A 72,089-nucleotide genomic window follows, 5' to 3' on the forward strand; every position below is an offset into this window, starting at 1 on the left:
CTAAACATTGAACAAAGTTGAGGTGACTCGAGAGGTTTTAAGTATTTATAGACTTTTACACTATAAATAATATTGTATATTCAAAATTTAATTAACACCTTTCTATTCAGTTTTAAAATTCTTATTTTATTTATATTGCGTTAAGTCGGACTCAGTCTACGTTGGATTAATAATTATTTTATTTTTTATGTAATCATTTACACAATAAATCCTTATGCGTTTTAGAAAAAGAGTATAATAAAATAAACATTTAGTGAATATACTATCACAAATTTAATTTTGGTGGAAATAATCTAAGAGGGCGTTAGACACCCCAATTAAAATAATATTAAAAGGACAAATAAAAGTGTGCTAAATTGAAAAGTTTTCCCATTGCCAAGTCGCATTGTCACGTGCTGTCTCTTTCTCTGGCCCCTATACCCATCCTTTTCTCTTTGAGCTATTTTCCCCTCTTACATGTTTGGGGAACTACAGACCTTTGTGGCAGTTCAATCGTAATGAACTATGCACAAAAATGACCTCCAGTAACAGAATGTTGATGGTGGGCGAACAGACCAACAAGTTTTCGCCCTTTGTCGCATTTTCCGTTTCTTTCTGGACAAATTACATTTGGTTAGTGCTGGACAATGTTTTCCAGGGCTGCCACCAGCGGCCAGTGGACTTTCTTCCGCTCTTTTTAGCAGGCGGTGTGGGTTTGCATCCACATCCACACAAGTGCAAAGAGCCCTAAAATTATGTCTAGCCAGGAAGCAAACTTTTTTCCTTTGTCCAACACTTTATTAACGCTACAGCTGCTCCAAAATAAAAATAATGTTTTTCAAAGGACTTTAGAAAAGGGTTCACATTTAGCAGAGATTTTTAAGCGTAGTAATTAGTTTGAGATTTTATGGGGCTGCAGTTTTGGAGAGTTGATAAACAAAATATTATATGGCTGAGCTTACTATATATTTGTGATGCGCTTCTAAAATGTTGTACATTAATAATAATGAGTATCCTCGTTTACTGCGTAGTTTTCCACATACCATTTTTGGGAATATGTACGTTAAATATACGATTGCTTTATTCTGCTAAATTAGGTTTCAGTAAAGTTGTTAATTTACATGCATCGACAATTGTTTCAATACGTTGGACAGCAGTGTCAGTAGTGGCAGATGTTGCTATATGGCTGGGTTTCTGCTTCTGCACTTGCTGCATTTGCAGACTGAATAGATACGGCTCTTTATACACTGAAATAATTATAAAAGAAGTAATCAGGCTTTTGTTTTATAAGGTTATTCCATAAATAAGTAATATTACATAATTAATGCTAAAGAATGCTTTTAATTGGTTAAAAAGGTTTAGGATACAAAGTTAGTTGAATCTTCATTTCTTTGTTACTAAACGTAGTGACAAGACTTGAATATCGTATCTTAAAAATTTTAACATTTAAATTTTTAGTTAAACTGAAGTTTGTTTTTCTGTGTAAAGCTGGAGTTTGTTAGTCCAGTGCTCATAATTATGGCAATTGGCAGACTGAACTGCAATGTGGGCCTAAAATTGTGCAATGGCAACACGGTGACGTTGGTGAGGGCAATGGGGTTTTAATGGGGAACCAGGCGGAGGAAACTCCTGCACCAGCTGCGGCTGTCGTCGTCTTTTTGGAATTTAATTAAAGTTTACACAAGTAAACAAATGACAGTCTGCAGCCGCCAACATTGCAAGATATTTGTCTGCATTTGTGTTGGTTTCTGCTTCAGTTTGTTTGTGTGTGCGTGTCACATGGCCACAAAACGAGTGCAGATCCAAGTAGACTGAATGAAATTTTATTAAAGAAAACTCACACAGAGCCAAGTTGAGGTAAAGTTTTCAGCGACAAAAATGTGTCGCATTCGGTAGGCATTGAAATAAATATAAGTTTTCAAAGGGGGTTGTTCAAAAAGATTGGAAAGAGAATAAATCTATTAAATATTTCAAGTTAGCATTATCCAGATACCGTTAACGAGACTATTACGTTTCTAAGCATGTCCATTCCATGTGAATCTCAGTAACCGCTTATTTAATCTGGTAAATAGAATTTTAGATCTGCTAAAACGAGAACAAAAACATCCTAATGTGACTAATGAAATTTGTTCTCTTACATTACGATACGGTCAATTAAGTTATATGTATAAATTTAAAGTTTCTTTGTTAGATAATTTATTTGGAGATGGCAATAATCTTAAATACTATGTGCAAGTGGGAAATATTCACCCTTGTGGTACTGTCCAGTTTTTCGGCGGTAAAGTGTTTTGCTGAGAAAGTCGATTGCTCAGTTAATGGAACGCAAACGGATTGCCCCACAGCTTGTCCAGAAACGTGCGATTCCAAAGGCAAGCCCAATTGTACTTTGATATGCGGAGGTCCTTGTGTCTGCAAGCCAGGATATGTTGTCAATAGAATGATTCCTTCCTGTGTACTGCGATCTGATTGTCCAAGAAACGTATTACAAAGCGACAGAGCCCGAAGACTGACGAATTTCAATTGCTTTAGTGGGGAAAATACATGCAATCAATTAAAACATAGTAGTCGAAATAGTGTTGATTGAGCAAGATTTTATTATTATTATTTTTTTTTTTTTTTATTAATATTTATTAAGTGAAGAATCCGTACATCATAATATTGTATCTTAACATCACAGTGTGGAGAAGTATTCTTATCAATTACCAAACACTATAAAATAAAATAAGTGGAGTAGGAACATAAATTAAGAGTTTTTACTGCTGCCCAATTGTCTTGGCGAAGCCTTGCCGTTTAAGTCTTCTTAGAGGTATTAAAATTGTATTTTTGTTAAAGCCCTATTTATTCCCAGTACTTTGGTATCTGCCCTCCTTGAAATATTTGAACTGACTGTTGATGGTACACGTGTGCGGTACATTTGTTGCTTTCATTGATGCACCAACAACCGCAAACTGTTTGGTATTTTTGCCATTTCGCAGCGGCGTAAAACTAAAATCCCCGAATTATGCAACAAAAAATTAATTAAACACAATTTAGTTTTGTCCCCAGGAGATGAACGTGATCCGCAAAAAGCCGCGTTGCGCGAAAATCGCTGCGGTTTCTACCCATATATAGTATATATCCCAACAAGTACAGCAGAGCTTGCATAACACAAGCTTGCACTTTAAATTGTAAAAAACCATAAGACAATTATTATTCATAATAGTTGATACGTTTTTACTTTTGGCCATCTCAAAGTCTGTTCATACAACTGATTAGGTAAATTAATAAACGTTTATTTGAAAAATTCTTTTTTAAGTTATGGAAGCTCTACTGTTGCGGAGAGACAGAATTATTGCTATGCAAGGCCCTGAAAAAAGGGCAACGAAAAAGTGACCACGAACAAAAAAAATGTCCCTGGGAATGGGGCCTCGTTTCAAAGGGCTGATTGGATGAGCCCGGGGGCAACGAGGGCTCTTTGCGGCTACTTGACTTAATACCTGCAATAATTATTATAACGATGCAGGATGAGGGACTAGGGGGCATTAGAGGGAAAAGGCGGCAAAGAGAGCAAATCTTTTTGTGCAATAAAAATATATATAGCAGCCGGCAAACAAAGTTGAAGCGGGCCCATAAAAATGGCAAGGATAAGCACTTGGACTTTGCATCGGGCGATTTATTTTTTATTTATTTATATTCATTTACTTTTTTCCGCAGTTCGCTTACACAATAGGATTTATTACGGAATTATTGTGGGGCTGCGGGGCACTTTCTTATATGCGATTTCATAAAAGTATGTCAAATTCTTAGTTAACATGAAACAAGGTAATATATTTTAATAATGTAAATTTTCAAGCTTTAATTTATTTTTACTAGCTATAATCGTAAATCCTGTTCTCATTTCCAGCATATTTTCCTAATCGTTTGTAATGGCTTATATCAATAATTTCATAGCATAAAAATCGTAAAACTAAATTTACTCTCCATATTTATGGGTGATTTTTCATTGAAAACGATTCAGGGAATCCCTTGGCCAGCGCGACCGTATTTATTTGAAAATGCCATTTGAATATGGTGCGCCCGTGGGCCTTTCCGTCCATTTTCCGTTCTCTTTGCTCACGCCTTTCATTAAATTCAATTTAAAAAAGAAAATTTTTAGTGCCCTGCCATAAAAATAACAACCAACAACCGAAAAGAATCCCGGGGCCAGCGCCAAAAAAGGATCTACGGATGACGACAACGTATCGCGAAGGTCATCAATTACAGGAGGTCCGACAATCCCCGCCCCTTAACCCCTGTCCCCGTTAACACCCCACCGCCCTTCGCCAACGAAAGCAACAACAACAAGCAGTTGCAAATAACTTGGCTGAAGCCTCACATTATCCGGCCATAAGCACAAGTAGGAAGCTGGTCCTTCAGACAGGATCCTTTTTATTATTCCCTTATACTCTTCCAAAGAGTATAATAATCTCTGGATTAGATATGAAATAAATGCAGCTTCTTTTTACTCTTATTATACAATATACTTAAAAAGCTTATTAAATATATTAAGAATTGAAAGTTTAGGCAATTTTACTGTTCTTTTTATTACAAGAGTGTACCACGTTCGACTGTCGAAAACCACTTTTTTTCTTCAATTTTATTTTGGCTCATCGTTGGGGCAAAACAAAAATGAAATGGTCTGCAGATATTTCGAAAGCCATTGACACCCTTTCGGCGAGGCGTGGCCACTGAGGGGTTAAAGGCAATGCCTCAGCTTGGAGGCCTGCCTTTGAAAAGCTGAATGACCAAATAAATCATATCAAAGTGTCATATAAAAATCGTAATCAGATTTTGAAGCACACACACACACACACCCAGGGACAGAATGGGAGGAACACAGACAAGAAATATGCTGCCAGGATCCGCATACTCACACTCGTGCGCTTTCCGTAAGCCAACTCCATTAAAAGTGCTTATAAATAAGGTGCTTGAAAGCCAAGTGCGCACACACAAACACACTCCTGCGAGAGGGACACTCACACAGACACGCACACAAAGGATATAGGTCTGGGGACCATAACCAGCAATCGCTGCACCCAATGCTGATATATCCCCAAAAACGGTTACCGAAAAAGAGGAGATGACAGCGTGACTGATTTTCAGGACAATCGGAACACGAAATAATGCTGATATAAAGAGAAATAATAATAATTTATTATCACTTTAATGTAATTTAAAATATGCAAATAAAGTTATATCGAAATATTTTATATTATATTATTTATTGCAATAACTAGAGGGTTCTATTCACCTGTTGTTCTGACTTTAGTTTCCACCGGTAATAGTTTTTTGACCGTGCTGCCTCCAGTCGTAACCCAAAACGGGAATCTTGCAACGTTACATAACCCATTCGCTCGTCGCACAAAAGTTTTTGAGTGTGTAAATTGCAAAGGACTATTTGACAAACGTCGGTCAAAAGCACAGGACATGACAGAGTGCCAGGACACTGGGGGCAGGGGATCAAAGGCGATGACCGTAAGGACAACCTGCTCGGGATTTCGGTTTAGCACTCTGCAGGACCTTCTCCTTCGTTAGAGGGTTACCCTGCAGTTAATAAAAAATAATGTGCTTCAATGCGGTTTATTCAATTTTATGGTTCGGACTTTTCAAAAAGCCAGGCACACACATAAACACTCACTCACCCGAGCACACACGCACTCACACTCTCACATACAATGACTCTCGTCATCTCATGCACGCAAAAAAAAATATGCATATTCTATAAAAAAATCGAAAAGGGGATTTGTCAATATTGTGCTATTGATCAAGATATGTTTCAGTAAAGTAACATTATCACGATTCATGTAAGCATCACATTAAATTCTTGAAACTTGTTCTTTACTTAGTTTAAATGTTTAAATATTAAGTTGTTGTGTCTAGTTTTATATTTTTGGTTTGATTAAAACATTTTAGTTACCATTAGGACCAAGATTAAATGCCTGTGTAAAACTTCGTACATCTATTCTCTCCTTTTCGGCATCTTTGGTTATATTAAAAAGAAAATCGCATTTTTGGCTGGGCGTGGTTGCCCTCCCGCCCCCATGTCCGTGCTTATAGTGGGCGAATCATATAAAACACACATGCATAGATACTCACAGGCACACACACCACACAACAATAATGCGACGATGGACGTTGCCGCCTTTTCTTTTTTGAATATTTATGAGTTTGCTTTTCAAATTATAGATGCAGAGCGGGTGAAATTCGGGAGGTGAGAGGTGGCTTATAGCAAGGGATACGGCCATTTGCCCCGTATAAGGACGAGTGTGTGTGAGAGTGTGTAGGTGAGAGTCTGTATAAGTAGAAATGTGTTCGTGGCTGGAGGGAATATCACTTTTCCAGCAATTTATCAAAATGAGCTCCGCGTCTATTTCATTTCCGGTTTATTGAAATGTAAGCGGGAATCGCCTGTAAAAGAAAGTGTTCATCGATTTTGAAAGCTGTGTTATGTAGATAAAAACTATAATTTTTGCTATACAAATCGACTGACAAATCGTTTTAATAAATTATCTTTTATTTATAAATTGTATAGAGCTTGATTACTTATTTGCTTAAATAAAAAACTCACATGTAGCATAAGAATGCCTACCGTTTAAAAATATGTTTTAATTATATATCAAGTAAGAAATTTGTAATATTCTAATACTGTAATATACTGTATATTTGATATATAGCAAACCCCAATTTAGACACTGATGTTAAACGCTTTAACACTTTGATATTCACCCCCTTACCCGAAAGTCCAACTTTATTTCCAATCGAACATCAATAATTGCCTTCAATTACATTTATTTATTTGCACTGGACACTGCCTTTCAAAAGGACACCCCCCTCCATCCTGATCCTTAATTTTATGAAGCAGACCAATCCAACCTCGCCGCCATCCTAGCCGCCTTTGGTCATTGACCATTTCAATTGGGTATCGCTTTGATTCACATTTCATTTATGCATGACGACTGGTCTCAGTGCCAGACCACTGACCATCGTCTACTATTTTATTTTCCTCGCAATTTATTTATTTTATATGTATATACGCGTGTTTTTTATCCGACCAGGGCCTCCCCATTCCGACCTGGTTTATTATGATTATCATGTTTTATTCAACAATTGATGCGCAAATTGGCAGTTGTCTGGATCATTTACAACTCTACACACACGCAAAAGGACGGGACGAACGGAGCTGTCAGGAGCCCATGTGAAGGGTCAAGTGATATGGAGTGTTCGAAGGGAGTTCCCTGGGAATAGTGTTCCACAAATGCGAACTCTCAGGCGTATTACATTCGATAATTATTCATTAAAATCGTACGGCAATTAATAATAATTATTTACCTTTATATACTCTGAAAGAAATGGTAAATCCTTTATTTGGTAATTCACGAAATAATGCAGCTGTTTAACGCAATTGAAATGATATTCTTCAAAGGCTAAATTGAATTTCTCTGCAAATTCTCAATTTCACTTGGAAAGTCAATCTGGGAACCGATCAGATTTATTTTTGCAGCACTTAACACCCGGTCGGTGTTCGTCAGCTGCGTGGACCAGGGCGTATGATTAATTTGAAATACAAACAAACCGAAATGGCGAGAAAAGAGAATTGTAAACCGCATTCGAGGGTCGGAGGCGGAGGTGGTTGCGCAACCGGTCATGGGCGTGGCAGAGCGTAAATTTGTAGAAAATGCTTGATTTCCGCGCACGTAATTAAGTCCATTTGTTACCACCCCCCATCATCCCAGCCCCATTAAATCTTCCTGCGCTGCCCGCAATTGCATTTGTCGGAGGAGGAAAAGTAAGGGTTCATGGGGGTTTGGGGCTGCAGTCGAGAGGCGACAATAAACTTATATGAAATTAATTGCGCGTGCAGCAGCGACAGTAGGAATCAGCGATGACATAACCTATCGATAATATCGGTGATGGAGAAAGGTAAGCAAAAACAAATATATAATTTTTTATTTTAAATAACTAAGTACTGCTTTCACAGTAGGCAAAACTTGCTTTCTAAGAAATATTCGAGATTTAGGCACAGATAATTATATAGTTATGATTAAGTTAGATTAATAAATATTATATTTATCTTATTGATTATTATTATTGCTACTTTGCAATGAATTCTTGTATAATTATTATTTTTGTGAATATTTTGAAACCTTGGATCATAACTTTCTTTTCGATAATCATCCCTAGCTGAAACTGATGGACAGACAGCTGGACAACTGGGATCGACTACCGTCTGGCATCGTGGAGCGAAGCTCATGCATTAATTAACAGTCAAGTGTCGATGGAGACTGCCACCACCCCGAAATCATGAAATCATGAGAGGTGGAGCTGCGCAGTATCACACTTTCAACTAATTAAATAGCTTTTGATTTTTGCACACCAGATGAAATTTCAATATTAAAGCCGCTGGGCCTGGGCACAGCAGGCAGTCACCGAATCCGGCATATGTTCAATATTTGCATAAATATTTTAATAAAAATTAAAAATGAATGGCCAAGCAGCAGCAAACGACGGCAGTGGCAAACCCTCGATCCCAGACGAAAAGCGACCAAGGGAAATATTTTTTAATAAAAAACAAGAAAAGGAAACAATGTGGAAATGCTTTACAAAACGAAAACTTCAACACCCTGAAAAAGCCAATTCGCAAAAAGCACTATAAAATATGTACAAATACGCATTCTTTTCGTGTTTCCATCGTTTTAAAAATGAAATAATTTTGTATGCAGTTTTTGGGGAAATTTATAATACCTCAAAAGAAATATTTGTGTTCGGATGGAAGGAAAACATGCTGGAATGTGAATATTTGGTGTGCCAATTATACAAAGATAATTTCTCTTTTACAAGGACAATATTAGTTAATTAAAAACTATATAATGTTAAATTGCAATTATAGAGCCTTTAAAGAACTATTGATATAATAGGCTGGGATAAACATTGCTTTATGACAAACTTCTACAGATGTAATTTGTTTATTTGATATTATTAAAGGCAGTATGGATTTTTATAATACTTTTTAAATTAAGGTTTCTAACTTGATACTTTAGCTGAGGTACCTGTTTGCAATAATATATTCCAGTTGACAAACCGAGGCAGCGACTGCTAACCGCAGCGCGTAGTAAAAATTTGCGCATCGATTTGCGGCCAGACGAGGACGAGGCTCCTGAGTCCAGACTGCTGTGCGGAGGAAGGTCCTTGGACCAGGACCAAAACACGACCAGGAGCGGACAATGCAAGCTGGGCTGGGACAATGGCACGGAGCGAAGTGGAATCGTCGGAATCGCCGGGCGCCATTATCATGCTCATCATCGCCATCGCAGTACGGTGGGCCGAAAAATGCAAATGACTTTCCAAGGCTTTGATTAGCGAGCAATTTAAATGCAATTGGGTTTCGCAACAGTGCGACGGGAAAATGCACAAGGTGCCGGGCATTTAAAATTACTTCACGGGCATTCCACTGTATGCAGTGATGGTTTTCCACGGTGCGGATGCGAATGCGGATGTCGATGCGAATTGCACATTGGCCATGTCTGCAGTTTGTCAAGAGGTCTGCAGGAAAAACCCCGAAAAAAAGGGGAAAAACAAAGCCCGAAAGGAGATGAAAATGAAAATGCAAAATAAAAAAGAAAATTCCACAAAATGGAACGGGAGTGCAAAATGGAAATGGTAATGTGCGCCTATACACAAAAGGCCAACGAAGTGTAGAGGTTAGTTTCAAATGTTGTAACAAATAAATAAAAAACACGTTTTAGTAAAAATAAAAAATACAATAAAAATGACTTTTTATTGAATACTGAAAAGACATATTATTATATTCATATTATATTATAATTTACGCTGTAAATACTAAGAATGTATGTGCAGTTTTGCTATTCGATTGTTAGTAAAACTTTACAATTGGCATTATATAATTTGATTCCTTAATAATTGTGCGAGAATATAAAATTCCTATTTTTCTGAAAATAAAAGTACTTAAATAATAACATTCTTTAAAGAAGAAATTTTTCGCTTAAACTGATTATGCAACCTTCGCTCCAGAACAGACTTTTCCATAAGTTGGCATCATATTTTGTGTGTGTTTGCGGCTATTTGTGTGTTTGTGTGTGCGGTCTCGTTGATGCCCGGAAAATCCCGACGCGACGCGCCAGTTATTGTTTTGCCACTTCAGTTTCTATTGTTATTGTCAGTTGGGGGGAAAACGGGTGAAAATTCGGGGGAAACCCCGGTGGGGAAAATATGGGAGCAGCGGTTGCAGCTGCAGCATTTTGATGGCAACGACTTTACATCCGTGCATTTTGTTGCCTTTGTTGCTGCAGTTGCAGCGGTGCTTAAACAATTTAATTTTGATTTAAGTGCGAAATTAAATGTCAGGCTATTCTGACATTTTACCCCCACACTCCTGCTTTGGAATGTGCGAACCTATGTGCGTGCTGCTGCAACAATGGCAACAGAACTAATTCTATTGACTTTGCTAATGACGTAATTAAGCGCATTTGGCAAACGTTGCGTATACGCAACGTGCTCCGCTTGCCAGCTGCATTGTACTTTTAATTAAGTCCATTTTAATGATGGCCATGGCCACAAAAGCTTTTCAAGCGGCGATTAAAAAGGCGGGGCCACAGCCCGAAGAGTCCTAAATTCCGAGATGATTTTCCAAGTGAACAGGGGGAAGGCGTTTGGCCAGTGAAATATTTTGACAGATTGCGAGGCAAGTGTAAATTTATGCAAATTACATCAATAAAAACATTTCGGTTTCTTGCGCCTCTCCATCCGCGCCTTTATTATTTGGCCAAGATGCCGAAGCGAGTGGCTGGCTGAATGTAGCCGCGTGTAGCTCATTTTCTATTAACAACTGCGTCCATAAAAACGACAATGACAGGAACGAAGCCTGTTGGCTGAATTCTGAAGGCCAGGGCATTTTCCGAGCCAAAATGGCTAAGCAGCGAAGCCAGCGAAGCGTCCAGGCGGAAAACCAACTACGGGACAGCCTCATTTGCATGTTGCTCAGTACCAGCACTCCTCCCCCCGCAGTCCAGACCACTTACCCCGCACTTACCCGCCATATATCCTGATGAGACCAGCCGTCAGTGTCCGTGCGTCAGGACGTCACAGTCGTCACCATGTGGTTGCGTCTGTGACAGTGGAAATAATTCTGGCGAACGGCGCAACAGTGGTTGAAAATGGGATAACAAATCCCCAAGGTATGCCCACTTTTCTTGAATATTGCATTGTTAATGTCAAGGAAATTTGATTTGGAAAATGTTGCCGTCTTCTTAAAAATAATTTAGTACAGTTCCTAAAGACTTCCTGAAAAAAATGTATATTTTATTTTACCAAAAAGATGGAATGGTTTTTTTCTTTGGGGCTTTTGATAAAATGTGTAGTACTTAAAATTACTTTAAATTTAAAACACATAATTAAATCAAATGCAATATTAAACAATTATATATTGGCGTTTCTTATGTCCAGAATTTAATTAATCTTTTTTACATTGCTACATCCCTAATATTCCTTTCTTCATCTAAAAATTGATTTTAAGAGTAATTTAATTAAAAGTTCCAGTTTTTAATTGGGAACTCTGTAATATTTGAACAACTCGTTTCTTCGCCTTAAGCTAATTCCCTAAAAAACCTCCATATCCTTAGATTCTACATTTTTAAATCACTCCTTCGCCATTTTATTTAAATTGCATGGCACAAACATGTTATTCCACTGTTCCGGCAGCGCCTTTGGCTTCAAGTTTCGCTTTTGGGGCACGTTTTTGTCTTTGGCCCTAATTCTGGCTTCAGCGCAGAGGCTAATCAACGCCAGCCAAGTTGGACGGGAATCGTTAGACAGACCATAAACAGAGGGCCAGCGATTTTCTGGAGTTTCTGGGTGGCTTGTGAGGGGCTCCGCGGCTGGAAGGGGGTCGAAGGTCCGGAGTCGAGTCGGGGTTTTTCGGATGAGTGCGTGGCTTTTGGGGCGGCCAAAGAAGACCGCTAAATTTTATTTAATTTTTGTTTAGCCGCGAAAAGTGGCGTATAAAATTTACTTTGGCTTCGAGGATGAGCGATAAAGAAAAGGAGATGAGGAGGACATAAAATAATGGAAATTGCCAAATGTGACAGCCACAAAGCTGAGGGGGGCTTGCACACAACGAGTGCAGATCGTATAATGCTCGTATAAATTTACAAAAGCAAAAAAAAAAATAATAAGAGCATTTTCAACGTTAATGCAGCCGCAAAATAGAATTAGCTTTTCTTTTTTGCAATTTTTGCTCCTCTGGCCTCGGCTGCTGGTAATCGCCGCCCCCATTTAAGCGGGCAATTTCAAGAGGGCGCACTAAAACCGAACCGAACTCCCATATATGAAAACGAAACCGCAACAGTTGCGCCCGCCTTTTCGGCCATTTGGGCTCTTTCAAAATTGGCGTTGCGATAGCCAAAATGGCCAACAATAAAAAAGCCGTTTGCTGCATTCTCATGCACGACCAGCCAACCAGCCAAGAAAACCAGCAACAACTTGGCGGATAATGGGTGGGGCTAGCCGGGTGGTGTTCAGTGGGTGGCTGGGTGTCTGGCCACTTACACAAAACTTTGCACCACCGCAAGGAATAAAGCAAAGGAGCAGCATGAGAAGTCCTCGCAGCGAAACGCATGGAAACAAACGAGCATTGAAATTGAATTTAACAGCAAACGGTTTTAAGAAGCGAAGTGGTCGCAACATATGCACCGGAAAAAAAGACAGACACAAGCCTTGGATAATGAAAAATAAGATTTATAAAAAGCGCACGTAACATGACAGCACATAAGCAAAATATTATACATATATCTGAAAACATTCACAACGGCAATAATGGAAAATAATCAATAAATACACGACTTCTTTGTCAGTGATACACGAAAACTAGCAGATGGAGGAGGCCAAGACATCGCCGCTGGTGGCGAACTTTGTATGCGCTAATGGAGATGGATGTGCGAAAGCCACACTGCGTATGCGTAATATATCTGTTTTGTATGTATTTGCAGTTAAAAACGAAACCGAGAAGGCGGCAATGGTAATTTTTCAATATTACAGCAAACGACAATGGCAAATTGAGTTGATCAATTCAAAACCAGAGATATATTACAGTGTTTACAAAGTGCACATAAGGAGAAACTTTAAGGCCAAAGGAAAATTTAAGAAAGTAAGTTAGGTCTTTATATCAAATCGCAGATATGGCAACTGTTAATCAATGCTTAAATTATTTGAATGGTGTGATATCAATCAACTGCTCATACTAAGCTGACAATTCAATGGTGATCAGCTTATCACGCGATACCTAGGGGTCTCTGATGCGATACCATGGTCGATGGCAATGCTTTCTATACCCACAAAACAAGCTAATCCCCATCCCCGGGGCGAAATTCTGTTTGGAACCAATGGACCCCGAATGGAGCATACCAATTTGTACAGTGTGCAATGTTGCCTGGCTTTCTATGGGATATCAGGAGTAGCGTCATTTGCCACGTCTGCGACTTATCGCCCAAAGAAATGTGCAGCGACATAGATTTCTACAGAGGCGAGCACCACGAATAGCAACTTATGTTGCGGATAATACAAAGGATTTCATTATTTCGGCACTTACGAGCGAATAACCACTAAGCGATTGCACCGACCCAAGTCCTTTCGACTGAATGGAAAAACAAACTGAGGACAGTTATAGACTTTAAACCTGAACATAACTGGCAAGAATGGAGGAAAGCAGTTCGATAAAAGGGAAAAACGTGGCAGATTCAAGTTCGAACAACGAGTAAATGAGCTGTCAAAGTTTTTAATGCAGCAGCCGCAGCAGCAGTTGCACCAACTGCAGCGGCAACAACTGCAGCAGCAACATCAGCAGCAGCAACATCAGAAGCAGCAGCAGCCACAAAAGCAGCCAAGAGCACGAGCTAGACAAGTAAATCTTATTGTGCAGAAAATGGCAAATTTCCCCAGACGGCCAAAACCAGCCAGTCAGCGGAGGTTTGAGGGTGGTGTACGATAGCCTTACTGCACTGCAGACAATACACTTAAAAAAATAATAGTTAAAACAACATTTATGCAGAACATAGAAAATTTACATTATATATCTCACTTATGGCCAAATGAACAGATATATAAAATGAAATAGTTTGTTTAATTATTGCTCCAGTTCGAAGTTGCGTGTATACCTATTTAATTATTAATGTTTTTAAAATAAATCAAGCCATCTAAAAAGCTGTTTAAAGTTTCTCTCAGTGCCATAGTTTGTTTTCGATGGGTAGAGGATACTTAGAAGTATTTTCGCAGCATTGAGCGAACGTTTGATTGAGAATGTATTGTATAATTTCCCGAGCGTATTTAGTGCCAAGACGGGAAAAAAGGCAAACGGAAAAATGCGCAATATGAACGGCAATGGCGGCAACAACAACAACTGGGGGTCTCAATAGACTGCCAACAACAAAGGCGGCAAAAAGCAAAAACGCTGCGGGGATGACAGCGGAAGTTGCCATGACAAGTGTCAAATGTTAAATACTTTATTAAGACTTTTTTCTCCACCGCTAAACGGAAACTTTACAGGAAATGTTTCAATACAGTGAACTTGAAGGAGAAGTATAAAATAAAGGGATTAAGACACCGAGAGTGAAATTGTTTGGGAACTCAATATTTACAGCCTCTCTATTGATAACGCACGCACTAATTTATTAAGATTTTAATTAAATTAAATTAACTATTTATATAAAAAACGTATGTAATAGGTATATATAAAATATATGAGTTTTAAGGATGACTTAAAAACTTTGAGTATTAAGTATTAAACTCGCTGTGTGTTCCTTTACCACTTCTTAATATTTTCCTGGAAGCACAAATCTACCCTGCCATCAGCGTAAATTACGTTTTACTTTGCCAGTCAAAAACAGATCCATCATTTGCCCGGGAACTCCGCTGCACTTTTACGACCCAATCCCAGTTCCAATCCCCTTGGTGATGGCATACCTACTCCTCGGGGACAACGTCTTGGCCGTGTCACTTAATCAATTTCGCGTTAATCAGCCGAATGTCGCCAGTGGCATCCTGGAAGGCAAACAAAACGTTCGGCGAACAAACTCGTTTACGGGCGTACAAATTTCTTATCTTTCCAGCTAAAATCTTTTACAGCTCCGAGCTGCGAGCTGCTGCTCAGCTTATTGCTATAATTTTTATGTCAAAATATAAATTAAATTTTTTTGCCTTCACACGCGATTGTCGTTTTGATGTCACACACACACACGTGATGGGGATGGATGGGATGCGAAGGGGGCGTGGCAAGGCAGGGGGTCGTTGGGTCGGAGGAGGTCATATAGTCACGTCTTGTGGATGCCAGTCGAGCTGACACAGTTTGTTACTTTTCAACAGGAGCGTTGCCTCCTTCTGCACTTCCAGACATTACACTGAAAGATAAGTTTTTTTTCTAAATCAAACAAACATATGTAGCATAAAGATAATAGCGTAGGTGCAAAATATTATTATAGTTCGTATATATCGACCTATTTTATAAGAAAAGCTTACATATAATCAAATACTTGTGATGAATGATATGAAGACTGTCCCCTTTCAATTAATGAAATCATGATAGCTTAATGAGAGTGCACTTATTTAATATTGGAATATTAGTTCTACCTCTATATTTTTCTTCAGTGTATGCGGAAGGGCGACGTCGCCTGCAGTCGACACCCAAAAGGTTTCCACGAGGAATTCCGCAATTCACCCCGTCGAAGGGCTTTTCCTCCTTGGGGGCCGGGAACGTAGGAACTAAGGGCTGGCCGCTCACCTTGCGGTGTGGTCTGGCATTTTCCAGCGAGAAGTTCATTACTCATAAATGCTGCACATGGCAAGGACCCCGAGATGGAGATGTCGGGAGCCTGAGAGCCCGTAGCCAAGGGGCTGATCCCCCCGCACAGTTGCCACATTAAAAGAACAACATGGGGACAGCCTGGGGCGAGGGGCATTTCACCTCGTTATAAGTATGGAGAAATCTGCAGTGCGCTTTAAGTGTTATCGGCAACACGCACATATCCAAAAGCCAAACCCACCCGAATCACATCCCCTGTTTGCTCCAGCCCCGTCCCCGAAAAATGTGACGACGTGGAGGACATTTTCATTTTATGACAACGAGAAAGTGGGAAAAAATTGTTGCCGTAACCACCGAATGCTTCTACGTGTTTGCGGCTGAGTTCAAAGATTTATCAGCATCGAGAATTCGACAAGGCGCTGTCGTCGGATTCGGTAGCTATATATATGTATATATATATACCTGTTCCTATCAGCACCCCGGCCCCGAAATGTGTGCGGTTATTTGAACAGATTTCATACCCACACAAACGTGTGGGAACTTTAAGTGCTGCCCCTCGTCACAAGGAGTCATCTAATCCGAAGAGCAGGGCGGCAAAAAAAGGTAAAGCGACAAAAATTTGCCAAGTTCAAAGGAATTCGACTTTCTTTATGCATACGTAGTGGGTTAGGTGCACAGGAGCACACAGAAAGAAATTATTAACAATAAGAATATCAATTATTTCTTGATACTTACCGATTTTAAAAGTTATTTGCACTTAGGATGACAAAAATAACTAATTTATATAAATGCATTAGGGGGCAAGCCTTTGATAACCAAACCATCTATTTTATGATTAATTATCTAGGCAAAATTAACAATCAACTACTTGCAATATAAATAATTAAAAATATGAAATAAATATATTTATATAATAAATATATTTAAATATTAGTAAATTGTAGTTGAAGACTTTGATTTTGGGAATATTAATGCTAAGTTTCGTTAACCATAACACATTTTCCGCAGTGTACTCATCAAAAAAGCATCAAAAGTGGCAGAAACTGGAATTGCCAATTTGCGTTCTTCTTGGTGCAGGAAAATCGGTAGGAGCATGCAACGGATATATGAAGTATGAAGTTGTTAGACCCCAAGCTCAACTTAAAAACTGCTCGCAAACTATTGCAAAAAAATCCGAGTTGAAAGAAAGTTAACTAGGAGGTCCTTAGGACATGCAAACCAGTTACATGTGACTCAATAAGTCAAAGGAAAATTCGCATGAGCCTGGGAAAGTTGGCAGTTTGATTATGGGTTCGTGAAATACGACCATGTCCCCTAAGACTGATAGGCAGGAAAAATAATTGCACTTCGTTGAAATTGTAGGCAAATGTAAATTATGACTTTTTCTCCAAAACACGTCTAAGTCATGAATTTCAAGTTTTTCTTTGGGTTATGGTCACGAAATTGTAAAATTCATACATGTAAGATAGATCTGAATCTAAAAACAATGTCAGTAGGTTATTATAGTCTTTTGTCTGAAATTTAAGCCCAGAAATTGGTATAAGGAGCTTTCGTCTTGAATACCATGAAGTTAAGAAACCAAGATCATTAATTAGAATACTTTTTGAGTATAATAACGTGATTTCGCCTTACACAGCCGGTAATGTTTAAGCATAAATATCAATTTACTGTATACTTTCGCGAATAGAAAATTAAAATCCCTAAATTGGAAATTCATGGCACCGCTTTTCCACCTCATCCAGCCCAGTTTAGAAAGTACTTTCCGCAGACCTCATTTAATCTGTTCTCCTTCCGCCAAACCGAAAACAGTCCAAAACACATTCATATCGCATCTGGGCCGTCCTTCTCCCATTTTTTGCCCATCCATTTGGCGGCTGGCTTGTAGGCTGCAATTACTTTTATATCGGATTCCTGTTTGCTCTAGGTTTTCTCAAATAGCAATAGCATCCATCGATAGCCTCTCAGTGTTTGCCCAACTGGCGCGATTCCATTTGATTCCATTCGATTCGATACGATTCGAGCTGAATGCTCGCTCGATGGCTGCTGATGCTTCTGCGGCCATTGTGCCAATTGCTTTTGGTCGAGTTCTGTTCTGGGATCGCAGTTGAGTTGGAAGTGGAGTTGGAGTGCGGAGTCTGGAGTCATCATCTGGTTCTCCAGCTAAAACGGCACAAGTGCTGCCACTTAAGCCATTTAAAATCTAACAATTCAAGAAAAAACAAACACAAAGAACGCATTTCCGATTTGGAAAATGTTTAATTTAAAACTTAAAGCGTTATATTTATTAAAATAAATGATGTACAATTATCTGTACATTTATATACAAACATAAGCAAATTATAATTACAAATAAATGAGTTGAAAGATATATGTAGCATTTTTTGATAAAGTACTTGGAGTATCATTTTCATTAATAATAAATTTTCCAAGATGTAATTTTTTTAAAATTTTAACCATCATATTTATTGTGTTCTTTGATAAGGACTTCAAATTCGACAGCACTGACCACCGGGAAAATCGGTGCTGTACACTTATATCGATGCTCCGCACACAGCCGCAATGGCAATGGCAATCGCAATCATTTCATTTCCCTTTTTAATATACGCTGCACAAGCACATTAGAAAGGGGCCATTCGGGGACTAAGTCGAAATGCTAACCAAACCACGTGCCAGACCAAGCAGACAGCTTTAACCCCTCTCGCAGGCTCCTCATTTCTGGTCCCCGGTGCAGTTTTCGGTTTGTATAAGTAGTCATCGGAGGCGTTTCGGCCACCTACAATTACCCCCTCTCAATCGACGCCTCTCTCTTTTCAGTCGACATGTATGCGAGTTTTGCTTCCGTTTCCGTTTACAGTGTTTGCAATTTTGCCTTTAGTATTAATGGCCTTAAATTGTATTGACGCCCATTCGAAAGGCCTCTATCAACTAGAGATGGTACGGAGAAAGTCTTAAAATAAAATTAACTGGCTTATATATCATAATTAAGCAATCAAAAAATAACACAAGTCAATTTCAGCTGCAATCAATCAATCATAAGGCTGTGATTTAATTAAAGTTTAAGGAATGACTACAATTTAATAAACAACTGTTTGATATCAAAGTAAGCGCTTACATTGATAAGAAAAATATATTGCAATTATTTAATAAAGCCGAATGCTGCGCGGTATATATAATTGGCATAGAAATATAATCTTAATATTTCTTTGAGAATTAACAATCCAAATAACAAACCAAAACCTTGAAGCTTAACCAACAAACTTCTTGGAAAATCTTGTTCCATCTCTAAGCCGTTTTTCCACGAAAAACCCCCTCTTCGCCACCCCACCTCGTCTTTTATGTTATTCGACTCTGTCCGATGTCGGCCAAAAAATTTTCACGCCGCACACGCGCCGAGGCTAATTTTGCATGCAACTCAGGACAGCTGAACGTCCGTTAGTCCTGCCACCGCCCGTCGGCCTCCTCGTCCTTGCCCCATCTTCTATAGCTTTTTATTGAGCCAGAGTTCGAGTAACAACAACGATATCGGTCGAAAATAAAAGCGGGATGGGGAAAGTGGACACACCCGCGGGTGGTAAACGATTTTGCACTCACATTGATTGCCTCGCGTAGTTTTATTTATGCTTTTTTCAGCTATGTATGGGATATGCCGATATTTATATTTATTTGTAGGCCACAAAGTGCATATTAAAAGCAGGCACAAAATCTGTTAAGGGTCAGCAATGGGTTAATTATTGGCTGGGGTCGGGTGGTTACAGTAAATTATTAAAATGGATATGGTGTCTGTGCCTAATGTAACACTTTCCTTGATTGAAAATTAATCAACTAACTGCTATAAGCATGAAAAACAATGTGCTTGTTTTTATAATCTAACACTTTGGGAGGTTAAATAAATAAAAGTCTGAAAATGGTGGATAATATTTTAAATTATCCAACACTAATAGGCATATTTCTACAGGTGAAAACCTTTAAACTTGTTTTTAATGGCAGATCCCTCTGCTTAATTTTTTTCAAAATTAGAACGCGCCACCATAAAAACATGTATCAATTTTCAGCTCATTTTCTGGGACTTCCGATTGGCCCCGTTCAGTTAAAGATTTTCCCATTAGCGCTCCTTCTGTTTGCTGCACTTTGCTGATAAACAACAACACAAATTGGTAACAACACAGCAACTACCAGAGAAACATTGAAGTATAACCTATAAATAACAACTCCCAGATGATAAGGGCCAGGGAAAATAAATAAATGAAGTCAGCATCTTGGGTAGTACATAACTTTTTTTTGTCGATGTCGTTCACCCTCGCTCTGCGGTAGTTCCCTTTTCCCCTGCCACCGCAAACAGCGTGGAAATGTAATTTTCCTTGACATTTTCCGGTTGGCAATCATATCGCGCCAATGCCAGGAAAACTGACCAGACAACGCCACCAGACTCTTGGGGACATTCCAATTGCTTCGGTTTCGAGGAACAAATGTTAAACACGAAGAAAAAGTATTAAAATCTTGCATTAATTAAATGTTTGATTACCTTAAACATTTTTTAACATTTATAACCCAATATCAAACTAATGACATTAGCTGATTGTTTTAAATTTCATATTATAAGAACATAAGTCTAACTTACAATTTTTTACGAATATCAAACAATTCTCAAAATCATCTAAGTTTTATCATCTAAGTTGGCTGAAGCCAACAGAGTTAAAACTAGTTTTTTTTCTCGGTGTAAACTTGAATCTGAAGTGTGAAATGAGCTGGCGACGATTGCGGTGGTGGCGGCATCGTTTGATTTAAAGCATCAGAAACATGGACATGGTTTTGGAGGGGCGGAAAAACACCAGCCACCAGTCCGGACATCCCCTCCCCTGCCACTTGTCCAGGGTATTACTCTGCCCTGTTATGAAATCAGCTTAACGAGATTGGAAATCAGAACAGAGGCCAAAAGATGGAAGGTGTAGCCAGATGGGGGAAAATGGCTGCTGATGCCGGACAATGCTTATAAGATGGTCCAGTTCAGATAGCCGGGTTCCAAGTACACTCCATTAATGCTGTTGCTCTTTGGGGGTTGGGTCCTCAAAGTTCGCCGGGGTCCATCAGCAAGCTAGTCAAACCAATTTGGGGGATCAAATTAAAGCCACATCAAATGTTACAGGGGTGATTGCTTTATATGGGGTTGCTCGGGCCCGAGTGCAAAGTCCCCCGACAAAAACTTTATGCCATGTTGCATTTTTCAACATAAATCGAAAGCGTCAGCAGCAGAAGTAAAACTTTCCAATCATAGTCCGATATTAGTTCATATAGGGGAAGTTTTTTTACACGAAAAGTGGGGAATTCCAAGTAATATACTAACCAATTGGGCGTAAAATGAATTCGTTCTAGTAATAAATACAAGAGACTCAATAAATCAAAAGACATTAGGAAAAGGTTTAATCTGGAAATGTCAGGATATATTTCGGGACATTATTTAAAGAAATTTAAAGGTAATTTTATCCTCTGTTACAATCATGTTAGGAATAAGAATTAAAAACTAAAAGCGTTCTATCCGTTTCTATTGTAAAATTAACAAAATGATTAAACAAAACCAGCATACAAGTATTAGCTTAAGTCCTATTTTTTAATCTTACTGAGCATTGCACTCCCTGGACAACAGCTGATGCATCAGATATGCAGACACTGGGTCTTGTTACTACTTTTTTTTACCCCTGTCTTAACCAGTGCACTTTATCCCTTGCAAAAAGGTTTTTATGTATAGACACTCTCTTGTATGTGCGAATGTACGAGCGACCGTGGGCATCGATATATTTCGAATGCGATACATGACGTATCCATTGTTTCCATCAACGCTGATGCTGCTGATGCACGCCAATAATTGATGATGAACAAATAAGATGGCTTCTTTTGGTTTGAAGCGTTTCGCTATGGAATGCGGGAATTCTCGCTCTCACTTTCGCATTGTTTCGCTGTCTCATTTGCACCTCTCAAAATCCTCACACTGAGAAAAACCATTGAATACCTCACAAAAATTACTTCAACTAAAGGTATTGATTTATAAATATAAGAAATTGAATATTTGATACAAATCAGTGTTGTAAAGATTATTTATAGCAAAAACTCACATTTTTGTGGTATTTTAGAAAGATAGTTTTTACCTGTGCAGCACTTTCAATCCCATGGGCTCGACGTTCGATAATGCAATTCCATTCAGGCATACGAGACAGCCAATCTATCCAATTCGCAACCACACACATCCACACGCACCTTCATCAGTATGCAGCAGGGAAAAGCTTTCTCCAACTCCCGTTTTCCCACTCTTTCTTCTTTCTTTCCTGGTCAGGAAAAATCAAACAAAAGTTATAACTTTTTACAGTAACGATGGGCTGGCCTTGGATATTTTTGGCAGAGGTTGTTTAAAAATGGGCAAGGTATAAAATTAAAGGTATGATTCTGACATGTATGAAAGTATCTGAGAATTTAAGCGTATTTTTTTTTAACTTAATATCTATATATTAGAAAATATTATTATATTTTTATTATTATAATTTTATTATAATATTATTATTTATTTATTTATTATTTTATTATTATTATAATTTTTTAAGACCATATAAAAGTTTTCCACCTTTTACCAAAATGACTTCAAAATTAAACTTAGCTCTTGCGACTGGAATTGCTAATATTATTCTTTTAATTTCAGAAGTTATTGGCAATGTATCTCGTAGGTGGTTTCCTTACGTAATTTTTCAGCCGATTTCTTGCCATTATTCTCAATTATTTTACCAATATGAAAGCCGTCGTTCGGTCTTTTTCGTTCATTGTCTGCCGTTTAATTGCCGTTTGCTGATTTTTCGCAAAGTGGGATGCACCATGGCCACCATCCTCATCATCGTGGGCATCCTCGGGCGCTCCTGCCTCATCGCATCATTAGCGCCATCGTTTTAAAATATTATTAATACTTAATGGTCCCCGCATGTTGGAGTGTGTGCCTCGTGCATTGAACAATTTATGGCGCGGGCCAAATGAATTTCCTGCTCAGACGCTTGGACGACGACGTCACGTGAAAGAAAAGCGGCAGCGGAAAACGGAAAATTTGCCTCACGCTGCGCTAACAAAACAACAAAAAATAATAATAATACAAAATGCATGGAAAGCACAGTAAAGTGCAAAGTGTATTTCCAGACGACGTTCGTCAACGTCAAACGACGATCGATAAAATATGCTTGCATGTGAATTATTTTAATGAGTTCCGTTTCGCTGGAAGGGAGAAATATGAACGATAAACTAAATACATCTGGATAGGGGCCAGCGGAAAAATCAAAGAATATAAGCAGAAGCCAAAGCAGAAAACCCCGCTTCTATACAATGGCAAAAAAATGCTGAAGAAAATGTAAAACAAAACAAAAGCGGCTCCACTCGCTGTGGAGTTGGAGTTTTCCGAGTGTGGTGCCGGATTGGAGCCAGGACACAAAGCCAGGATCCAGGACCTCCACACATACAAAAAAAAAAATGGGAGTTCTTCTGATTTTTATATGATAACGAATTCTTCAATGAGGATAAAAAGATAATTTAAAATAAGTAAATTGAATGTATTTTTAATTGAAAATTGCAAAACGTTAACTTATGTTAACATTTCTATTAAACAATTAATAAATGTCAAATTAAACTACAATTTTTTCAGTGCAATACTCATCGAATAAGAGAGGTCTGCCAGCCAGTTGGCAAATAATTATGTGAAGTCAAGCAAAAATTGCACCGTGAAGCAGCAAAGGTGCAGACGATAAGAAGAGGGCAGATTAGCCAAAGATGGAATGAAATTGAAGGTAAGAAGCTTTCAGTTTAAACATTTTTTACGGCTACTTGGCTAATTAAGAGGTACGAATGGAATGAGACAAGTAATTATTCCCTGGAACATATACCAGTTCTAATAATATAAGTATATGGTGCTGGTATCCAGCATACTTTTACCGATGAGATTAATTTAATCATTGTAGACTATATTTAAATTAAAAGTAAATATACTTAATTCTTATAAAATGAAGTAGATTCTCTAATTTTAAATTACTTTAAACATATATTTAATAAGTTCTATGTAATCACTACACTTATAGACGCATTTTCTAAGTCTGGACCAATTCTTTTAAATTTTGGAATAAAACAAAGGACAGTTCACTTGTTTCCCTTGTCCCGCAGAAAATAAAAGAAGCCATAGATTGCCGCTGACTTGATATCTCAATGCTAGACAATCTCAATTTCTTGCTGGCTGTGCTAATGGGCTTTGTGCCTTTGGATTACCCCTTCATTAAATCACTCAGGGCATAGTGGGATAAGTCAAAGGCAGGAAAATTTAAGAAGTTTTGCGAAGAACTTAAACCACAGGATATCGGTTTGTTGAAACCACCGCGAAAGTTATACCGTGACTGCACCCCCACTTTCAGATTTCTAGTTTTTATTTTTTTTCATTCTCTTTTCCCACTTTCGGTGTCTCGATCAGATACCGAAAGGATGGCCTCGGAAAAAATAGAGTGCAGAGTTGGGGGTTAGAAAACAAAAGTTGTCAATTGACGCCAAAAGTTGATGCCAAAAGCGTCGCCGACAAACTGTGCAATACCGAAACGTGAAAAATGAAGAGGGAAAATGGCTGGAAAAGCGAGAAAAGCGGAAGCAAAACAAAGAAGGTGAAAAATGCAATAACAGTTAAGTCATTGGCCTGCCGTAAAGCACTCACTACCCCGAAAATTGTATTTAAAAAGTGAACCATTCGAACTGATGTTATGTTTTGAATATAAAGAATAATACTATAAATTGAAATTCTCAGCTAACTAACTTCTAGTTGATTACTAAATATGGAAAAGATAGAGAGAAGGCCTATTACTCTAGAAATCTAAGCTATTTTTAATGAAATGCGACAAATATCATACCAAAAAGTAATAATAAATCATATATATATATATGAGTTTTAATTAGTGTGATATTGAGTTTTTCCCAATGTTCATCCCAAGAAGGAGTAGCGCACACCCAGAAGAAGGTCTTCTAGACGCTTATAAATAACGTTTAATTGCAGCAGAATGCCAATTTGGGAGCTGCTCCAGAAGTGCCTCCATCGCGAGGAAAGGACCAAAGGAGGAGCACTCCTTCGTTATTGGGGGGCATTATGAGTAGTTAATTTACAACAAAGTTGTTAACTGCCGTTGCCCCAGCTGGTGAGCCTGGGCTCTCCTGGGTCGCTCCAGTCATCTTCTAGTTCGCTTAGCCGAAATTGCCCAATTTTAAATTAACAAATTCCATTTCAACATTTTAATTAGGTTTTAAAATTTTCATGCGCTGCCTTATTTTCGCGGCACTGGCAATGTTGCTGCAGGTCCTGAAATGGAAATGGCAGCGGCAGCGAAACGCTGGCGATTTCCTCTGCCGAGCAGCTTGCGTATTAATATGCGCCATTTCCGTTTCCGATTAGCATAGCAGCTGGTGTACGGAGTCCTCCGCAACCAACAGGAAATGGCGCAAAACTGTGTCTCCAGCTTGGGCCTTGGCATTTCCCCTCGTTCCTCGGTATCCGGCGCTGTGTGTATTTCATTTTACTTTAATTTTCATCATCATTGCCCCAAAACTAGCACAGTGGCGATAGCACCAACAATGGCCAACAAAATGTCTCACATTCAAAAATACAGAACGTTGGAAATAGCGGAAAGCTTGGTTTAAGCAAGATAGTCCGAATGGGGATACTCTACATATTAAAAAAATCACTATTGATTTGGCCTCAGCAGGTTTAATCACTTTCGTAAAGAAATTCGTTTATAATGTACTTTCTTTTTAAAATATGCTTACAGAGAATAAGTATAAAACATTTCCATTCCATTTAATTTACTATATGTTTTGTAATATGTTATATAATATAGTACTGCACTTAGTGAATAACAAATTGTAAAACTAACTTCAGTAGCATTGTATGGTATTTTAGTACTTTTCTAAATCACAAAAAGTTAGACACAAGTAATAAATGTGTAAACCCGTCCCGTCCCTCATTTTTTTAACCCCATTTACACCTTGCAAAAACCTCGTTCGCAGTGTTATAGAGTATTTATAAAGCCTCTCGCGCTTTTTGTTTGTTGCAAAAGCTGCAGTTAATTTGGTGCTTCAAATTTTAATGCCGCGAAGAAGGGGGCATGCGGAAAATTAGAGTTTGGGGCCAGGCAAAAACAAGGCAGTAACAGTAATAGTAACAGTAAGAGGCAAACAAGGACCATGTTCAGAAATGGTGGCCCAGGCCAGGACTTTGCCGAATCGCTGGGCGTCGTTTTATAGTCCGGCCAAGGCACCCAAGCGTCGCCGTCGAGTTGTCACACTAAAAACAATTTCCTCTAAAATTGAATAACAAAAACAAAATCAACACTGATAAACAAGATATATAAATTAATTTTCGGAAAACTTATCTGGTTCCTAGTAATAATGATGGGTAGCTACAATATATATATATATTTTTTTTAATCAATTTTATACATATAGACTTAAAATTATATATATTATATTAAATATTTTAAGTTAATTTTGTAATCATTTTAATATCATAAGGTTTTTTTTACTACAGTAGTAAGTTAGTTAGTCCCAACATTTTGTTTTTGTGCACATTTCCTACTCTTTTTGGCGCCCAAACTCTCGTCTTAGCAAAAAGCTCCTTTGCATAAAATTCTCACATTACGCATACGCAGCGCTGTATTTACAGTTATACTGAGCATTTTATTTCCGGCAGCCTGGCGGCCCATTTTTGCTTTGGATTTGCATTTCGCCATTGCTTTCGCCGTTTGCTTGTTTTTCGTTCGGTTTATTGTTATAGATTTTATGGCACTCTGGAGCTGTTCTTATTTAAAGCAACAAATATATTTTCAGCTTAATTAAACTTAAAAATCGTCAAACAGCCGGAGGGAGATTTCGGGCATCTGCTTTGCTCCGCCTCCTTAACTGCATCACCATAAATTTCTGTGCATAAAACTCACGTTTAATGCCGCAAAGTGTGCAACATTTTTATGGCGCGAGTACCTCTTCGTCCTTTTCAGGGATTTTTAAATCTCCTCTGCCCGATGGCCGCCTCATTCATTCCTGGCGAATACATCACACAAAAGGCCGTGCCCTCAATTTATGTGCCGTAGGCAACAAAAATTTATTGTCAACTGATAAGCGGGCCAAAGCAAAGTAGCCCAAAGGCGAAAGCACTTGAAAGAAGGGGGACAAGTAGCAAGGACCTTTAAGGAGAGGGGATACGAGGGTGAATGCTCCATTGAGCATCGGGAAAAGTAACGATACCCTTTCAGAGATTTTTGGCAGCTGATTGGTCACGGCCAAGATTTCAGGCAGGTCATCAATCAGTGATTGTTTCGACCCAATGATATGGCACTTAAAGGAGGTTTTCGGTATGCAATTATTAAGAACTGCGTGCAGTAATGTGATATGATGTAAACTATCTAGCTACAAACCTACAGATAGTACAATTTTGTTCTGTATTTATGTATATAACATTTATATCTAGGTTAAGACTTTAGTCAGTATTTGTTTTGCCTAGTCACCAAAAATTATCAATAAACAAACCAGCAAATAAACTTGCACTTGTGATATAAATAAATTGGAAAAGCATTCATATCCTTTGTATTTATGTACATTCATTTTATGCCTTTCCCTGTGGGTTTTTATTTGCAAGTCCTTGCCGCTGTACAAATGCGTTGCAGTTTTATACATAAACTACTTTATGTGGACTAGCCCTTATCAGAAAATAGCTCTTTTTCGGTTCAACAAACACCGACTTTAAACTTAAAACACAATTTTCGGTATCAACCTTGCATTTTAAAACCGAAACCGCTTCATCAGTTTATTGATTTTCCATTTGGCACATAAATTCCAGCGACGGCGAAAAAACTGAATAAAAAACTTTCGACGAGGGAGGTGATTTCGAAGGTTGCCCACCGTCCTCCTTTCGGGCTGTGAATTTTTTTATGCAAATGCATAAAAAGTGTCATGATTGCCGTGTTTGTTTGTCTGGGCGAGGCCTTCGTCCTTAAGCAGGACCTGGACCCTTTTTTTGCGTTTTGAACCGCCTGCAGATGTCTGGACGTCGTTTATTTCATTTGTTTAGGTTACACATGGCGTATGGGGGCGTATGTGACGAAAAATGAAAGGACAAATAGTGCTCCATATTTGAGCATATGTATATTTGCCTGCATGCCGGGTTTTTCGGTGTATTTTTGTCTTGGGTCTTTGGTCTCTGGCCTGATAATTGAAATGTCTCCCCACGGGCATGTTGGAGAACCGAAAAACAAAACTGAAAACGTCGTCTACCAGAGTTATTTATTATATTTTTTAATGCACATTTATAGGCATCAAGGCTCTACATTAGGGTCACTCTAGGCCAGCCGGAGCACGCAAAGACTACGTCGTAGAGCCTAGAGCCTAGAGCCTACAGCCTAGAGCTTAGAGCTTAAAGACTGAAGCGTAGAGTCTAGAGCTTAGATCCTAAATCGTATATCCTAGAACGTAGAGCCTAGAACGTAAAGCCTAGAGCGTAGAGCCTAAAGCGTAGAGCCTAGAGCGTCGAGTTTAGAGAGTAGAGCCTATTTATGGGTTCGTTTTACCGGCTCGAGTGACGGTTATTCTGTTCCCTGACAGAGAAGATAGGGAGGCTATTTGCGATTCCATGACATTCTACAGCAAAGCCGTGACTCTTAATTAGTTTTAGTTGAGGGCACTACGATTAACACGCATCCCTTAGCCTGGCTGAGTTAATGGTTGTGTCAAAGTCGAGTAATTCGGCCCAAGCGTTGTCCCTTGTTGATTTTAAGTTATAAAATTATTATTGTGTTATTATATTAAAAATATTATAATTTGTCCAAACGGGCTTAGTAAATAAGTATGTATATATTGATATATATACATTTTGCAGTCTTATCTCTTATTTATGATACTTCTGGGCATATTAACATTTTTATCCCCATCAGAAAATTATCAACGAAAATCATTTTTCATCTCTATGCCTTTCCTCTTATTTTCAGTTTAGCCTGCCATAAAATATTCTCACACGCTTCCGAAACTACTCCCAAATGGCTGGAAAAGTGGGTCCGCGGGTGGAAATCAGCTCGGTGATGCCGTGCCTTGTCAACTGGTTTGAAAAATAGATTTTTACGGGCTTAGTTGCGCATCGTCAGCCACGCTCTGACTACGGAGGCGGCGAGGCAAGGAACGACAAGGAACGGCATGGGCCACTACAGGATCTATGGCATCTATAGGAACAACAGCACCAGCACGGGCCACCAGCAGCATATTCTTCATGGCATCCCATGGCCACCGGCATCCGCAATTTCCCCGCACTCCGCATGCCAAATCCCGCGGGGCGTTCGCTTTTGTGTCTCACTCGCGTCATTTAAAAGACATTTGCCTGTCATTTTATGCCGTGTTTGGCACAGTTTTCGCCCCCACCTCTTACAATGCACTGCGGGATAATGTTGTACAGTATTTACCCAAGTTGACGATTTTAATTAAAACTTTTTATATCTTTGCCACAGATTCACATAAACAGGTTGGGCTTGAAGAAATTAATTGTCAACATGTGTAGTAAGTACAGAGCCATTGTTGTGGATTTAAAAGCGTTACCAATCAATAGTGTTTTTTGAACTTTAGAGTTTTGTTCACCTAACAAAGCTATTTATATTAAAGATGGTATAATTTTTTATAGATTTTTTTTTCAATTTTTTTCAGTGCATCTTTCGCCTCTCTCATCCATCGCAAAAGTTTTTCGTTTGCCAAACAATGGAGGCGGTAGGTGGGGCAAACCATTAGTTTGACATTGGCAACACATTGCCAATACATTTGTAGCAGATGCAGTTTGCGAAAAAAAGCGCTTTGGAAAAAAGGAAACCCCTGCTAATGATCAATTCGAAATGCCGAAGGGTGCGGGCCCGAGGCGAGCTTTGGCTCTTTTGAATTAGTTTAGTTTTAATTTCAATTGGTGAATGGCGGACCAAAATGTATGCAAATTAGAAAGGCAGCCGCCGCTGATGCTGCGTTAATTTACCAAATCGAATTGCATTACATTAAGGTTTAATTAGACTGCTAACAAATCCCATAACCCCATTGCCACGCCATTTCGCCAACGCATGTGCACATGCAGCTGCCCCTTTTGTTGTTGAACAAACGAACAAAATGGAGTGCAGGATGGAAAAAAGTGGGAAAATAGAAAGTTAAATTTATTAAAACCCATTTGTACAATGCGGCTCTTCCAGGCATAACTTGGGCTTTGCTTTGGTCCCGGTTTTTAGATGAAGGGGTTACGTAAGCACGGGGCTTTTGGGGCTTTTGTTGGCTGCAATGAACGCGCTATGCACGCAGCGAAAACTTCAAAAAGCGCCAACCCTTTTCCCCATTTCCCAACCGGGAATCGTATATATGGGTTGGAAATCCATGGCGTAACAGTAAAACTTTTCGCCGAAGTGGCATTAACTTGAGTGGCCAAGCACACGGTGGCGTATACGCAATTTTTTATTATATATGAAAAAGAATATTTTCGAAAAATGGGTTAGAGTGGTTGATGCATATGAAAAGAAAGTAGCGTACGGAATAAGGAAACGTCGATATGCTTTTACACTGGTATATAGCTTTAACAGGATAAGAGAAGCTTATGTTGTGATCGTAAAGTTTATGTGAACCAACTTATGAGAAGGATATTTTATGTTTGATTATTAAACCAGCTTAATTGCAGAACTATTTTAATAAGAATATTAGACTTACATCTGTTCTAATTTATATTAACAATCGATTAATAGAATTTTTTCCTTTTATTATTCTTATTTGAAGGAAATATTATAATCGCATTTCAATGAGCACTTTGAAGCCTTAACTTCCTTAACGAACTTAAACTCTCGAGGGTCTTGGGCTGAGGAGTTAACTTTTCCCAGCGAGTTTTTCGCTAGAAAAACCTAAGGAAAATTTGAACTTAGTTACAAAGCTGCCACATATACTTATGACCCTGCTTTGCATGCGATCTGCGAATGTGTGGCAAGTTTTCACTTACGCAACTCTGCAGCAGCCATTAAAATGAAAAAAAAGAGTGTACAATGCAATTTTCATAGCATACTATCCTGCTGCTGCTGCTGCTGCTCCTGCTGCCACCCCATGATTTTTTATGCATAAATATTTGTGCGTTTTTTTTTTATTTTTTAAGTGCAAAATGTTTTTTTTACTGTTATGACCGTTTAAGCAAAACTTTGCAGAAGAGAGCGCAAAAAACGGCGAGGAACAGCGTTCGCTGGGTAAGCATAAAATTATTATCAACCCGCGTGAGGAGAATCCCTGGGAAATGGAGACCCCGACGACGAACCAAAATTGCCACGCAATGTTATAGCAAAAAATATAAACTTTTGCGTTCCTGTTGTTGTTTTTTGTTGCGCATATATATATTTTTTGGTACTGCTCTTTGGCAAACTTTTTTTTAGTTCGGACACATTTTGCATGGCGACGGCGTTTGCTAAATGAACCGAGGCGAGCAACAAAAAGAAATTATACAAAAAACAACGAAAAGGCAAATACAAAAAAGGGAAAGTAAAACGCGACACGCCGACTTCGGAAAATGCTCTATTTTTTGTGTCTGTACAAATATGCACACACTGAAATTTGCATAAATGCTTTTAATATTTCATAAAAGAGCAATATAGAGCTAACTTTTTATATGTTTTGTACATATAAACTGGCAGATTATCAAATTATCGTGTATTATACTAGAGTCAATATAAATATTAAGTTCAACTATTTGTGGTAAAAGTAAATATAATGACTGTGAATTATATTACATTTGAGGGGAGTATAATGAATACTTGTGGTCTTTCTGTTCGATAGAGTATTTCATATTAAAAACGAAAAGTTTGTAAAGTTTTGTGCGTTAAAAAAATATTCCGGCACTTGCCGCACATGGTGTCACAACATTGGTGGCAAGAACAAGGACAACACATGACCAAAGTGAAGGCACAAACACCCCTGACCACAAAAATAAAAGCCGTTTGCTGGTGTCCTTTTTGTTTTTTTATTTTTTGTCTTTGTATTTTTAAGTGTCCTTGTGCATGGCGAGCGTTATCCTTCCCTGGCCAGCATTATTGTTGGGCAGTAATTTTCATAAATTGCGTCCTTGGCTATTAGCGTTAACATCTAAATGTCGCCGTTGAAAGCATTCAACTTCAAATTGTTGGGCAGCAGAAAGACGTCCAAAACAAAGAAAGTCCTGTGTCGGTTAGTCGAAACAAAGAGTGTAAAGATCTTTAATGGTGGCCAGTAAAAACCAAATTTATTTGCTCATGCAAATGTTGCAGGAGTGAGTGGGGTGGCTCTTTGGGTGACAGACAATCTGACAGTCAGTCGGTGATTGAAATCCCTTGGCGGTATATGAAAATATTTCGGTTGTTAACTCTCGAATTCAGCAGCAAGTGAAATGCACAAGCCAAAAAATAGTATGCTATTTAATTCTATTTTTTTTAATGGACTTGAGGATTGGTATTATTTGTTGGAATTTTATAAACAATCGATTACATTTGTTTGGTTGTCCATTTTGAAGCCTGAGAAAGAAACCCTAGAAATGAAAGCAAAAGACTTCTTAGCTGCAAAAATAATTATCACCTCATTTTATATTCCACTTAAATAAGCACAGTATACGAATAACATTATTAAGTTGCATAATATATTTTTCCCGTGTGGATAATTCAGGCAACAGGAGACAGAGGACGATTTGTCCTGAGGCCAGCAAACACACAATTGCTGAAAAGTGGAGCAGTTCGTCGCTCCACCTCGGAGCCCCCCTCTTGCTGAAAGTAAAAGCTGCATGAAAATTGCATTGCCCCCAACTAAAACGGGGGATAGAAAGAAAAAAAAATATAACAAAATGGGGGAAAATGAGGAACACCACCACCACCCCCTCTGAAGTTTCTCCATGGAATTGAAGTTTTCGCAGAAGTCGGGAGATTGGAAGGCAGCAGTCGCTTGCCGTTTAAATTGAAACTCGGAATTCAGGAGCATAAAATAAAACACAAAACTGGAATACTTAATGCGTTATGCAAAAATTGCGTGGGGGTCGTCTCGTTTTTGTTGGCAAAAATAGATAGTGAAAGAGAGAGGTGAAAGGAGAAAGGGCTCGGAGAAAGGTCCTGCGAATGGGAGTTGTGCCGTAGAAGCGGCAACGGCAGCAATACGTTTAAAATAACAGCAGTTCAGTGTAATACTGGAGCAGAAAAAAGGAATGTAAGCACTGACGTGCGATTCCAGAGAAAGAAGCGAGTGATACAGTGAAACAAAATGGTAAAGAAACTCGGGAAAATATAATAAAGTTTATAAATTATTTAAGTGCTCAGTGCTTACAAAAAAAAGGAGTATTTATACCTTATTTTAGCTAGGGCTTATTGGTTACCCTAGCTATTTTTCTATGCTGTCGATATTTTGGCTTTCTTGTATCTTAAGATACTTTCTTAGTACTTAAGCTCGAACTGGCAAGTTGTCACCTACCATAAAATGGGTTATATAAATTGAGACTTTCATTATTAAATAAATAGTTCACTTTAAAGTTATATGAATATCCTCTTACTCCACTGTCCACGCTCGCTTGTTGTGGCATAAGCTGCCATAGTTTCAGCAGTCCTATCACTCACTCTTGCGCCTCCTGTTGGCTTATCCGTCCCATCGCCCCGGCCCCCGAGAGCTTTTCACCCCCTTCCCTTATCTGCTGCCCCCGATTTGCCAAAAAAAAAAGGAAAAACGAAGAGGAAAAAATAAGAAAAACAAAGATGTGTTGCTGCAGCTTCGTTGCATTTTTATCAGCAGCAACATGCAACTGCCGCTCGCCGTCTCACTCACTGGTGATAGCATTTCTCTCTCTCTCTCTTTCTCCACGTTGCATGCATAAATATTGCACATGGAAAATTGGAAATAACTGATGGATGCCGTCAAAAAATGCTGCTGCCACAACCGCCGACTTCCATCTCTACACGTGCCCCGCTTTTTACGCCCACTTTCCGTGGCGACATTGCGAAGGAAGCGAGCGGAAAAGTGTACATTTTATAGGCGTGGGAAGACGTATGTTTCTGCATTCCTCTGGCATTAATAAGTCGATGCATGGAAAATCTGCCACCTGCACATTGGCAGTTGTGGTTGAGATTCAAGTTTCTTATAAAACCACCAAATCTATAAAACTAGGTATATGCTAAACTAAAACTACTTCTTGCTACTTTAAGATCATATAAGGATAATAGAACAAAACAAAAATTTTAAATTATTTATAATTTATAAAACTATTTATAATTTTTTTTTTTTAACCAAAGCAAGACATATCTACCATATACTTATATGAGATATCTTTCTAACACCTTCTGTGAATACTATGACACTTAATAAAGAAAATTTAAATTTTCCAAAGGCAATTCATTACAATAACCACTATTGTTTTGACATCGGCTGTATCCCACCACCTGCGGCAAAAGCTGCTACCCTTTTTGCTTCTGCAACAGCCTGTGGGGCACTTTAGGCCGCCCATTTGACAAAAGCACCGCCAACCCCTTCCCACTTGAACACATGCACACTTGCATTTTTAATTAATTTCATGCAATTTGTTCAACCAGCAACAACAAGAACAGCAGGCTGCACAAAAAACAGGTGTGTAAGAGGGGGGGCTGAGTGGTGAAAGTGGGGTGCAACAGGGGGTTATGTGGGCGGAATATAACAGAAAAGTGGGTGGTGAGGTGGGAGTGGAATTCGCTTTGCCGCCATGCAATTTGCCGGCGTTAAGCCGATAAGTGCATTTTTAATGTGAGCCCAATGAATTTTCTATTACATTTTAATTTAAAATAACAAAAACCGGATAAAAGGGTAAAAAGGGTAAGTCGAAGGGGAGCGACCGAAGCGACAGACAGAAGCTCAGTGTGTAATTAGATTTAACATTTAGATTAATTATATTCATCGATGGAAATTTTAATAGCGGGATAAATCTCCTCCATTTGTAAATCAATCATGAATAGAAAATAATTCTCGCACGCTGCCTTTTTTTCCTGCACATCCACCAATTGAGAACTATCAATTAGGTTAATGGAAAGCTTACGGCGGTGGAAAAGCGGGAAAATGCAAGCCGAAGGCCGCTAATGAATGGAGATTATGGGCGAACAAATTGCATTTTGATAACCCACAAATATGGAAAGGCCACGGCAAGCTTATGTCATTCAGTGTCATTAATGAAAAATAGGGGATTTGAATAGATATGATTTTGAATAATTAATTTATCTAATATATTCTAAATCTGATATTTGTAAAAAAATTAACTTGTAATAACATTACAACAATGAATAAATGTATTGCATATATTATTTATAACTTTTTCCTTTAAATAAAACCATTTTTTTATTTTAGCTTATCATTATTTGACAGTTTGCGACGTAAATACTGCTGGCTTAAATTTTATGTTTAACCAATCACAAATTTATTAAGCTGCTAAGCGATGAACAAAATAAATCGTTTCCCAAAACAACCGCTTCAATATTTCCCACTAAATGACCCGACTTGAAATGACATTGATGAATCAGCGGCAAAAAACTTTCGAATGAAATTATAAATAAATTCCATGCCCCTTAGATAAGGCAATTAAAGTCAATCCATAAAAAAGAAGCCCATCTGCCGGAAAAGGATAGATTCATCAAAAGATACGTATGCACGCCAAACTTCATTTACGGTTAAAAACAATTTTTATAACCAATTTTTATGGTGGGGGTGGCGTAGCAAACCGAGGGCCAGTGCGCATAAAAAATGATGTACATTTTTTAGCATTCCCAACTTGTTTACAAATAAATAGCTGCGCTGCTGCCAAAGGAATGGGCTAGGAAAACTGGGCCAAAAACAAAAACAAATTTTAATCCCAGCCAAACACTTGACTCTGTAATATTCCACTCTGCTGGGCTCCCCCTCCATGAAATTCGTCTTTGTTTCGGGGGCTGTGGGTGGTTTTTTGGGTGGATTTTGGGGGCGCACCTCCACAGATTTATCTCGGTTAATTTACCGTTATTTGGGCATCAGCTTTGCAACAATGCAAAAAAGGGCGGGACAGGAAAAGATGAAAACAAAGTAAAAATAAACCTTCGCATGGCCCATAAAATTTCATTAGCGTCATATTTTCAAATAATTTTCTTCGTATTTTCCGCCGCCCCTCTTTTTGTGCTGTTGCTTGTGTTTTCCTGTATTTTTTTTTTTTTTTGGCTTTTAGGTCCTAGAAAGGTCCTTTCTCCTGTCCCCTTCTCAATCGTTGCGGCTGACTGGTCCCTGGAGAAGTTTTCCCACCTAACGAAGGTATAATCATAATTTGAAATTGCTCATTCGAATCTTAGATTGGATTAAGTGCGAATTAGAACATCAATAAGCGGAGAGGGCGTTAAATGTAACGCAACATTGGCGACAGACTCACCCACTCACCCAACACTCCTCGAACAAAGGGATCAAAGCGGGATTTGCCAAAGGATATGGCCGGGAATCCCAAGGATGCGGTGAGACAGTAGGTGCGAATGTGCCAAAAGTGTTAGTCGAGGTGCTCAAGCAGGCAACTTAATGAGCACTGACAGTCGTCGACAGAACTATGGCCACATTAAATCGTTATATAGCCAGAAAGGCTTCCAGGGTATTACGGGCTAATCGGGGACTTGTAATACCAGGCACACATAGCTAAATCCAGCCTAAGTTGCACATAAATTATTAGATATTCGTCTAACTATATTGAAAGCCAAGATGTCCCGAATTTCTATGTATTTTTTGGAGATATTTGTATTATAGTTGAGACTATTTCCAGCTTAAATAGTCTGATTGTCTGATTGAAAGATCTTCATAGAGCATTTCAGCTTCGCTTTTACCCACTGTTAATCATTCATCCAATATATATGCACAAATTGCCTGAAATCGCCCAACAATATTACAAACTTGCGAAGGCAAATGCTGTGTAACTTTTTTAGCTCATCAAGCTGGAAACGTTTGGACAGAAGCCGCTGGGTCCTGGACCAGAAAGGGGCATTCATAGAAACACTCCTTGGAACGGATACACACGCCTACAAAATTAAGATTAGACGGCAAATGGATTATTTTAACGTTGGTATTTATTTGTAAGCAATTGAATATTTTAACACACAGGCGTGGTCAATACTCAAGGGTGTTGCCAGTAGTATTTACAAATGTTTAATAAACTAATTATTGAATACTACTTTTATTTATCTTATTTATCTTATTCAATATATACATATATATATTAATGCAAAATTTGCGTATTAAATGGTCAATATTACACAATTTTCACATTGGGTGTTTAAAATTAGTTTTTGAGACTTCTGCAAAATCCTCCTAACTAGTGTTGCATCAATGCAACGAGCAGGACAGAGGGAAGTGTTGGGCGCCAGGACACGCACATTGGCAGGACCAAAAGGACGAGGAGCTCTGGCGGAGATGAGCAAGCCTTCGGGGCTGCAACTAACAAATTATCCCCAGCCAAGTGTGAGAACTGTGCGTGTGCATCACTCAAAATGTGTCGCTACTTCTGGGGAAATGGAAATGGATGTGGATGAGCAAGTGGAAGTGGAAGTGGAAGTGTAAGTGGATGCCATCTCAAGCATGTGGTCATCACCAAGCAGAAACAACAATACCGAGGCTCTGTTGTCTGGGAAATTAAGAACAATCCCCAGCAATTTCCGGTACGAGAAACTCGAAAAATGTTCAAACTTTCCGTTGGGCTGGGCTCACTGTTAAATAGAGGATAAAAGAGACTTAATTTCGAGTGTAGAATGAGCGGATGAAACTTTGGTCCTTCTGCAATCCCCTGCAGGTATATGACATGGAACGGAAGTCGTGTCGTCAGAAAGAAAGTTGCAATATGAAGTGAAGGATTGAGGGACAGCCGGATAGAAAGACACACAGAAAGCTCGTGGTGAAAGCCTGCCAAAAGCCGAGGCCAAAAGGAAGTCGAACAGCCCTCAAGGCGTTGTAAGAGCACTTTTGTGCATTGTTTCCCAGAAGCCCGAAATTCGCAAAAGTTCAATATTTCAACAATGCCAGCGGCTGGCCCAAGCCAAACTTGTACCCCAATTTAATTGGTTTTAGATGCGCATATTGGATGGGGATTCGTTATTAAAAATCGTGCGGAGCACTAAGATTTAACATTTTGCGATTGCAAGCATTGGAAAAAAATGTTTGAAAAAAGACTTACTTTCCTAATAGATTACTAAATCGAATTATCGAATAAATCGAGTTCTGAACTATATATTTATTCTTGCGTTTCTTCCTGTATTTTACATCCTTCCTTCGGCACTTCGGTGTTTGCATGTCTTCCAAAGCCACTTGCTGATTTATTTTTCATTCAAAGTTAATTTATTAGAAAATAGCCGGACACGTTATTATCTAACCGAACCGAAGTGTGTGAACAGGGGGAGTTGGGCGACCCTATCCGGATTTGGATATAAGCTTTATCTAAGGGCCTAAGGGCATTTGGCGTGTAAATGTTGCTGTTCGACTTTAAATGAAGTAGAAATTTTCGGCATCCCCCTGTAAAGTCAGCTCCCCGTATCTTTGCCATAAAATTACGCGCATCGTTAGTTGACGATTTGCACCGGACAGAGGACAAAACAGTGTCAAAGATGGGCGGTTAAAGGACTCTTTGGGGGCGGGGCGTGTGGCCGATGCAAATGAATGGACATTCGGAAAATACGGCTTGGGAAATAGCCTCGATGCTGAGCCAGAAAATTAAGTAAATTTCTCTTCGCAAGTCGTTTAATTTATTTAGTGGAAGAAATGCGCTGTAAAAAAATAGTCCAAAATACTACAAAACTTATATTTTTCTAGTGAATAAAAAGACATATTCCAAAAATGTTATTTTAAAATACAAAATTCTAACGTAGAAAAACGAATTATTTTAATTTATTATGGTAAATATAGAATTTGATCTAAACTTATTTAATCTTAATAAACTTTTTTCTTTAGTACATTCGTAACTCTCGTTTTTTTACATTTAAAATTTACTATCCATAATTTTTCTGAGTGCACACAATCTTGTCCTTGATGGGAGGCAACCTCAAGGGCGTGTCCACGAAAGAAGAAACTGGAGCAGAGTCCTAAATTACCAAAACCGCACAGACAAACCCAACATACTCCCATTTTCACCCCGAATGTAATGAATTCAATGATTTTATTGACTTTTGTTTGTAATTTATTAGTGATGAAGATAGAGCAGTAGAGTTTGGGCGCAGACACGCCCCCTTTAAGGATGTCGGGGGCATTTTTTCATTTGCAGTCTGTGTCCTTCTCAAATCGGCCACATTTTTTGTCGGCAGACGATTTATCAGACAAGGTCTAGGGGAAATTAATTAAATCAGACTGCACTTTGATTAAATAGCAATCTAAAATTTACTCAATTGTTAAACTGAGTTTCAGCACTAAATGGTGAGTTAAAACATTTATTTAAGCTTTAATTTAATGTTAACTTGCTATATATTTTTTAAATATTCAGCTCATATTGTTAAGATATCAGTTTCAATGTCATGATGTTCGTTTTTAAAAAATCAAAGATATTTAAATGATCGTCGATTTTTTTCAAAGTGTCATTCCAGCGCATTTGCTTTAAATCTCATTTTGGTACATTTACTTCCGCCCACTGACCTTCCCGCCCATCCCGTGACCTTGTCGGCATGCTTGCAAAGGCAAAGGAACATGTGTCGGGGTCGAAAGTTTTCACTTTTACCCCACCACCCACCGCTTGCATCAATCAAAGGATTCGATTAGTGGCGAGGCGAAGAAAACTCAATTAAAACAAATAGAAATTAATTGAAAGTCTGCGGCAGGAATGCACATAAACACTCCGATTTAACTGCGGATGGATCGAGTAAACAACACATACAAACTGAAAAACGTAATTGGCTCAAGGGTTGAGGAAAACGCATTGTAAAAGGATTTTCCAAGGAAACCTAATCCCCGCGTTATGTAAACAAACCAAATGGTGATTAAATACCTAGACGATGAAGGGGTGCTCCATTAATTGATATTTATAAATAACGAAGCAGAAGGAGCGGCTCAAGATTGCGTAAGCTGTCTGTGGAATAGAGTGTATCGAAACTAATTGAATGAAGTTTATTTAATGAAGGGTTTTATTGTTTAGTTAGGTAAAGTGTTAGCTCCAGAAGTTGTATATATATATTTCAAGGAGTCCCACTTCCTTAAAGGGTAATCTATGCTTATATACCTAGTTGGTAGTATAAAGTTATTAGCAAAAGTAAGTTCTTAATATCCTTAAAAGCTTTTTTTTTAAAGAGAATCTTCTTCTTTTTGCTGGCATTGAATATGTATAAATAAACTGCATATAAACATCAATTCCAATACTACACTTCCAAAGCACTTCCGCAGTCATTTCCATCCCCAGACAACCATTCTAAGATCTATCCATCAATCTTGCCACCAACCTGTAAGTGGAAAACAAAGACCTCAAGTCGTATCCCGCGATTTATTTAGCTACTCGGAGCGCACTTAGCTTAACCGCAAAAAGTCGCCTCGCATTTTTATCCTCGAACTGCATTCATGTAAATGGATATTGATATGGGGGCCACGCCCTCGCAAAAAGTGTATCTGCAAACCGAACAGCGTTTGACGCTTTGGCACCTTGACAATTTGTATCGCAAACCGAAGGAATACCTTTGGATAAATAAGTAGAAATAGAATAGAAAAAAGAAATAGAAACCGAAACCCAAGTTGTAAACAACGGGAAAGAAAGATCAGCAAGTGTAAAAGGTAAATCGCTGACATGCGATGCACATTTTTCAAACAGTCACAAGCTGCTGGCATTAATATTGGCGAATTGAGATATAGATATATGTATAGATATATAGATACTGCCCATAAACTCGTAATTTGAGAGAGACGGCAACAGGCGCATCAGAGCGAGACGGCGCCAAGCGAACGGTGTACACAAATTGCCATTTGGCGTTAACTGAGAAATGCACTTTTAAGCTATCGCAGTTCCGGCGCACCAAACCCGCATCCCTTGACACCGACTTGAGCTTGCAGTCCTTGAATGCAATCTGTCAGGATATTTTGAGTGTGCTAGTAGCGATTGCAAGGGACCAGCGCATCAAACAGGAAGTTGCAGAAGTAATACACTTATATGGAAGTTAATTTATAAATAACTATACAAGTTCATTGATAACTTCTTTAATTTATTAAAAAAAAGTAGATCTCTAAAATGCTATAAGGTGTTTTAAAAAAATAGAAAAACAGATGCATGCCAAAGCTCTTTCTTGTATATGAACAGCTACTTTAAGCACAGAAACAGCTTAGACCGTATACAAATGGAAAATGAACCCCATCAGGATTAGCATATGCGGCTTGTCAAACAATCAGGAAAGTTAAGGCACTTTGGTCCTGTAGCAGGGCATTAAACACAACCCCAAGGCGCGCCCCTGGCGGTATGCAACGTTTTTTTTCTGCGAAAGTTGGCAACTTTTGACTGAATTGCATACAGCAGGGGGATCTTTGTGTGTGTTTGGCTTACTTTCTTCTCGTTTTTTCTTTCTTATTTTTAGTTGCCTGCTCAACGTTGTGCTTCTCTATAAACAACAGTTACTTAGCATTAGCGTGTAGCGCAACTAAAAGCAAACGCCAGGGCACGTAGTAAAGGTGGAAAATCCCAAAGCACTGGCTAAATTGCACGGCTCAAGGGGTGATGTTGGGCAAAGGGGAGCAGGGAAAATGGAAGAGGCAAGAAAAGCGAGGAAGTGGGCAAAATCCAGCCTGATGTATGTGTGCTGCCTGCATGTCTAAGTACTAAACCAATTGCAAAAGCAACAACTGGCTGGCATTCCCACCTGTTCGCTGGTTCGCCAGCTCGGTGGCTCACTGCTCCATCACCTGGAGCATTCAGTTGACCTCAGCATCGACAGCTGGAGCAACAAGCAGCACTTAACAAATGGTAAAAGCATCAACAAGCTTCCGCATCTTCCTCATCCGCATCCGCATCCGCAACGGAACGCGATGTCGAGATCCGAGATGCTAAGATGCGAAGTTGCCAGGATGCGAAGACGCGAGGATGCGAGATGCCAAGCGCCAGCGAAGGCTGATAAAATGTCTTAGCTCTTGACGCTTTTCCCAACTACCAGCTAATACAGTAAAAATAAAAAATGGCTAACATAACGTTATAAATAATTAACAAAAAATAGTTACATTTTTCTAGCAGGGAAGGATAGGACAGTTTTTAAGCTGTAAATTAAATTAAATTTTAATAAAAATTTTATTAATTTCCCTGTTGTTTTAATAAATGTACCAATAATTATATTAATTGGTTGCTAAAACCTTTACATTTTTTTAGACGATCATAATTTTAATAAATAAAAAATATTAAGCTTAACATGGTTATGAAGAAGCAGTTCTAACTTAATTGGATGACTTAGGAACTCATGACTAAGAAAATTTAATAAATTCTTTTTAATTACTTAAAGTAAATTGTTTACAATATTTTTAAAGAAAGTAATTCTTGTGATAATTTACTTTTTGAAGTGAAAATTTTGAAACGTGCTGGAAAAGTGATTTGCAGTGCAAATTAACCTTTTTTTCGCACACATTTTTCGTTGTGCAGCTTCCGACTGTTGTTGTTGCAACAACTGTTGTTGTGGCTGTAGCTGTTGAGCGATTATGCCAAGGAGCCCGGCGATGTCGGCGGCGTTACCTTTACCGTTTCACCTAGCCGCCATGCCCCACCCTTCGTCTGCTCCTCCTATAGCTTTACCGTTGCCTCTGCTGGCGGCACTTGAATGGCATGGAGCACGTGTAAAGCGTCTGAAGTGTGTCGGCATGGGATTGAATCAAGGGGAATGAGGCTTTCTTTGCGTGGCAGTGTATGTGCGATAGTCAGGCGACACAAAGCTAAGTGAAAAGTGTAAAAAGTAAACATTTTTCAAATGTGTAGAGGTAAACTTTAGTTGGCAAAGGAATTAGAGTAGAAAGATAAGTACAAAATTCGGAATTGACAGGGAAAAATGTTTTGGTTTCGGTTTAAGAGTGAAAAGTAATGTTTGATTTTAAGAATCGTAATAGAATCGAAGATATAAACAGATTTCCTAGCATTAGCAACATGGAACTTCAATTGCTATAACAATTTTATTTTCAGCTAAGTATTGTAGTATGTTAATTGTATCTTTCAACTTTCAAACCTTTCTACCTAGAAACTAACCGGTTTTAGCAATTTACTTGTACACAATTATATCAAACCCCTCGACGCCATTGGAAATTGCTCTTTCCGCGAATGCAATTTTCCCTCCCTACCTCGACCATTCACAATCCTTCAGAATTCTGCTATTGCGAAATGAACTTTTCATTTGGCATAACAAAGGAAGGAAAAGCGTCGCACTGCTGCCACGCCCCCGCCTTTAGCGATAACTCCCTAAAAACTCGTCTAAGTCTTGTGCCAATTTCCCCTCCTTGGAGCTTTTGTTTTGTTATGTAATCCATGTTTATGGTTTTTCATCATTAATTTGTCGATGAAACTTATGGCAATATTCCCAGGAAATGTTTGCACAAGCATTACAGCTGAGAGCGTGTGGGCGGGCGAGAAGCGGAAAAGTGGGCGGCAAATTTGGGGAACAGTGTGTGCTTGTGTGCGTGAGTGGGTAACTTTTCAGTGGAATTTGACGATTTTCTGGGTTGCGTTCTGTGTTATTGTTTGCCAAGTTTTTGCATATTATCAACGGCAGCAGCAGCCCAAATGCGTTCATAAAATAATGTAATCTGTTTAAAAACAAACATGTCTTGAGCAATTTCGCGCGACTAGGGACATATTAAAAAGAGAGGCGGTCCCTTTCTCCCCGCCCCATGCTTTTTGCTCCCATCCCAACTTACCGCAAATTCTTGCCCCACCTAAAACAACAAGCCAGAATGAAAAACAACTGCCGAGCAGCAGGCTAAAAGTAGCGGTAGCAGCAAAGAGCCGTTAAGGGGAATAAGTTGGTAAGAAAGTGGGTGGTGAGTAGCGGGAAGCGGGCAACAACAAATAAGTTACAGTGATCACTCCCAAGTTGTTCGCCTGCATTACAATTTTATTTATATGAATATTATATAATATTTCAGTATGGGCTTTACTATTTTTGTCCATTTTTTAAGTTATATATTTGAAGGAATTAAATTCATATATTGATTTCTTATTTTACTTCGTTTTTACCAAACATTTTTAATTATTTTGTGGGTTTGTGTTACTCTTTTGAATTAGTGTGTGAACTGGTATTGTAAACCCCACAATAATATATTTAAGTGAAAATGTGATCTATTTTCCAGCAAACACTGTTTCCTCCCATGTGCTCCTTACTTTAACTCCTCGTTGTGGAAACAAATTTTATGCCAAGATAAGTGAGACGGCGAATGCGACGGCGACAGCGATAACAACTTTCCCGTTACCAACGTGGCTGCAATTTTACTGAGTGAAGTTTTTGAAAATTCATGATGAAAACTAAAAGCAGACGCGCGACGACGACGTTCCGGGCAGTCGTGGGTTAAGCCATAGAAAAGGGGAAGTTTGCCTGCATTTCGAGGCGGGAGTCCCGGCGACCAGCATTTTACGTATATTGACAAGTTATTAAAGTGATAGCCGAGCAGATTGAAGCTTATGGCACTGCCATTAAATCAAAGCCAGTGCTCAAGTGATGTAACCAAATCTTCACAACTTGGTATAAAGTCTGCAGTTTCAGGTGCGCACACTTAGACACAGCGATTAATGCATAGATATATCAAAGTTTTTACTTCTTCACAGGCCATCTTTTGAGTTGCAATTTATGTAAAAAGTTGAGATATTACCATTTATATTTTGGAATGAATGCATTTTACATTCGTGATAATTATTTTTAAAAAAATAGGTTTGATATGGATATAATCTTTAGCAAATAACTAAAGTACAAACAATAGAACATTCACTGCAGCAATTCCGAGCCAAGCGTAAATTTAAAAATATGAATTCTTCAGATCTCTTTATCTTTGGTTTTTTTTAATGGAAAGAAAATCTCAGAACTCCAACCATAAGTCATAAAAAACATATGTGAAAACGGAAGCAACATCGCCAAAATTGTACCTTCGCTAAAAGAAATTCATTAAAAAATATATACAAAACGCTGTTTGCAGTCGACTAAAAGTTGTTAGACTGTAACTAAAAATGATACCTTTTTTGCCCTAACGGTTCGCTAGTGCGGCAATTTTTAGTTGGAAAATTGTTCAAATTGCTTTACGATGCCAACAGTGTTAAATTTTCACAGGTGACATTAAAAAACACACTAATTGGTCCTCTTGGTATACTGGAATATGCGCATTATGACAATATTAATAGGATTTTAGTTGTTGTTCATGTTTTACAATCACATTTTTACAAATTAGGCCACTTAGTATTTTTTTTTTCGAGGTAACAAATTCTAAACTAATTATGTAAAAAGTCGATCGATTGCTGCGCAGTTGTTATCGCATTTGTATTGGACTGCACTTGCCAATCAAACTTCAATCGCAATTTAAATTTAAATTGAAATGTGCATTAAAGCGAGCTGAACAATATGGAGTAATTTAAATTTTGCAGCCACTTTGCTAATGCAATTACACTTTAACTTGAGAGCAGCATTCCAATCTCACACACACTCGCACACTCTCTTTGTTGAAAAACATACAGCTGCGGCCATGAAAATGGGTCGCAGGACTCCTCACTTAGTTTCGATTGTATGGAGATCATAAATTTTATGGAGTACAATTGTCATCTTGGGTAAAATTTAAGTACAACCTTTTATGATTTATCAAAATAAAATATTTCTAGCTATTATATATGTTGATATATTTATAAAACTGAAAAATAATTATTCAATTCAGATATTTTTATTAAATAAAATATATAATACTATATTTTCCAATATTATTACCTATTATTATTGACTTTACTTGTGCTTCATATCACATGTGCGATTGTCCCCTTCCCAGCCTCAACTCGTTTCTGCCGTTAAAGGATCTTTGCTGAAGCGTAACAGTAAGCAAGTTTTCCACAGTCAGCCACTACTTAAAATATGAGCACCCATTTCCTCTGGTCAAGCAATTGAAAATGATTTTCGAGTGACAACGACAGCCGAGGCAGCAGTTGCCGAGTCAAAACAGACGAAATTTGTCGAAAATCCTGTGAACAAGCGCAGGACAAAGTGCTAGGACACTGCCGGCCAAAAAGGATTACGTCGAGCATATGTATTCTATGGCTGAGTGAACTTCATCTCCGTCTTTTTCGTCTCTGGCCAAACTTATGCGTTTGACTCGAGCGCAGAGATTTCAATTTTCCGATACGGATTCGCTTGTATGCTAGCTGCTTTCTCCACTTCTGCTTCTTCTTTTTTGCCAATTGTCCTTTTGGCTAAGGGGATTGGCCCGAAATCCGTAAACCATCCCACCCAGCCTAATATGACATTTGAAGTGATTTTTATGGGAAAGTTGCTGATGCTTCCTGAAATCCGGCGTCGATATTTTTTACGACTGCTCCCAATGTCCTGTCCATATCCTGTTTGCGAAACTCATGCCATTTTGGCCAGTGAGACAAAGGACGAGCACACCAAACACACACACACACACACACCCACTGACGCACACACACGCTCGGTAGAAAAAACACCCTTGAAAATTTCTAATCTCTTAATGGATGACAATCTGCGTTTTAAATGGTTTGCACGAGTCCCCCGGAAAAGTGGGGAAAACCGGGAAGCAGAACACACAGCTCCAAATAAGAAAAAAAAAATAAAACTAATTCCATCAAGCGTCGCGTCCTGCTTTTGTTTGCCTAATGAAAGAACGCTGTTTGGGCAAGTTTTTAAAGGATTTTTTTGTATACTCGCTTCCCTTTGGCTACCGTGCTTGATTCCTTTGTTTGATTTCTGGCTAGCTGAAGAAAATGATTTGGAAAATTGACATACCATGTCAGGGCTAATCACACGGCCCACTGATTGAATGACTGACTGACTGACAAGGCGCCGTAACAATGGCGGCAATCATAAATCATGTGTCTATAATCAGTAAATAAATCGCTTTTCTGCTGTCGCTTCAAATATTTATGATGATGTCTCGAAAATTTGGCTGCGACTAATCAAATTATGTAAGTTAAACCTACCGGTGGACGAACATTAAACACTGTCAGATATAGTTTACTCTGTATACTTAACAGAAATTGTGAAGTTATAATAATTACACACTGTTTGTATGCCACAATTTGTGATAAATTAAATTTTAAGGCAACGAAATCAAAGAAATTAAGTTCCCGCATATATTCCCTCTAATTACCTTTATATATATATATATATATATATATCTAATTTTCTTTAATTTATTTATACATTTACCTCTAATTTATTAAAAATAGTTCAAAGAGTACTAGATCTGCCTATATACCTATTTGCTCTCTGTAAAAGCTAGCAAAACCTAAACGATGTGGATGCGTGGAGAAGCTAAGCGCCCTGTAGACGGAAGAGCTTAGCCATTATAGTTGCTCCTGATTTTCGATAGATGGATGTGGATCAAAGTGGGAGGCTGGTGGGCCAATCTCAGACATGCTGGCGACGCAAACATGTCATCGATGTGGGGATGCCCAGGGAGTTCCACGTAATTCGTGGCAGCGAGCAACAGAGCAGCTCATCGCACGGCACTTCAATACCCGCAGGTTAATCTTGAATAATAAAGGACCTTCCACGACAGCACACACACCTAAGCAGAGCACACGCATACACACACGTGACAAAAAAATAGTCAGCGCTTGTGGGGAATTAGCTAGCTCATAGATATTTGAATTCTATAAATATTTAAATATAAAGATATTTATTTTGTACGTCTAAAAGTGTTAAATTTTAATAGGAATAATTTTATTTGTAAAATAAGAAAATATTGAATACGATTTCATTTGTAAATGGCTGTGTTAAAAGTAGTTTTAATAATTGTATTAATCAATACCCATGTTTTTTAAATCCACGTGCTTGTTACTAGATATATACACAAATAGGAACAATTTGGATGCTTTACGCGGTTTTGAAGGCCAAACTAGTTGCAAAAGTTAGCTCAAACAAAGGTTTGACAAACTCTCACATATAACACACACAGGAAAAAATAATAATTTTTAAACCATTTATTTTTAACTTTAAAGCAGCTCAATTGTTAATAATTGCCAACTTATAAACACATATATATTGCTATATGCTGTAATGAAAAAATCAAGATTATTATATAAAAACAAATAATTATTTATCTCCGTGCATCAATGAGCCGTGCCGTATATACAGGATTGTAATGCCATTTTGTGTGTCGACGCATCGCGCCATTTGAATATTTCACAAAGCAAAGTCCGGGGGATCCCCGTTCAGACCGGGAGTAAATCAAATCCCCGGCTTGTCTATGGCCTTACATATGTGCCACCCATCGCACAACTCGCATTCCCGTTTGCCGATTTTATACGTGTTTTTGGTTGCTTTTTAATTATAGCTTTTAAATGCCTAGCCATCTAACGTGTATTTTATTTATTTCACAGCTACGGGCTGTGCCCTCATCAGACAATCAGACAATGTGCCGGAAAAACGCGGCATGTTGTGGTGTAGGTTATCGGTGGGGTGGGGGGTTAGTCCCCAGCCAAATTTCCTTTCCCCCGCCCATTTCCCCAGGACACCTCCACACTCTAGCCATCTGAGAGTCTGTGTGGAAAGCGCTGGAATTACTCGGGCGCTTTTAATTTGATATGCAAATACAGCAAAAAACGAAAGCAAAGGCGGTGCAAAAGGCCGTGATGATGGAAATGTGAAAAGTGAAACGCAGATGGGACAGCTGGCCCCCTTTTGGGTGAATCTGCTGCGGAACACGTTTGTCTATTTGCAGTTCAAAGTCTCAAATGAAGTGCGGTGCGAGGATATCAAACGGGAATAGTAGGGGTTAGTGTTGGGTTAAGGGCGGTCTGGTTGTGGGGCTTAAATGGGGTTAAGGGGTTAAAGTGGGGGGCTGGGAGGCTTGGGTCTGGCTGGGACACGACTTTTCGCTACCAACTATACAGTGCAAAAACAAGTTAGGAAATGCTGGGAATAATTTATATGTAATTTATTTTTTTCAACATTCAGCTAAGTATTGTTTGTAATTACTAAGCTAAGTTTTAAGTGAATAAACCACATATCATAAAAGATAAACAATAATTCATGTTTCTAATGATACATTTGAAATCTTTTCTTACAGTGTGGGCATCATAACAGGACTCCTGGCTGCGACACCGCCTGCCAGCACTTTTTATGATGTGGCTAAGTTTTGAGGATAGTTTGGATGTCCTGGATGAACGGGTTGCAGCGCGGAGGAGCAAAAGGATAACGAGAGCTTGGCATGAGATGTCATTGCAATGGCAATTAAAAATGGCGGGCTTTAACTATCACATAATCTGTTGATAGTCGCTTAAGACACTAGAGATGGTCGCGGGGACTCGGAAAATGTCTGGGGAGCAAACTAAAGCCATGGCAAGAAATCCCATAAAAGTGGAAAGCGAAAACGCGCAAGAGAAATCCGTTTTGGGAGACTGCGGAATATTTATAAAAGAATGAATGGCAAATGAGCATAGACGGCGATGCAGATAAGAATGAAAAACTAAGTGCAAAAAGACTAAAGTGCCACAATGAGAAAAAGTTAGAAGTACAAAAATTTAACGACGATTTTGAGATCCTCCGAGGACTTTTTAAACAAAAATGTTTTTAGGTTTCTTATAAAATTAGTTTTTTTTTTAAACTATTTTTAATTAGAATTTAGAATGCTCTGTACAAACATACAACTAAAGTACCTAATGACAATCAGGGCCCATTCTGACGGCCAATGCTTATTCATCACATCCACAGAATTATATGCAATCTCTATCCCCCATTCATACTTGAATAAATATCCCACCCTGTCGCACTTTATTGCTTACCACTGCATCCGTTTGATGTGATTCCTTTGAACTACCCGCAGCGAGAAAAAAGAACACCTCCCAAACTGACCAAACACCCCCAGAATCAGCATTGAATAACCATTCATGCCCGAAAAAATGTAATTTGATACTTTTTTTCTGCTGATGCAGAAGTGAGTGCCTGGCATATCTAAAACGATGCAGCAAATTAATCGGCACACGTTCGAAGACTAATCGCTTTATGAATGCCACCCACTGATGAGGGGCCTCAGAAACGCCACATCCCCCAAGTTTGCCAGCCTTAAAGGCAGTGTTGTCATCTATTCGAGTATAAAAAAGTCAAGAGCTAAGCTATATTAATGATAAAACAAAACGCATTAAATATATAAATATAAATATTGAAGTATATTATTTATTAATTTTATTTTTGAGATAAGGGTTGCATAAAACAGTCTACTTCAAACAATAATTTTACGCCAACTTTTTTTACAATATACAAATACCCATTATGTATTGACTAACTAGCTATTAAATCGCTGGTTTCGCATCACTGACCCAAACAATTTTCACGTCATCGTGCGACGTCATTGCATCCATCCATCGTCGCTCTCAATCGCTGTGCACTCAATCACATGCCGGAAATCAAACGAAGCGGATATCCGTTTGGTTGCCGATTGCTCGATGGAATTGCGGGGTTATTTGGGGCCCAGCGGATACGCGGAATGTGTGCTGGGCCCATTGCATCTAACCGCAATGTGAAATCGAAAGTCCGCTGATTAAAACTCCTCGCAGAGTATGACATGTTTCAGGAAATTTATGCAAATCAATCAGTATTGATTAAAATCACTACCACCTAATAATAATTTAGAGTTGCGAACGATTTTTTTCTTTTTACAGTAAATTTTCAATATTTTTCTACATACCAGATACCCGGGTGTTTTTGACACTCTTTCCGACAGCGGGACAAAGATCGGGACAGAGATCGGGACAGAGACCAGCCACACTGGACAGTCGTTACTAATAACGTGGCTTTAAGTGTATACAAATTTAAAAAATATATAACTCCTGCATACTTTTTTATTTTTCGGTGTCTAAAATCTACGGTTGGTCTGGTAAGACATAAAAGTTCTTGAATTCTTTACAAATGGCCTGACATTGAGTATTTTCTACATTTTATTACCCGTTTCGCCAGACAAAATTGCTACTAAATCCGGCGCCAGTTTCCACATAAATGCAAAGCTCAAAAAATAATGAAATTGAAGAGTCAAAGGACCTTTCCACACGACGTTCTGAAAGAGGAAACAAAATTTTTCCATTTACTTTAGTATTGATTGTTTCTATAACAGTCTGAGCCCAGTTGGATCAAGGTTTATCATCACCATCATGACATAGTGGAATATTGAACAGGCCTGATTTTTATGTTGCAAAAATATAATGAAACCCTTGACAATATATAATAAATAGCTTATACAAAATTATCAAGACTTGTAAAATGGGTTTTAAATAAACTTTTTACCTATGTATATGTATATCTAATTTTCGTTTTAAGACACGAGTCGCAAATAAAGGAAATACCAATTTTTTGGTGACATCAACAAGGTTTGTATCAGAGTTTTTGCAAGGGTGTGAGGATGGTCAAGGACTCGCATCGAAGGGTTGACACTCCGAGCTGCTCCGACTGTCTGTCTGCTGTATATAGTTTCCTGCTCCTTTGAGCTTTTTTATTGTTTATACGATTCCGATAACGCAGACGGAAATTGCCAAGACCCTCGGCCCTTCTCCACCTTTCCCCACTTGTCGCCTCCTATTGTATTTCCTGCCAAGGGGCGAGCAACAAAAAACGAATTAAAAAACTGTAGGACAGACAAGCGGGGAGTGGGAAATCGAGACAAACAAAATGCGTGAAATGCTTGTACATATAGATGGAAACCCACTTGCCATGGAGATCTGCACATGGGATATAGTTTACGGCTTGTGTTGGTCATTTTTAATTTGAATGCGAAAGAACAGACATTGAATTAGTTTTTTATGGGCCAGCCGGAAAAGGGCTTAGCACTTGATTGAAACCGAGAGACAAGAAAAACAATTTTGTTTTCAACTTAAAGCAATAAAAGGACATAGCAGTTGAAGGTTATTTCGGCTAACAATAAATTCGGAATAATAAGAAAATTTTTACAAAAGTGGCAAGCAAATTCAAAATAATTTAAATTTTAGTTTAATTTTTAGAAAATTTGGTTTGTAAATATCTAATTTAAAGAATTCGGCATTTATAATTAATAATTTTGCATTGTAACCCTGTATTTTCCTGTTTAACATACCATTCAACTTAACTACAGATTTAAGTATGGTATTTCAACCTTAGTAACACTTCTATTACATTCACCTTGGCCAAAACCCTTTCGTGCACTCCAATCCTCTTAATGCGCCATAGTTTGCATGCACAACAACACCACATTTTCTGCAAACGCCCATTAGACACGCCCCCGTATTTGTGGGAGGGCCGAAAGGAAAACAGGAAAATTCCCCGCCATAACGCTAATTACGCATTTTGTAACCAGTTCTAAACACGGCACACGAAGATACTGGTCAAGAGTTTGAAATGAATGGCAGTCACATGACTCACCGCAGCCAAATCCCGCCTGCCCAATCACCCAACTCCCAAAAAGGCAGCCCCAAAAGTTGCCCACCTGGATAAAAGAAGTTTTGCACAGAAAAAATTAAAATAACTTAAAACAAATAGATTGTAATTTTGATGTTACCCAAAAAGAACTATTGGGTATTAAAAAAACTCAAAAAATACCATAAATGTTATAAATAAGTTTTAAATAAATAAAACAAATTTTATGAATAAATAAATATATTTAAGACTAATAGTAAAGCATGTATCTACAAGATTACATTTATTCTAATCGAGGGCTTAAAATTCCGTACAAATTTAAATATCGTTTTATTATTTTTCGCTGTTTACTAGCAGTGGAGTGGAACTCCTCACACAAAACAGACGACAGGCGACAGACAACGATGACGATGAGCACGAGAATGGTACTGGGAATGGCGATAGCGATGAGGATGGCGTCTGTGTAACATGAAAATCGCCACGGCAACGGCGACAAACGCAACATCACGTGCCCCAAAACGGGGAGATGGCGGCCCAAACTCTCAGCGCACCCAAAAACCGGAGCACCCGAAACTGAACTCCGCACCCACCTATCCCCCCCGGGCACCTGTCGCCCCGGGCTTACCTGACTTTATAGCCTGCGCAACAAATTTCCAGACTGGGAGTCTGAGAATCGGGTTCACTGGCAGTCCGCTGTTGCTGCCAGGGCTGAAGATGGCCACTTTCAGGGTACTTCAATACCTATATTTTAATTAATTAATATATACATTTAAGAACTATTATTAAAAAATGGTTAAAATAATTCGTATAATTCGACAAGTATGGTAACAGATATATGGTAAATTATATAGTTAGATTTAAGAATTATGGAATATAAATTATTACTAACTATTAAATAAATATTTTGTAATGAATATATTTTATTTTTATTGTAAAACTAATTATTAATTATTATTTCAAATTCAGTTTGATTTTATTCAACTAAGCTTAGTTGAACAGTCAAATTTAGAATTGCTATTCCGAAAGACATCAATGAATTTGTTTTCTGATTCCCTTCCCTGGCTTAAGTTTTCTATTCAGTCTGAGCTGCTGCTGCTGCCACCTTATGCCATTTTCCAAACGAATGCGAAACCAAATTCCAGTCGAGGCGGCGTGGCACAAAAAACACGCAACGCGTCCTGACACGTTCCCCTGAAACTCCCCAAACTCCTTTTCCTGGTCGTCTACCAATCGAAAGTATTTTTAAGATTTAAAAATGTCTCCCCGCTTGCACAGACATTGAGAACTGGAAAGGGGGGGTCGCGATGGGGAGGGCCACTTTGTGGCACATTGGTGTTACTTTACCAGTTCGTTTTTTACACCATCCTCCTGGATCCTTTCGACACGCAAAACAAAAAGTAAAAAATACCTTATCTACTAATAAGGATCATCGGGAATGCCTGAAAAAGATGTATGTAATTCAAGCTTTACAAAATGGTTGCTATAATTTAAGTTTTGTAATCTAATCTAATATAATATATAATCTAATATATTAATAACATCTTTTTGTTATTAATGTAAATACCCAAAGATAGGAATCTCATTACGTACTCTGGGTACATAATTCTATTTAAAAACTTATCCAATAGAAATAGCTTTTAGATGCCGTAGTCACAATGCCTTTGAAAACTTTTCCAGCCACAAAAGCCCCCTTATTTCGCTCTCTGTAGTCACGCTTCAGAGCGGCGCCCGCACAGTTGAATGTAGTGTAATTGAAAAATTCTACCAAAGTCAAGTCCAAAGTGAGAGTGACAAGCCGAAGGGGGGAGCCTTCTCCAAAAGTTACGCCGCAGAAAATTCGCAAATATATAAGGGAATCGTTGGCAGTGCGGTGCTGGGATGAAACCCAAGTTGCAGCTTTGGAGGCAAACAATTTCTATTTCATGGCACATTATTTTGTGGCTTTTGTTTCGACTGTGAATGGAGCAAGTTACCAAATGCGGAAACGAATACGCATATGAGTGGTTCTTCGAAAAACTTAACAGAGTAAGTTGTCTCACAATGCACTCAAAATCGTGAAGTCTAATTATACATATGTATTATCAAACCAGCCAAGGAAACATTATATATCTGGGTATACTCGAACAGAAGAAAAATAAGAAAGTATTTATATCATACAAATACAAATACAAATCATACAAATTTGATTTGAAATAAGATATGATGTCGATCTTGAACTAAATTAGTAGATTTATTTTATCACATCTCAGTTTAAATTAAAAGCGTCTTTAATTGTCGTTTCTTTTTTAAAATCCTGATCTTAACACAATCGTGTACAAATACCCACAGAAAGTTTTGCAGAAACCCATCGAAACCTTGAGATTCTTTGCTCAATGACCTCGCCATTGTCTCCATTGATTGATTGTGGGTCATGTGTGCATGGTGGCCCAGGACTTTTTCGTGGTTTGCTGCATCTTTCAGGAGCTTTAAATTTTACATGGCACTACGAGGACCATCTCGCCACTCTTCGGGCCACACTTGCCCCATCCCCCCAAGCAATTCATTTCATTAAAGCAACACAATGGCCGCCTTTTGTAAAATGTTGCCGCAAACCACACACTGCAAATGAGAGGAGGGGGAAATCCCAAAGTCAGCAAAGGAGGTAACTGCACCGCAATAAATATCGAATGTTGTTAAGTGTAATAAAAAAATATATATACATTAATCCATGGAGTACAACACGCACTTATAACTAATATAAATCAATCCAGCTATAAAATATCTAATAAGATTTTGATGAACTTTTGTGTTAATGTTATCTAAGAAATGCATATCTTAAACTAGTAATAATCACCATAAACAATGATTTGGCTTATTTAGTGTATTTAACTTATTAATGCCCTTTTCTCACAGTGCATAATCTCCGCCTTCAAGCCTATGAGCTCATCCTGGGTCCTCCTTTCATTCATCGCAGAGAGGAGTCTCGAGGCCTTGAAGTGCGCCAATGCTGACGGCGTGATGTGCGTGCGCTCTCTTTATTATGTTTCAAGGGGCTTCCCCGTCAGCTTTTCCTTCGCTTTTCCCAGAGTTTCCCACTCATCATGTGCACTTTTCTGTGAGCTAATATACCCAAGGACCGAGTGAAGCCACCGATGACTGCAATGCGGCCCAACTTTGTCTACGTAAATCCCTTTTGTCGCATTAACTGCTAACTTTTTCTCCCGTTTTTCCAGTTGCCCATCCCATTTTTCTCATTTTCCCCGTTAGCGACAAACTTTGTTAACAACTCGCAAAAAAAGCGTAGAACTCAGGTAGGGCTTTGCATCCATGATCCCTTTCTCTTGCCTTCACACCGAGATGCGTTGCGTTGAAATTCCCGCGTGCTCTCAAACATGCATTTTGTCAAATCAAAAATTTTATGGTTTTATCACAATGTTGCCAAGGACGCAAAAGGCCAGGAAAGAAATCCGTCTGTCTTGAGTGCAGTTTTTATGGTATGGACTGAGTGGCCAGGAAGAGTATGAAACACAGATATTGGGCAAACAAAAGGATCCCGACAAATTACGATATTTATAAAATATTTACCATCAATTTTAAAATAATATAGTTGATATTGTATAAGTTCTTGCAATTTTTTAAGTCTGATTATTATATGTCTAAGCAATGCTATAAGTCTACGGTAGCAACAACCGTCATTTCAACAATCTACCTAATTTAGAAATATTCTCTCAAATTTAACACCAAAAAGTTACCAACAGAGTAGCTGACAAGTCAGCTCAAATCAAATGTGATTACATCTATTTTACTCCTTCGGTTTATGGTTGCTACCATGACAACGTTGGCTCGATGCCTCCTTAAATGGCAACTAATTTGCCAGCGCAATTTGCTTTTTACAACTAAATTCGCATTTCGGCTTTAGCATCCTTGGGATGCTTATGCTCCCCGGCTTCCACAAGACGTCTTCGAGCCAACTCAAACTCGACAATGACGGAGCAATTATGCGAGAAGCCCGTAAAGCTACCAGAATCCAGCTATCCAGCTACCAAAAGTTACGACAGACTGCAAATATTGCGGGAGTTGGAGTTCGAAGTTTCCTCTCATTTAGCCAGCTTTTCACTGCTTATCTGGGGGCATTTATCAAAAATCGTCGTTAGTCGTTAGTCGCTCCTCGTTCCTTGTTGTTAATTGCACGGGACAATAGTGCGGCAAATGAATTTGTACAAGGGATAATTGTTGGCTCGCAGAGTTGGCAATGCGTTTAATTTTGTGCAAATAGAGAGAAAAACATTCGCCACCCACACCAGCCACCTTCCTTAGTTTCTTCCATATACAATCCCCATTCCCTTTGGCTGTCTAAACAAATGTCGTGAACTCGTCGTCGTGGAGCTCATATTTCAGAAAAAGGGGCGCATAAATTTATGCGAAATCTATTAGCAAAGAGCAACCCTTTTCAGCGCTCGCCACGGATCCGAATCCGGCATTTTGGCCACGGCTCCGGGTAAAGAGTCCGGGTAAAAGTCCAGGCATCCCGGCTCCCAGCTCCCAGATCCCAGACAGCGGATGATGTTTTGCCGGCCTTTTTTACTCTGTGTTTTGGGCAGCCGGCGTGGGAGCACAGATGGATTTCATTTCATTCTGTTTCATTTCCATTTGTAAGTGAAACTTAAATTAACTTTTCATATTTCGCATTCTGTATGAATTTAAATGAAAGACAGCGAGTCGTTCTAACATAAAGGATTCGGGGTATGGAATCTTGATGGTTGTGCGAGATAGGGTTGAAATTTTATTAGCCTTTACACAGTTCTGTAAGATATAAACAGACTACGGAAGTGTAAGTCTTTAAAGATAATGAGTTGCCTCAAAAGACCTCGAAATAAAAATAATTTTTAAGAATATTTATTTTGAAACAACTTTATTTTAATTATTTATTATAATCAAACACGCCAATTCCCGGAATGTTAATACACTTGTTGACCCTTTTTTGGTTCTCACTAATGCTATAATAATTTGACTGGCTAACAAAGAGATTCGCAAATCATATTACAAAACGTGCCAACATAAATTTAGTGAAATGTATCACCTTACTCCAGAGCACTTCATCCCTTTTTGGCTCGCAAAATCCCCTGAAATGCCATCTAATTTCGTGCAAAGGTCATGACAGCACATAGGACCCATATATTATGTCTGGTAATTGAAAAAAATCGGCCTGTGTTTTATTTTGTTTTGGTGCCAAGGTCCCCTCCACTCGTCTTAGCAATTGCCCAAAAGTTGGCAGCGATTTTCCAGTCTGGCCTTCCCTGTTGGCCCTCTCGTCGCCAAAGTCCGAGGACGAGGTTGCAAGACCACCAAGCAACCCATCTAAAATACACACTCATACAGTTCAGATTAAATGAATAGTGCAGACTCAGAGATTGATTAAAAGAAAAAATAAAGACTATTTATAGACAAGTCAATTTTTCCAATTTATAAAAGTAAGTAAGTATAAGTATATATTTTATATTTCGTTTAGAGTGATTTAATTGTTCCTATCCACACCTTTGGAACTTTTTAAAAATATGACATAATACTAGAAAACATAATAGAAACTACTTTTTCACCCTCAGTTGTAAACTTTCATCTCATCTGTTCGTTACCGCCAACTCGACGCCAAATAACATTTCAATTGTTGTATAATGATGTACACAGTACGGCCATCCAGCATGCGATAATAAAAATTGTTGTTCTTTCCAGACTCTTTTCGCCGATATGTTTGTGGGTGGGGCAAATGGGTGCTGTGTGGGAGGTGGGTGGTTTTGGGTTAGGGAATAGAGATGTGGGTGGGGTCACACACAATGGCAACGGGACAGTCGTAAATAAATCGTGTCAGTGGGTAACAAAAATTCATTCATTTCATATTTGGCTTTATTTTACAACATATACCGTTTGGCCGCTCCGCCTCCTTCCAACTTCACGATGCGTTCCTATTTCTTACCAACGAAAATGTTAGTAAGCCACATTTAGTGTTATTTTTGTTAGCGTACCAAATATTTTTGGCTCGACAGGGAGCCAAATAAAAAAATATGTTGCACTACGGAAGAGGTAACATTGCCAGGGAAATTAAAATTGGAATTGAGAATGCCCTGTAATACTTTTAACTTGAAATTGGGCAAAGAGTAACTCCAATATGAAAAATCTTAAGTTGCATTATGCATTAAAATGCGTAATAATTATATTTATTCTTGACAAAGTGCCTAAATAGTATATATTATTTCCCTCCGTAAAAAGGGGTATTCCCCAAAAAGCCCATGTGTGTGTTTCGTGTGCCTGTGTGCGTGACTGTGCACATTTTTATATTTGCGAGCGGCGAAAACATAAAAGTCAAAACTAAAGGGCACCGACAGCCAACTCGGCCAGAGTTGTCACAGTGGTCGGGCCAACAATCAAGCCGAAAAACCGCTGCGCCAATTAGCGTGACAACTCTGTCGCACACAGAGTTGCATCCGAAAATAAATGAGCAAAATAGCCGCAACTGTACCTGGTTCAGTCAACATTTTGTGGAGTAAGTTGCTGACCTAAAAGTCTCATTTGTTGGGCCTGATTCCTTCGCCTTCGCTTCGCCCACTGTGCAGCATATATTTTTCGGTCGTTTCGGGGCTGGCAATATTTTTTGGATATACATGTTTATACGTGTGTGAGCGTCTGTTGGTTTTGTTGCTTTTTTGATAAATGGTGTGCTCTTTTATCATGTTGCTCCTGAGCTTTGGTTCGCTTTTCGCGCTCGCCTCTCGCCAGTGGAAAGATAAAATACGTTTTTCATTTCGCTGCAGTTCCTAACTTCCCCCAACATTTTCGTTCTTTCCAATTTTCGTTCGCTTGATTTTGGCTCTGGCTGTGTTGATTTTTTAGCCCGGCTGTGTGTTCACTTGCCTGATTTTTTTCACATTTTCTGCAGCCAAGCGCAGCTAAAACAAAAGCAGCATGATAGACCACCGTAGTCAAAAGTCCAGCCCACAAAATACCTAATATATAATGATGACTTACTCTTTTAAGAACCCCTTTTACAAAAAATGTAAATTTAATGTCCATTAACTTATTTAATTTGATCACCTCTCTATCCACTCTTAGTTGGAAAATGAAGTTTTGCAATTAATTTTTGGCCGAATATAATATACCATTATATACCCAGTAACGAAAGTAGAAAAATATTATTTTCGGTATTTTGTGATTGCCTCCGTCCGTTGTTCCTGTTGCTCCTGCCACCCAATCCACATCCACTTCGCCCCATTTTATCCTGGCAGACACAAATCCTATGTAGACATTGGACATGACAATCTTTTGCCTCAGTTGCTCCGACCCTGTGCCTCTGGCTTATGGTTTTGTTTTACTACTTAGTTAATCAGCTAATTTAAAGTTTCTTCCCATGTGTGTCTGGTTTTTTGCTTTGTTTTCTTGAGCCCCGCCAGTTGGATTTGTGGCTTGTCAAGGCTCCAACGGCATGAAGTTACAAATTGAATAATTTTTGTTCTCTCTTTTTGGTTTTCTGCATTACCCGGAAATTTTTGCACAAATTGAATGGTTTTCATTTTCTTTTTGGCTGGCTCTTGATTGGCATTACATATATAATTATGGATCAGATTTCCCTAACATACTCTTACAATCCCACATTATATTCAAGGTAGATTCTCATTGCAGAAAAGTTTGGAAAAATATATTTCGAGGGGTGATTTATTTTCGGTTTCTATGGTTATATATCTTTGCAATACGCAATATGATTTTCAAGAAAATACTCAGATAAAAATCTTGTATTTAAACAGTGGTATATAAAATATTACCTTAAACAACAAAGCTGGAACAATTTAATTAGCTCATGCTTAAAAACCTCTTTTCAGATATCTTGAAACCAATTTTTACATAATTGCTTTTTAATTTCTTTATAAACGCTTAACCCTTAGACGTCCGTTAACCGCCTGAAGCAGCAGATCTGAATCAAAAATACATTATAAAACTTGTCTATCCTCACCAGTTGGTAGTGAAAAACAAAGCAAAGAGGCGAATCTCTTAAACCCAAACCACCTGGACATAATTTTGAATTATGTTTATTATGTTTGCCTCAAAAAGTTGCCTTTTTTCGCCAAGAAAACGACCGAGAAGAGGTGGCGAAAGAGCATTCAACATTCCCACAGTCTAGACAACTTGTTTATGGTTAAGTTGCGTGCAGATCCCGCCCACTATATGACCGTACACAAGTATATCTCCCTGGAAAACCCAACTCCGATTCCGTCTCATTCAGGGAACAATGCGCTTTGGCTGCGCCCTTGCAACAAATTTATAACTATACCCCTGGACTTTTTTTGTATACACATTTTTATTAAAAACGTGGCTGAGGGGGGATAGGGAAAAAAATAGAAACAGTCAACCGAATGGCTAAAAGCTAAAAGGCAAAGTAAGCCACAAAGTAGAAAAGTAAAATGCCAACTTCCTCCTGGACTCCTTCTCTGCGAAAAAGAAGTCGTGCAGCGGAGTTTAAGTGGCAAACTGAGCCAGCAACTTACGGCCAAGAACCGAAGGAGCTATATATTTTGCATACGTATTTGCGTTGCGAAATATTTTCATTTTATATCGCTCGCTGGCTTTTCGTTGTGCAATTTATTTAGCATGAATTGTTTTCCCGCCCTGTACGACTTGGCATTCAGAGTACTCCGACTCCAACTCCCAACTCTGGCGATGACTTCTGCGTTTTGTGACAAATTAAGTTGGCAGCAAATAAGATATTTTTATAGGTGCTTCAGGATATTTTCCAGCTCGGGGTATGAAAGTTTTGCCAGCAACTTGGTAACGAAGCAAGTTTCTTTCCGGAATTATGCTTAGTGTTTTTGTAAATAATACGCAGTCGGAAAAGTAGTATGTCTTTCGTTTAATGACAGGCTAATATATATTAGTGATGCTAGATTTCTTTATTATATTAGTAAAAGAACTAAGCATACAATTATTTCCAATCTAATCTAGAAGTATCAGTAACAGATATTTTTTCTACCAAAAAAAATTTTTTGCTCTCACGTCCACATTTAAAATTTTCTCCAGGCGAAGTCAACTTTTGCACAAGTTAGAAATATAATTTTTTCTTTTGAGCAAAATAAAACATAGACCTGAGGAACATTTTAATCAAATTTGGCAAAAAGTGTTTCTAAATTGGCAGACATATGCGTACAGACATAGAATCCCCCAGGCATCCATCCCTAATTTTCAGCCAACACCTCTCATATTTTTTTTTTTATTTTTAGCTGCTCACATGTCGTAATTTGCACCAAGCCAATTTGCGTTTGCCTTTGAACTTGGTTCCAAATTTTTTTAACCCCTCCACGGCAGCAGATTTCCCTTCCTCCGGGGACGAGTGAAAATTTTGTGCTGTCTGCGAGAAAAATGATAAGATGACAGCGCCATGAAGAAGGCAAGTGCGAAACGTAAAAAATATGGCAGCTCATTTTTTAATATTTTTTCTCTTTGGTGTACTTTTTGGGGACAGACAGTTGGCAAACACCAGCCGGATAGATAGGACGCTCGGGAGTGGCACCTGTAAATTTCGGTGTTTTTTTTTCCCCAGCCATCCGAGAGGACTAAATAAAAATGTCGACGTGCCGGCAATTGAGGGGCAGGACGCCTCAGCTCAGAGTTATATGTGTCTGCCACACGTAGCCTTTGACATTGGCCCCGCTAATGAGCCAGCACTTTGACAAACTGCCACCCGACACTTGGCACTTGCAACTGAACTTGAGCCAATTGAAGGGCTGGCCAAGGGGGAGGGAATTCCTGGGGGAATAATGCAATTATGAGTCCATTGGGTCTGCAGTCTATGTGGCAGTCAACATAATTAAACCATGATCTGGCCAAGTCATCCTGAAGTTTTAGTGGAACCAAATGTTGAGCATCGTGAAATGCTTATTTTATTCAAATTTAAAACTATTTTATTTGCATTGTTTAAATAAACACCATGCATGGCTTGGTGAAATAATATCTATATATATAAGATATTACTCGGGCTGTATTGATTTAAGTTCGTACCTGGATAAAACGAACAGTTTACAAATGGGTAGGTACCAATCTCTCAAAAATTTATGAACCATCTAGTTAGTAATTCACGAACATATGCAGGAATCCCCCCAATTTGAATGGTCCAACCTAACCAATTGATCCACTCATCAATTGAGCTGAATAGCTAATAAAGCCAAATTTTTTCCAATCAACCCAGAGACACAATTAAAAAAGAGCTACCGAGGCTGTCACGATATTTCTAATAGAAACCAACCCCATTTAACTCACTTCGCCGTCGAAATGCATAAATAATTACCGGACAGCTGTCTGCCAAATAAGAGAAATCAAATCGAAAATCGATGCAAAACTTTAGAGCAATAAAGTATATAATTGAAGGGTTAACAAAGCCGGGCAGGAAAAAGCCTGGGATTAACCCATTAGAGAGGTTGTGGGTTTCGGCGATGATGGGCAAAGTAATTCGAAGAGGACATCAAAAATTAATGCAAAAATAAATAATTAAATAATACACCGTTAAATAATCCGAAAACCAACACCATTAATAAACTCAGCGACAGGACAGCGGCGGACGAAGAGCAAAGGACGAAGGACGAAGGACTCTGGACTCGAGCGCACAGTGAAATATTGGCAAATAAAACGATTTTGACGCTGAATTTTAAAACAAGTGGCACGTAGCACAGTCCTGCTTTCAGGACCATCGAACCACCCCCCAGAAAACAACGAGCGCCAGGACTCAAATTCAAAATCGCATTTATTATACTTACATTCCAAGTTTTCCGCCCTGCGTACGTTTGTCAAATATTTATTCTCTGGATTGGATCGCTGGATTTACTGATTAGCATGCGCATGCCGCAGAGCCAAGAAGGTCCTTTGGCAGTCCTCCCATTTTTGCTAACGAATCGCAGCAGGAACACCCGTCCCGTCCAGTGGCCAGAAGGCACTCGGATTCGAATTCGGTGCAGGAAACGGGAAATAGGCTAAAGAGCACGTGAAAAGCAGCCAGGACATACCTGAAGTGTCGCGCTGAAGTGTCCTCCAGGCGACTCGTCAATCGTCCTTTGCCGACTCGCACACCAGGCCGAAATCAATTGCCAACAGACGGACGGGCGGACGAAAGGAACTGAAGCCGGAATATCTGAGCGACGGCTAGTATTTGAGTATCTGAAGGATCTGAAGCGGGTGGCGGGGCTGCCGAACGGGCGGAGTAAAAATTACCAATTAGGTAAAATGGCAAAATGAGTAAGTATCAGCAGGGAAGGAGTAGGAATTGTGAGACCAGTGGAATGTCGGGGAAAGTCGGAAAGCGGTAGAAGAACAACGGGGATTGAGAAGAGGCAGATGCACTGAAACAAAAGTCTACCATTTAACATACAATTTTCGGATCAGGGCATACATATGTATATCTACTTAGAAGTAAGATCAAATCAAAAAATCAATATACAATTTTATACAATTTTATTTTTGGACGAATTGTATATGTTTATGAAAGTATATATGAAAGTATGAAAGTATGCATGGTTATATGTATGCATGTTTATGTATGTATGGGTGTATGTTTATATGGATGTATGTTTATATGGATGTGGTTTTATATGTATGTATGTGCGACAGCATCAAATTATTGGGTACCAGCTGGTTGGAGGAGCTCGATCCCTTTGAGTTGAAGCCTAGCGTCCAGGTGGTCACCGTTCATCCAGCCGTTGCTGCCGCCCACGTTGAACTTGTGCGTCTAGTTCATGGCGCGATTCATTTGGTAACCATGTGGATAAAATGGGTTCATGTTAAAGTTGTTGGCCGGATGCATGACAAAGTTGTTGGCCGGATGCATGCTAAAGTTGTTGCCCGGATGCATGTTAAAGTTGTTGCCCGGGTGCATGTTAAAGTTGTTGGGCGCGTGCATGTTGAAGATGTCCAAATCGTTATTGTTGTTGGTGTTGTTGTTGGTGTTGTTGGTGTTTTTGTTGCTGCTGTTTTGGGAGCTCTGGATCTGTTGGTTTTTTTTCGGCACGACCCTTTTGTCAGCACTCGACACACGGACCGAAACGCCCTTGATTATGTGATCCTCTCCCCACAGGAGCTGTGGTATGTACGGATCGAGAAAGGTCACAAAGCTAAAACCCCTGAAGGGCTTGGGAATGACCACCTCGATCACTTCGCCAAACTGGGAGAAATACTCGCGCAAGTCTTCCGCATCTATGTCCTCGGTGCAGCGGCCGACGAATACCTTGCCAGGCACCTGGTTGCCAATGCCCCTCGAGGAGGGCACCTTAACCTCGCACCAGCGACCATCAATTAAATGGCGCTTGGAGAGTACGCGCATCTGGGCATCGTAAGAGCCAAAGCGCACGAACCCGAAGCCCTTGGATTGACCCGACGTGTTGTCCCTCTTGATCTCAGCCTTCACCACATCGCCGTAGGTCTCGAAGAACTCACGCAAAGTCTGATCGGTGGTTTTATAGGACAAGCCGAGCACGATGAGATCAAAGCAGCGCAGAAGGGGCTCGGTGCGCTTGGTCTTGGCAACTGAGTTTTCCGAGTTATCGTCGCTCTGGCGCTTGTTCTTTTTGGGAAAGACGCAAAAGTAATGGTGCTCGCCCCAGCCGGATTCTTCGCTGGGCGAATACATTCGGCCCTCGTTGGAGCGAACACCACGCACCGCCTTCGTTTCCACTATGCGATACTGCAGACCGCTGCATTCCGGAAACTGCGCCTGCAGTGTGGACAGCAGCAAAGTGCCATCCTCCTCAGCCGGCAGCTCGATGGGCTCGTCGCCCTCCTTCTCCGAAACTTGAACGAAACCCATTTTCGCGAAGGACTATTTATAGGGATTACTTAGGGATGCGTGCTGTAATGTCTGATTCTATGTATGACAAGCAAGTAAATTTGATTTAAAATTTAAATGATCCTAGATCTCAAATCGCACTCACACGAATTCGATTCACACGCAGGCAAATTCAAAAAGGTATTCACTATGTTTCACGCTCAATTCTCGACACAGCACAATTTCCGATGCAGGGATAGGGATTGCTTAGGGATAGGTGCCTTTATGTCTGTATCTGTGTATGGAAAATAAATTTAAATTTCAGATCCCAGATCTCACTAACTCACACGAATTCGATTCACAGCCAGGCAAATTCAAAAAAATTCAAATTCACGCTCGATTCTCGACACAGCACAATTTCCGATGCACAACCACTTTCATTCGATGCGAAATGCGAATGAGGCTATTCACAATTGAGAACTCAACAAACTTTCTTCAGATGAATGACAAATTTTTCCAAGCCTGCTGTTTCGATTTTTTTTTTCCTGTGTGATAAACATTCTTTAGATATTATAGTTTTATTGATAGGGATGAGTGCTGTATTGTCTGATTCTGTGTATGGCAAGTAAATTTAGATTTTTGATTCCAGATCTCACTAACTCACACGAATTCGATTCACAGTCAGGCAAATTCAAAAAGTATTCACTGTATGTTTCACGCTCGATTCTCGACACAGCACAATTTCCGATGCACAACCACTTTCATTCGATGCGAAATACGAATGAGGCTATATTCAGAATTGAGAGCTAAACAAATTTTCTACAGAGTGACAACTTTTTCCTAGCCTGCTGTTTCGATTTTCAATTCCTGTGTGATAAACATTCTTTAGGTATTATAGTTCTCAAGCTTTCGACAGACTGACGGACCAACGGATATATAAAGAACGGTGTAATGGTTGACTAAGCATGAGAAGTCGAGGGTATAACTAATTCTGGACCCTCGCAGTACCTAAACACTGGTGATTCGGGATCTCACTTTTCTACTTAGTTATGAATAATGGCGATGGAATCCTCAAGTGACTTAGCTTTTTCGGCGATGGGGTGGTTTGGATTGCCGTCCATAACTGTCCACACATACTTTAATTTTTAGGATTCCTACGGAACTATAAGTTACTATGCTTGCAAATGCACTACTAACTACTCACTAGTTGCGGTTAACCGCTAAATCTATTAAATCACAATGATTTAATTAGCAGGGAATGTATCTTTTATAATATTAGAAGAATTTGATGGACAAATGTCGCAGTAGTTAACCGAAATCCTTTAAATTAAATCAAGAATAGTGGAAACCACCTAAAATTCGATATCAACGAATCTAGGAGCTTTAATTAAAGCTGTAAGCCCAAGCTAAACTCGCTTTCAGAGCCGTTCAATTACGCTTTGGCAAACACTCGGCAGACGCCATCTTATCTTTTATTTATACACGGGTGTGTGTATATATAAATAGTACAAAATAACGTTAACGTAGCAACTTTTCAATTTATTTTCCAATCTGAACCCGCTCCCCTACCCATCGTCAGCCAGTGTCCATGTCCCATTCATCAATGTCCCCGAAAGAAAACACAGTGAAAAACGTACAAAAACTTCGGCGATTAACGTTTTAAAATTTGCCAAACGGCGAGAAGAGATGAAGGGAATGAAAATTCGCCAAACGAGAGGCGACAGGCAAATTAAATTTCCCAACTGACACCTCAATTGAATTTCTTCCTGGCTGGTCTTAGGCATATTTTGATATGTTGCCAAGACAAATTCGATTTACCGGAGCACACCTTGATTGACACAATGGCTAAGGTAATTCTCAATCAAACGTCAATCAATGGCGCTCAAGTCGTTGCTCGTGATTGCCCAAAGAATTCTGACATATCTGCTCTTTCGATTCTACGACGAAGAAAAAAAAAACCGAGATGAACCCAAAATTTAACTAACCAAAAATGCCTGCTGTGGTAATTTGTTAAAGCGGTTTTCCAGCGGATATCACGTGCGCATCATCCACATCGTTTCAAGACGATTTGACACGTTGATTGATCCGCTCATTGAGGCAAAAATGGAAAGCCAAAGCCAAAGCCGAGGTCCTTTGTCCCACAAAATCCGCCCACACGGATTTCCCACCCACTTGGCTTTTTTGCATGTGAGTACGCCGGAATTCCTTAGACATTAAACAAAGTAACAACTTCATGGGGCGAAAGCTGTCATTAGCGGGAAGGAAACGCCCTCCTCTGGGAGTGCCCAAATGTCCGGGGAGGAGTTTTCCCTTAGTAACTGCACACAAAAAATAAAAATGATTATGAAAATTTCGACGTAAAAAAGTCGCGTCATGTGCAAAATTATTGGGTAATTAACGTGACACAGACACAACGGCAACGTCAAAGCAGACGATGACTATAAAAATATTTTCGAGTCGCAGAAGATCAGCCCCGATAAGTTGGCAACGGAGGTATGGGGGTATGAGATGCATGTCCGGATAATTTATAGATAAAAATGGAAACTTTGCATGGCAAGTGGCAGTCTTGGCTTGAAAACCATAAATTCTTATAGAGCAAGCAAAAAATGTTGCCTTTATGGGGCTTTTGATTTAAGATTATCATATATAATGGTAATTTTACGGTGCTTTCTTTAAGAGAAGCGATTGGTATTTAAAGGAAGGACAATATAATTAGGATTTTACGACTATGGCTTAGAACAAGGCCTAAAGCACGAAATTAAAGTACAGAACATTATAATCTCATAATTATAATATATTTCTTAAAATGTAAAACATATTGTATCTGTAGGAAGTACATCAAACAATTTACAACTACTTTGTTGTTGGTTTTGAGATACTTTTTTTTGCATACTTTTTCGTGCGGCTTTTGGCTGTTCCGACAATCATTCAATTTTGTGGATACATTTTAAGTGTCCATAAACAGTGGCACCTGCTCATTTGATATGCACGATATAACCGGCGAAAAACACAACAATAAACACCAGAATAAATTAATCCTCCCAGACCAGTACATAGATGCAAAAAGTGAGCAACCTATTGGAATTGATTTGACTTTTTGGCGTAATTAAAACGGGTGAAACACTGAAATTATGTCGCAGTGAGGGGGAATAATAGCTCACGTTCTTTAGAACATTAAAAACACCGTTTTACATCGTTTGATCCGCGTGCGGTCTGCAGTTTACATTTCAATTAAAGTTACATAACCCCAACATCAAACAATGGCAACCTCTATGCGCTAGGAATGCGGATGCAGATTCGTTGAGGTGGATGAGGCTCCACTTTGCCGTGATTTTGGCCTGGCACAAAAGTCAACTTCATGCAATATTCATCAGTGTGGGGGGGGGGGGGGGGCGGGGGTGAGCTGCCACGAGGTGTGGGGCATGCGTGACACAATGTATACCCCTCGACACCCCCATCTGTAGATCAGCCACGTCTCTGTGACGGGCTCTTTTCAATATTTCATGAGTATTGGCCGCCATAATCAAGCCAAAACAGCCTCATTCGCATTTTAGACTATGTAACAGATGTATAGAAAATAAGAAAATTTCAAATATTAATACTTAGTAAATAAAATCAATTTTAACTATATAGCAAAATATATTTAAGAAAAATTATGCTCTCTATAATCAATTGTTTCTATTTCAAGTTACTTTCTGGCTTTATTCAGAATTAAAAAAAAATTTTAAAAAAAATTATATTTATTAGTTCTTTAAAAATACCGCTTATTAATATTTGTGAAAAATTATTTAATTAATAATAATACATAATAAGCTTCATTAACAACTAAATGTAATGTAAGAGGAAAAAGAGTTGCAGCTTAGTTATGCCTATAAATATTAATATGTATTATAAAAATACATATTGAAAATCTTACTTGTAATTTATTAATATAACAAAGTAGAGCAATCCCAAAAATGAAACTTGCAGCTTAGTGTATTCTATAAGCCAGACACACACATATGCAAATACACAACCACAGACGCAACATCACAGGCACACGACGAGCTAAAGTTATTTTTGCATATATGTATACATGATTCGGTTTATTAGATTCGTACAAAGGCATACAATACATATGTCTGTCTGTCGGAGTGTGTGTGTGAGTGTGGAATGCGGGTAGTACTCTGCCCTTGGCCAACAAAGGTCTCCCATTCCGAGTCCCAATCCCTTGCCCCATCCAATTCCGTAAGCCTCCCCGGAACCCCGGATTCCACTGGCTGTGGGTAAATTCAATTATTTGCCGCTGATATCGTCGTTTGTTTTTTGTTCGCCGCTTTTGCATTCATATTTATTGTACGGCACTTTAAATTGCTATATTTACATTGCTAATTTACACACACGAGTCCACAGACAATGCAATTGTACTCTCAGAATTTAAAAGGCACTGAAATCTGAATATCGAATATTTAGATACTTATAAAATATTTAATATTAACTTCTAAAAAAGAGAATGTTCAACGTTTTAACTATATATTTATTAATAAGGTAAGAGATATAACAAAAAATGATATAAATAAGCTTTTTAAATAATACATTAATATTAATAAATACATAAATGTATTATTTCAATCCGACTTTTTATTTTCCTGAGTGCATTTGTGTTCTGGATTTTGTGAAGCAACATTTTGCGTTCGACATTCGAAAAATTGCAGAGCAATTAATTGACAAAGTTCATTTTAGGCTCCTTTTCGTTTGGCAGAAAGAGAGGCAGGCACAGATTGTGAGCGAGAGGGGTAGATAAATCATTTCTGGCTGCTAAACGCGAAAATTCAATATTTAAACATTGTTCCTGGGCTGTCCGTTGGTTTTTGTTTGGTTTTCCACTGCGGTCATTTGAAGTTTGTCTCACTGAAATAGTTTGGCTAATGCGTTCGCATGCGAGTGTGTTATGGCTTGTATGTGGCATGTGACTGTCAATTGTTATGGTTTCTGCCAATTTAAATTTTCCAGGCTCCCTGCCCCCAGACTCAAAAAAAAAAGGAACGCATTTGAAATCAATTTTTGGAATTGTTTTGGTTCCAGCTGTGTGCGTGTGCAATGTATTTGTCTGAAATGTGTCAAAGCTTTCATTTAAATGGCAACTACAATTTAATAGGCATAGAAATTTAAGAGATATTCCGTGAAAAATTAGTCTATATATTTGTATGATAAAAGTTATTAATATGAATTTCCAAACACAATTCAAAACACCAAAACAAATGTTAAACATCTAATTGTTATACTCCATTATAAATAATACATTTTTTTATGACATTAAATATTTACTTATTAAATATTATTCCATATTGTATTATACAGTTTCTCTGTAAACTTCGCCAAAGGCCTAGAACCTTTAACCAGAAACAGAAAAATCAAAGAAAAAGTGACCGTAACAAATTGGATGTATGCCTTTACCTAAAAGTAACAAAAATGTATAACGAGCGCACACATTTCGGGGCAAGCAAACAAATTCCATTCATTTAACAAAGAGTATAACATTTCGAAATTGGTTGAAATGGCAAACAATAACAGAAACACAGACCATTAGTAACTTTTCCAGTTAGGCCAAAGCACATAACGCATACGCAGTGTTGTCAAAAAAAAAAGAATCAAAGAAAGGGAAAAGGGCCGCATGCAGTTTGCCTGTGTACAATTTACATAAGGCGAAAGAGTGAAAAGTTTTCGAGTCCATGGACAATGAGATGTGGCCTTCCTCTCGCCGTCGGTGTTGTCCTTTTGTTGTTGTCGTCGCCGCTAGATAATAAATGACCGGCCATTAAATTGCAATTAAAAGCTCATATGTGCGCATAAACTTTACGCCCGACCATGCCTCCGCTGTCTGCCAAAAAATTTGCCTATGGCCAAACGCCCATTAATGGAGCAGACAGGGCCGAAAGCAAAGGCAAGAGCAGCAGCAGCAGCAGCAGCATCTGCATCAGAAGCCGTTGCATCCAAAGGAGTAAGTGCCATGGCCAGGATAATAGCCCGTATAATAGTAAATTTAACAGTTGGTTGGACATTTTGCGAAGCGTCGACCTCCAATAGTGGTTGCCTGGTAAACAAATTACGCGACCCATTCTCAGGTCAAAAAAACACTGCAAGAAACTATTTGTACCAATTAGCAAGAAATAATCAAAACAATAATTATTTCAAAAATATATATATTTATATATATATAGTATTAAAATTAAACATAGTAGTCTACAAAGATCAGGAAAAAAACTTGAAGTAGGATATTGGATGTGCACATTAAAATCTAATTTGAGCAATATTATTTATTTAATAAATTATGTAGAGTTATCTTTAAAGTTCTTATTATTAAAACGACAGCTCTTAGATGTAACTTAATAAAATTTTAGATTTTTCACATATAATTAAAGTGCACACATTAATTGTATGCCCTGTGCTGGCGCAGAAAATTGGCGCACGGCATCGCTCGAAGCTGTAACTTTTCTTACATAATTGACATAACGTATACGTAATGTGGAGCCGCCTAGGTAAAACCCCATGCCCACATGCAAAATACGCATAGGTCTCTATCTGCCTGCGCGGCGGCTTATGTGTGTGTGCGTGCAGTCAATTAGAAAATGTGCATTGTACATAATTAAGATTTATATGCACTCACACCGAGAAAGAGGAGCGCACTCACAGAACAACAGTCAATATCGAATGGATTTCGCACAGAGAAAGCGAGCTACTAAAGCACTCGAAACCTGGCTTGTTTATCGGTTAGGCGAGATCGATCAGCAAACGCGCTACAACAGGAATACAAAAATACATAAATACATAAACAAGCATTATAGAAAACTTAAATTACTTAGAATAATGCTGAAAATAGAAAATTCAGCCAAAAGCAATGTAAGTAATTGATTTTTCTAATGTATGGTATTTACGCATATACAAAACTTTTTACCATTATTATTTTCTGTAAATGAGTTAT

General features: G+C 38.7%; 2 protein-coding genes and 1 pseudogene across 5 annotated transcripts; 2 read left to right on the top strand and 1 right to left on the bottom strand.

Moving 5' to 3' along the window:
• Nucleotides 1-2,163: 2,163 nt before the first annotated feature.
• On the top strand, nt 2,164-2,618 carry LOC6738138 (accessory gland protein Acp62F). Its single transcript, XM_002084915.4, has one exon. It carries the CDS (start codon nt 2,186-2,188, stop codon nt 2,561-2,563), a length of 378 nt encoding a protein of 125 aa, XP_002084951.2. The 5' UTR covers nt 2,164-2,185; the 3' UTR covers nt 2,564-2,618.
• A 5,289-nt stretch (nt 2,619-7,907) lies between these two features.
• On the top strand, nt 7,908-29,501 carry LOC123327198 (annotated as a pseudogene).
• A 34,498-nt stretch (nt 29,502-63,999) lies between these two features.
• On the bottom strand, nt 64,000-65,933 carry LOC27206222 (TAR DNA-binding protein 43). 4 transcript variants are annotated; one of them, XM_044922939.1, is made up of 4 exons: nt 65,793-65,933; nt 65,476-65,673; nt 65,295-65,417; nt 64,000-65,227 (listed from the first exon to the last, which is right to left on the bottom strand). In XM_044922939.1, exon 4 carries the CDS (start codon nt 65,168-65,170, stop codon nt 64,097-64,099), a length of 1,074 nt encoding a protein of 357 aa, XP_044778874.1. In that variant the 5' UTR covers nt 65,171-65,227; nt 65,295-65,417; nt 65,476-65,673; nt 65,793-65,933; the 3' UTR covers nt 64,000-64,096. The 4 variants fall into 4 exon arrangements, with proteins under 4 accessions (XP_044778874.1, XP_016031971.1, XP_016031972.1 ...); XM_016169500.3 differs by having other exon boundaries at nt 65,295-65,423; XM_016169501.3 differs by lacking the exon at nt 65,476-65,673 and having other exon boundaries at nt 65,295-65,423; nt 65,793-65,909.
• Nucleotides 65,934-72,089: the final 6,156 nt, after the last annotated feature.

The sequence above is a fragment of the Drosophila simulans genome, chromosome 3L, assembly GCF_016746395.2.
Source record: "Drosophila simulans strain w501 chromosome 3L, Prin_Dsim_3.1, whole genome shotgun sequence".
In the NCBI taxonomy this organism is placed as follows: domain Eukaryota; kingdom Metazoa; phylum Arthropoda; class Insecta; order Diptera; family Drosophilidae; genus Drosophila; species Drosophila simulans.

Excerpts from the sequence above, each read along its gene's own strand:
- LOC27206222 (XM_044922939.1), bottom strand. The coding sequence starts at position 65,170 with ATGGGTTTCGTTCAAGTTTCGGAGAAGGAGGGCGACGAGCCCATCGAG.
- LOC6738138 (XM_002084915.4), top strand. The coding sequence starts at position 2,186 with ATGGCAATAATCTTAAATACTATGTGCAAGTGGGAAATATTCACCCTT.